The sequence below is a fragment of the Bombina bombina genome, chromosome 7, assembly GCF_027579735.1.
Source record: "Bombina bombina isolate aBomBom1 chromosome 7, aBomBom1.pri, whole genome shotgun sequence".
NCBI lineage: Eukaryota > Metazoa > Chordata > Amphibia > Anura > Bombinatoridae > Bombina > Bombina bombina.
Window position 1 is genome coordinate 566,149,961 of NC_069505.1, and position 72,089 is coordinate 566,222,049.

The 72,089-nt window shown below is 37.9% G+C and overlaps 1 protein-coding gene across 1 annotated transcript; it reads left to right on the forward strand.

Annotated features, from left to right (window-relative positions):
* The first annotated feature begins 8,398 nt into the window (after positions 1 to 8,398).
* On the forward strand, positions 8,399 to 26,506 carry LOC128636574 (uncharacterized). Its single transcript, XM_053689569.1, is given in 2 exon segments — positions 8,399 to 10,440; positions 25,827 to 26,506. Coding segments are annotated over 2 exon segments (2,517 nt in total). The 5' UTR covers positions 8,399 to 8,603.
* The last annotated feature ends 45,583 nt before the right edge of the window (positions 26,507 to 72,089 follow it).

Sequence of the window (72,089 nt, forward strand, 5' to 3'; positions counted from 1 at the left end):
AAATAACAAAGCCCCCCAAAATAAAAAAAATGCCCTACCCTATTCTAAATTTAAAAAGTTCAAAGCTCTTTTACCTTACCAGCCCTGAACAGGGCCCTTTGCGGGGCATGCCCCAAAGAATTCAGCTCTTTTGCCTGTAAAAAAAACACATACAATACCCCCCCCAACATTACAACCCACCACCCACATACCCCTAATCTAACCCAAACCCCCCTTAAATAAACCTAACACTAAGCCCCTGAAGATCTCCCTACCTTGTCTTCACCTCACCGGGTCCCGATCTGTCCAGAAGAGGGTCCGAAGTCTTGATCCAAGCCCAAGCGGGGGGCTGAAGAGTGACGTCCATCCTCGGGCTGAAGTCTGGATCCAAGCGGCGGCTGAAGAAATCCATCATCGGGCTGAAGTCGGAAGTCCATAATCGGGATGAAGTCTTCTATCAAGCAGCATCTTCAATCTTCTTTCTTCCGGAGCGGAGCGGAGCCATCTTCTTCCCAGCCGACGCGGATCCATCCTCTTCTAACGACGCCTACTAGCCGAATGATGGTTCCTTTAAATGACGAATGAAGGCTCCTTTAAGGGACGTCATCCAAGATGGCGTCCCTTCAATTCCGATTGGCTGATAGGATTCTATCAGCCAATCGGAATTAAGGTAGGAAAATTCTGATTGGCTGATGGAATCAGCCAATCAGATTGAGCTCGCATTCTATTGGCTGATTGGAACAGCTAATAGAATGCAAGCTCAATCTGATTGGCTGATCGGATCAGCCAATCGGATTGAACTTGAATCTGATTGGCTGATTACATCAGCCAGTCAGAATTTTCCTACCTTAATTCCGATTGGCTGATAGAATCCTATCAGCCAATCGGAATTCAACGGACGCCATCTTGGATGACGTCATTTAAAGGAACCATCATTCGGCTAGTAGGCGTCGTTAGAAGAGGATGGATCCGCGTCGGCTGGGAAGAAGATGGCTCCGCTCCGGAAGAAAGAAGATTGAAGATGCTGCTTGATAGAAGACTTCATCTCGATGATGGACTTCCGACTTCAGCCCGATGATGGATTTTTTCAGCCGCCGCTTGGATCCAGACTTCAGCCCGAGGATGGACGTCACTCTTCAGCCGCCCGCTTGGGCTTGGATCAAGACTTCGGACCCTCTTCTGGACCGATCGTTGAACCCGGTGAGGTGAAGACAAGGTAGGGAGATCTTCAGGGGCTTAGTGTTAGGTTTATTCAAGGGGGGTTTGGGTTAGATTAGGGGTATGTGGGTGGTGGGTTGTAATGTTGGGGGGGGTATTGTATGTGTTTTTTTTACAGGCAAAAGAGCTGAATTCTTTGGGGCATGCCCCGCAATGGGCCCTGTTCAGGGCTGGTAAGGTAAAAGAGCTTTGAACTTTTTTAATTTAGAATAGGGTAGGGCATTTTTTTATTTTGGGGGGCTTTGTTATTTTATTAGGGGGCTTAGAGCAGGTGTAATTAGTTTAAAATTGTTGTAATATTTTTCTAATGTATGTAAATATTTTTTTATTTTTTGTAACTTAGTTCTTTTTTATTTTTTGTACTTTAGTTAGTTTATTTCATTGTATTTATTTGTAGGTATTTTATTTAATTAATTTATTGATAGTGTAGTGTCAGGTTTAATTGTAGATAATTGTAGGTAGTTTATTTAATTTATTTATTTATAGTGTAGTGTTAGGTTTAATTGTAACTTAGGTTAGAATTTATTTTACAGGTAATTTTGTAATTATTTTAACTAGGTAACTATTAAATAGTTCTTAACTATTTAATAGCTATTGTACCTGGTTAAAATAAATAAAAAGTTGCCTGTAAAATAAATATTAATCCTAAAATAGCTACAATAAAATTATAATTTATATTGTAGCTATATTAGGGTTTATTTTACAGGTAAGTATTTAGATTTAAATAGGAATAATTTATTTAATAAGAGTTAATTTATTTCGTTAGATTTAAATTATATTTAATTTAGGGGGGTGTTAGGGTTAGGATTAGAATTAGCTTAAGTGGTTAAAAAATTTATTAGAGTAGCGGTGAGCTCCGATCGGCAGATTAGGGGTTAATACTTGAAGTTAGGTGTCGGCGATGTTAGGGAGGGCAGATTAGGGGTTAATACTATTTATTAGAGGGTTATTGAGGCGGGAGTGAGGCGGATTAGGGGATAATAACTTTATTATAATAGCGGCGTGGTCCGGTCGGCAGATTAGGGGTTAATAAGTGTAGGTAGGTAGCGGCGACGTTGGGGGCGGCATATTAGGGGTTAATAAATATAATATAGGGGTCGGCGGTGTTAGGGGCAGCAGATTAGGGGTACATAGGTATAATGTAGCTGGCGGCGGTGTACGGAGCGGCAGATTAGGGGTTAAAAAATTTAATAGAGTGGCGGCGATGTGGGGGGACCTCGGTTTAGGGGTACATAGGTAGTTTATGGGTGTTAGTGTACTTTAGAGCACAGTAGTTAAGAGCTTTATAAACCGGCGTTAGCCCAGAAAGCTCTTAACTACTGACTTTTTTTTGCGGCTGGAGTTTTGTCGTTAGATTTCTAACGCTCATTTCAGCCACGACTCTAAATACCGGCGTTAGAAAGATCCCATTGAAAAGATAGGATACGCAATTGATGTAAGGGGATCTGCGGTATGGAAAAGTCGCGGCTGGAAAGTGAGCGTTAGACCCTTTCCTGACTGACTCCAAATACCAGAGGGCGGTAAAAACCAGCGTTAGGAGCCTCTAACGCTGGTTTTGACGGTTACCGCCCAACTCTAAATCTAGCCGATTGTGTCTTAATACCCTTAATATCAATATTGTGGCGTATTCTGGAAGCTAACACCTTCATAGCTAAAACAAATAATAATGGAGATAGGGGGCAGCCCTGTCTAGTTCCATTTCCAATAGAGATAGGGTGTGATAAGAAATCATTTAGTTTAACCCTAGCTGAGGGGCACTTGTATAGTGCAAAGATCTTGTCCATTATTTGAGGACCAAATCCAAATTTAGAGAGGATTTGATGCAAGAAAGAGCAGTTAAGCCTATCAAAGGCCTTTTCCTGTACTCGATTGTGCAAAAAGAAGCCATGGCATATGGGGTCTTTCATGCTGTCGTGCCTGTTGAGGGTCGGGGACCCTCGTATAAAAAGGCTGAAGGAGAACGACCTGTACTCGGTGTCCAAGCATCTTTTTCCATCTCCCGGTTCCTAAAAATTATCTCCGGGTTCCTAAAATCGATGCCATACCTGTACTCGATTGTGCAAAAGGAAGCCATGGCATATGGCATCTTTCATGCTGTCGTGCCTGTTGAGGGTCGGGGACCCTTGTATAAAAAGGCTGAAGGAGAACGACCTGTACTGGGTGTCCAAGCATCTTTTTCCATCTCCCGGTTCCTAAAACCCATGCCATATACACGTCCCCTGATAGGGGACACCGCAGTGGAAGGTACCCGGCCACAGTTTCTTTGCACAAAAGGCAATCCCCAACCTGTACTCGATTGTGCAAAAGGAAGTAACCTTACCATGGGTCCCAGTATGCACGTCTTGTAATTCTCTGTCTGGTAAATTATATATCTATCAAATCTATCTATTTATCTATCAAATCTATCTATCAATCGTATCTATCAAATGTATATTGCATCTATTGATCTATGTAATTCGTATCTATCAAATGTATATTGCATCTATTGATCTGTGTAATTTGTATCTATCAAATGTATATTGCATCTATTGAACTATGTAATTCGTATCTATCAAATGTATATTGCATCTATTGATCTATGTAATTTGTATCTACCAAATGTATATTGGATCTATTGATCTATGTAATTCGTATCTATCAAATGTATATTGCATCTATTGATCAATGTAATTCGTATCTATCAAATATATATTGCATCTATGGATCTTAATCTATGTAATTCGTATCTATCAAATGTATATCGCATTTATTGATCTATGTAATTCGTATCTATCAAATGTATATTGCATCTATTGATCTATGTAATTCGTATCTATCAAATGTATATTGCATCTATTGATCTATGTAATTCGTATCTATCAAATGTATATTGCATCTATTGATCTATGTAATTAGTATCTATCAAATGTATATTGCATCTATTGATCTATGTAATTCGTATCTATCATATGTATATTGCATCTATTGATCTATGTAATTCGTATCTATCAAATATATATTGCATCTATTGATCTTAATCTATTTAATTCGTATCTATCAAATGTATATTGCATCTATTGATCTATGTAATTCGTATCTATCAAATGTATATTGCATCTATTGATCTATGTAATCCGTATCTATCAAATGTATATTGCATCTATTGATCTATGTAATTCGTATCTATCAAATGTATATTGCATCTATTGATCTATGTAATTTGTATCTATCAAATGTATATTGCATCTATTGATCTATGTAATTTATATCTATCAAATGTATATTGCATCTATTGATCTATGTAATTCGTATCTATCAAATGTATATTGCATCTATTGATCTATGTAATTTGTATCTATTAAATGTATATTGCATCTATTGATCTATGTAATTCGTATCTATGTATATTGTATCTATTGATCTATGTAATTCATATCTATCAAATGTATATTGCATCTATTGATCTATGTAATTTGTATCTATCAAATTTATATTACATCTATTGATCTATGTAATCTATGTATCTATCTATCTATCAAATCTATCTATCTCGTGGCCGGACTGTTTTGTGACAGCCACTTGTTTTTAGGCCAAATTTGAAGTAGGAGGACCGACAAAGCATCTTTTTCCATCTCCCGGTTCCTAAAATCCATGCCATATACACCTCCCCCGATAGGGGGAGTAACAGGTATTAAACTGCTAAGAATAGTACTACTTAACACACCACTCATATCTGGTGGCACAATAGATTGCACGGGCAGTGCCCCAAATTTGAAGCAGGAGGACCGAACGAGCACCTTTTCCATCTCCCGGTTCCGAAAATCCATGCCATATACACATCCCCTGGTGCCTCAACTGCCTCTGGGAACCTTACCATGGGTCCCAGACCGCACGTCTTGTAATTCTCTGTCTGGGAAATTATATATCTATCAAATCTATCTCTTTATCTATCAAATCTATCTAACTATCATTCGTATCTATCAAATGTATATTGCATCTATTGATCTATGTAATTCGTATCTATCAAATGTATATTGCATCTATTGATCTATGTAATTCGTATCTATCAAATGTATATTGCATCTATTAATCTATGTAATTCGTATCTATCAAATGTATATTGCATCTATTGATCTATGTAATTCGTATCTATCAAATGTATATTGCATCTATTGATCTATGTAATTAGTATCTATCAAATGTATATTGCATCTATTGATCTATGTAATTCATATCTATCATATGTATTTTGCATCTATTGATCTATGTAATTCGTATCTATCAAATGTATATTGCATCTATTGATCTATGTAATTTGTATCTATCCAATGAATATTGCATCTATTGATCTATGTAAACTATGTATCTATCTATCAAATCTATCTATCTCATGGCTGGACTGTTTTGTGACAGCCACTTGTGTTTCGGCCAAATTTGAAGTTAGAAGACCGACCGAGCATCTTTTTCCATCTCCCGGTTCCGAAAATCCATGCCATATACACGTCGCCTGGCGCCGCAACTGCCTCTAGTAACCTTACCATGGGTCACAGACTGCACGTTTTGTAATTCTCTGTCTGGGAAATTAAATATCTATAAAATCTATCTCTTTATCTATAGAATCTATCTAACTATCATTCGTATCTATCAAATGTATATTGCATCTATTGATTTATGTAATTCGTATCTATCAAATGTATATTGAATCTATTGATCTATGTAATTCTTATCTATCAAATGTATATTGCATCTATTGATCTATGTAATTCGTATCTATCAAATGTATATTGCATCTATTGATCTATGTAATTTGTATCTATCAAATGTATATTGCATCTATTGATCTATGTAATTTATATCTATCAAATGTATATTGCATCTATTGATCTATGTAATTCGTATCTATCAAATGTATATTGCATCTATTGATCTATGTAATTTGTATCTATCAAATGTATATTGCATCTATTGATCTATGTAATTCGTATCTATGTATATTGTATCTATTGATCTATGTAATTCGTATCTATCAAATGTATATTGCATCTATTGATCTATGTAATTTGTATCTATCAAATGTATATTACATCTATTGATCTATGTAATCTATGTATCTATCTATCAAATCTATCTATCTCGTGGCCGGACTGTTTTGTGACAGCCACTTGTGTTTCGGCCAAATTTAAAGTAGGAGGACCGACCAAGCATCTTTTTCCATCTCCCGGTTCCTAAAATCCATGCCATATGCACCTCCCCCGATAGGGGGAGTAACAGGTATTAAACTGCTAAGAATAGTACTGCTTTTAAACGCCCCTTTAAACTGTGCTAGACTCCTCTGGTATGTCTTCCTGCTTCTGCCTAACTGACTGCTTTTAAACGCCCCTTTAAACTGTGCTAGACTCCTCTGGTATGTCTTCCTGCTTCTGCCTAACTGACTGCTTTTAAACGCCCCTTTAAACTGTGCTAGACTCCTCTGGTATGTCTTCCTGCTTCTGCCTAACTGACTGCTTTTAAACGCCCCTTTAAACTGTGCTAGACTCCTCTGGTATGTCTTCCTGCTTCTGCCTAACTGACTGCTTTTAAACGCCCCTTTAAACTGTGCTAGACTCCTCTGGTATGTCTTCCTGCTTCTGCCTAACTGACTGCTTTTAAACGCCCCTTTAAACTGTGCTAGACTCCTCTGGTATGTCTTCCTGCTTCTGCCTAACTGACTGCTTTTAAACGCCCCTTTAAACTGTGCTAGACTCCTCTGGTAACCATTTTCTCTGTCTCCATTTTGTCTACCTGTAATCATTTTATCTTATATTATCTAAACTTATTCAGCCTTTAACCCCACCCCCTCTCTAATTTGCAAGTGTGTAATTCCTGCTAGCTAAAACTGCCTGTAACAGCTGCCTAGAATCATTTCATCACTTCTCATTCCTACATATGGAGAAGGCTTAAGGCTCATTTTGGGCCGATGGCTCTCTGTTCTAAGTAGCTCTATGTTACAAGTAGCAAGAGTTAGCACACTGGAGTTAGAAACTGGAGGTTTAAACTGCAGACCAACTAACAGGTAAACCTAATATCTATACTTCTACACAATGCTTTCTATGCCTTTTCTGCTCTCTCTGTCTTCCCTTCTCCTAAAAATCACTGCATGTCCCTATAACAACAATCCCCACACTATCCATATCTCCCCCTCCCTTCTCTCATCCCCTATGCTGTCCTCTCATGAACTACTTTGTTTCCTTAGAAACTCTTCCCCCGCTAACTCTCCTGTGTCTAACCATTCCCGCTCCTACAAATCTCACTCTCACCTTCTGTCTCTCTCACTGCTACTACTGCTTGCTGCTGGTGATGTCTCTCCTAACCCTGGCCCTGCAACAATCGCCACACTTTTACACTCTCGCTCCATCTCCCACTGCAAAAATCCTAGGTCACGCAATACCAACAATCTCATCTCAATTAACACACAGCGCCTAACCCCCCCCTTTTCTTGTGCCCTCTGGAATGCTCGCTCCGTCTGTAACAAGCTTACAACTGTTCACGACCTGTTTGTTTCCAACGCTTTCAACCTCTTAGCTATTACTGAAACCTGGCAATCTTCCTCTGACACTGCTTCCATTGCTGCTCTCACACATGGTGGTCTTCACTTTAGCCACACACCTAGGCCAGGTGAGAGACACGGTGGCGGTGTTGGCATCTTACTCTCCCCCTCCTGCTCCTATCAGTACCTATCCCCATTTCCATCTCTCTCCTTTTCTTCCTTTGAAGTGCACTGCATTCGCCTGTTCTCCCCTCTCTCTCTCAGAGTGGCAGTTATCTATCGCCCCCCTGGACCAACTTCCCAATTCCTTGACAACTTTGCTGCCTGGCTTCCTTCCTTTCTCTCCACAAATACACCTGCTCTAATTCTAGGGGACTTCAACATCCCCATTGACAACCCATCTGCCCCTGCTGCCTCTAAACTTCTCTCACTCACTAACTCCTTCAGCCTGTCACAATCCACCCTATTCCCTACCCACCGCGAAGGACACTCAATTGATCTGGTATTCTCCTATCTCTGCTCTCTCTCTAATGTTGCATGTCGCCCATTTCCCATCTCAGACCACCATCTGCTCACCTTTAATCCTAATATAGATACTAAACCTACTTCCCCCTCTCGCCCCCGCACCAGCAGAAATCTGCACACTGTGGATGCTCCCCAACTCTCCAATATTATTCAACTACGCCTCCCCCACACTTCCACGATATCCTGCCCTGACCTTGCTATAACCCACTATAACAATACTCTCTCTGCTGCACTTGACACTCTCGCTCCACCCCAACCTCGCAAAGCCCCACGTCGTCAGCTCCAACCCTGGCACTCCCAACAAACGCGTCACCTACAAAAATGCTCCCGCACTGCTGAGCGTGCCTGGAGGAAATCCCGCTCTGAACATGATTTCATGCACTATAAGTTCATTCTCTACTCTTACACCTCTGCCCTTCGCTTAGCTAAGCAAACCTACTTCTCCTCTCTTATATCCACTCACTCCTCAAACCCTAAAAGACTCTTCTCTATTTTCAACTCTCTCCTCTACCAACCTGCACCACCCCCCTCATCTGCATTCAGTGCTCAAGACCTAGCTGACTATTTTCTCAATAAAACACTTGCAATCCGAGGAAACATCCCAACACAAACCTGCAATCTCCCAACTCCGCTCCCAGTCACCCCCTCTGCCACTCTCTGCACCCTCCTCCCAACCACTGAGAGTGAAGTGGCTTCCCTTTTGTCTTCCTCACACCTCACTACCTGCCCACTTGACCCTATTCCCTCACATCTAATTCCTCCTCTGTCTACCACCCTCACTCCGGCTCTTACTCACATATTTAACCTATCCCTTTCTACCGGCTCATTCCCTGCCTCCTTCAAACATGCGAAGGTCACCCCCATCCTCAAAAAACCCTCCCTCGACCCTAACTCCCCTGCAAACTACCGCCCCATATCACTGCTCCCACTAGCTTCAAAACTCCTCGAAAAACTAGTTTTCAATCGCCTAACCCACTTCCTGTTGTCCAACTCATTGCTTGACCCCCTGCAATCTGGCTTCCGTCCCCAACACTCAACTGAAACTGCTCTCACCAAGGTTACTAACGATCTCCTTTCTGCTAAAAACAAAGGCTACTACTCTATACTCATCTTACTTGACCTATCTGCTGCCTTTGACACTGTTGACCATCCCCTTCTCCTACAGTCTCTCAGTTCTCTTGGTCTCTGTGACACTGCCCTCTCCTGGATTCACTCTTATCTCTCTAACAGATCCTTCTCAGTCTCTTTTGCTGGTGACTCCTCCTCTCTATTGCCCCTGTCTGTTGGAGTACCTCAAGGCTCTGTCCTGGGTCCTCTACTCTTCTCTATTTACACTTCTTCACTGGGTAAACTTGTCAACAGCTATGGCTTCAGCTATCACCTCTATGCTGATGATACCCAGATCTACCTTTCCACCCCTGCACTCTCTCCTTCTGTCAACTCTCACATCAGCGACTGCTTATCTGGCATTTCTTCCTGGATGGCCTCTCACCACCTAAAAATAAATATGTCCAAGACCGAACTACTTCTAATTCCCCCCTCTAGCTCCACTCCCGTCTCTAATTTCTCTATCACTGTTGGCGGCACCACTATCTCCCCATCACCCCAAGTCTGCTGCCTCTGAGTCACGCTTGACTCAAATCTGTCCTTCATTCCCCACATCCAACTGCTCTCTTCATCCTGCCGCAACCACCTACGCAATATCTCCAAAATTCGCCCGTTTCTGAGTGCTGAAACTACCAAACAGCTCATCCACTCCCTGGTAATTTCCCGACTTGACTACTGTAACAACTTACTAACTGGCCTCCCTCTCTCCCGCCTCTCTCCCCTCCAATCCGTCCTAAATGCATCCGCCAGACTAATCCACCTCTCTCGACGCTCTGTTTCTGCTGCGCCTCTCTGTGAGTCCCTTCACTGGCTCCCCATTCACAACAGAGTTAAATTCAAAATTCTCACCCTGACCTACAAAGCCCTCACCAATGCTGCCCCACCCTACCTGTCCTCACTCATCAACAAATATACTCCTGCCCGTCCCCTAAGATCCAACAACGACCTGCTTCTTGCATCCTCTACCATCACCTCCTCTCATTCTAGACTACAGGACTTCTCTCGTGCGGCACCAACCCTCTGGAACGCACTTCCTCGAGATGTCAGACTTGCCCCTAACCTCTCCTCCTTTAAACGTTCCCTAAAGACCTTTCTGTTCAGGGAAGCTTATCACTCGACTTATTAACAAACTAACCAACTAACTAACAGTTGCCCTCTATCTCCTCACTAATATCATTCTCACCTCTGCAGTCCCCACCTCCTGTTTCCAATCCTCCTACCCATCTAGATTGTAAGTTCCCACGGGAACAGGGCCCTCAACTCCCCCTGTATTTGTCTGTAAAATTTTGTGTCTTATCGTATTGTTTCTCCACTGTACTGTTATCCTTGTACCCATGGGCAGCGCTGCGGAATCTGTTGGCGCTTTATAAATAAAGAATAATAATAATAATAATAATACTACTTAACACACCACTGATATCTGGTGGCACAATAGATTGCACGGGCAGTGCCCCAAATTTGAAGCAGGAGGACCGACCGAGCACCTTTTCCATCTCCCGGTTCCGAAAATCCATGCCATATACACGTCCCCTGGCGCCTCAACTGCCTCTGGGAACCTTACCATGGGTCCCAAACCGCACGTCTTGTAATTCTCTGTCTGGGAAATTATATATCTATCAAATCTATCTCTTTATCTATCAAATCTATCTAACTATCATTCGTATCCTAAAATCCATGCCATATGCACCTCCCCCGATAGGGGGAGTAACAGGTATTAAACTGCTAAGAATAGTACTACTTAACACACCACTGATATCTGGTGGCACAATAGATTGCACGGGCAGTGCCCCAAATTTGAAGCAGGAGGACCGACCGAGCACCTTTTCCATCTCCCTGTTCCGAAAATCCAGCCACTTGTGTTTCGGCCAAATTTAAAGTAGGAGGACCGACCAAGCATCTTTTTCCATCTCCCGGTTCCTAAAATCCATGCCATATGCACCTCCCCCGATAGGGGGAGTAACAGGTATTAAACTGCTAAGAATAGTACTACTTAACACACCACTGATATCTGGTGGCACAATAGATTGCACGGGCAGTGCCCCAAATTTGAAGCAGGAGGACCGACCGAGCACCTTTTCCATCTCCCGGTTCCGAAAATCCATGCCATATACACGTCCCCTGGCGCCTCAACTGCCTCTGGGAACCTTACCATGGGTCCCAGACCGCACGTCTTGTAATTCTCTGTCTGGGAAATTATATATCTATCAAATCTATCTCTTTATCTATCAAATCTATCTAACTATCATTCGTATCTATCAAATGTATATTGCATCTATTGATCTATGTAATTCATATCTATCAAATGTATATTGCATCTATTGATCTATGTAATTCATATCTATCAAATGTATATTGCATCTATTGATCTATGTAATTCGTATCTATGTATATTGCATCTATTGATCTATGTAATTTGTATCTATAAAATTTATATTGCATCTATTGATCTATGTAATTTGTATCTATCAAATGTATATTGCATCTGTTGATCTATGTAATTCGTATCTATGTATATTGCATCTATTGATCTATGTAATTCGTATCTATCAAATGTATATTGCATCTATTGATCTATGTAATTTGTATCTATCAAATGTATATTGCATCTATTGATTTATGTAATCTATGTATCTATCTATCTATCTATCTATCTATCTATCAAATCTATCTATCTAGTGGCCAGACTGTTTTGTGACAGCCACTTGTGTTTCGGCCAAATTTGAAGTAGGAGAACCGACCAAGCATCTTTTTCCATCTCCCGGTTCCTAAAATCCATGCCATATACACCTCCCCTGATAGGGGGAGTAACAGGTATTAAACTGCTAAGAATAGTACAACTTAACACACCACTCATATCTGGTGGCACAATAGATTGCACGCGCAGTGCCCCAAATTTGAAGCAGGAGGACCGACCGAGCATCTTTTTTCATCTCCGGGTTCCGAAAATCCATGCCATATACACGTCGCCTGGTGCCGCAACTGCCTCTGGGAACCTTACCATGGGTCCCAGACCACACGTCTTGTAATTCTCTGTCTGGGAAATTAAATATCTATCAAATCTATCTCTTTATCTATCAAATCTATCTAACTATCATTCGTATCTATCAAATGTATATTGCATCTATTGATCTATGTAATTCGTATCTATCAAATGTATATTGCATCCATTGATCTATGTAATTTGTATCTATCAAATGTATATTGCATCTATTGATCTATGTAATTTGTATCTATCAAATGTATATTGCATCTATTGATCTATGTAATTTGTATCTATCAAATGTATATTGCATCTATTGATCTATGTAATTCGTATCTATGTATATTGCATCTATTGATCCATGTAATTCGTATCTATCAAATGTATATTGCATCTATTGATCTATGTAATTTGTATCTATCAAATGTATATTGCATCTATTGATCTATGTAATCTATGTATCTATCTATCAAATCTATCTATCTCGTGGCCGGACTGTTTTGTGACAGCCACTTGTGTTTCGGCCAAATTTGAAGTAGGAGGACCGACCAAGCATCTTTTTCCATCTCCCGGTTCCTAAAATCCATGCCATATACACCTCCCCCGATAGGGGGAGTAACAGGTATTAAACTGCTAAGAATAGTACTACTTTACACACCACTCATATCTGGTGGCATAATAGATTGCACGGGCAGTGCCCCAAATTTGAAGCAGGAGGACCGACCGAGCATCTTTTTCCATCTCCCGGTTCCAAAAATCCATGCCATATACACGTCCCCTGGCGCCGCAACTGCCACTGGGAACCTTACCATGGGTCCCAGACCGCACGTCTTGTAATTCTCTGTCTGGGAAATTATATATCTATCAAATCTATCTCTTTATCTATCAAATCTATCTAACTATCATTCGTATCTATCAAATGTATATTGCATCTATTGATCTATGTAATTCATATCTATCAAATGTATATTGCATCTATTGATCTATGTAATTCGTATCTATCAAATGTATATTGCATCTATTGATCTATGTAATTTGTATCTATCAAATGTATATTGCATCTATTGATCTATGTAATTTATATCTATCAAATGTATATTGCATCTATTGATCTATGTAATTCGTATCTATCAAATGTATATTGCATCTATTGATCTATGTAATTTGTATCTATCAAATGTATATTACATCTATTGATCTATGTAATCTATGTATCTATCTATCAAATCTATCTATCTCGTGGCCAGACTGTTTTGTGACAGCCACTTGTGTTTCGGCCAAATTTGAAGTAGGAGGAACGACCAAGCATCTTTTTCCATCTCCCGGTTCCTAAAATCCATGCCATATACACCTCCCCCGATAGGGGGAGTAACAGATATTAAACTGCTAAGAATAGTACTACTTTACACACCACTCATATCTGGTGGCACAATAGATTGCACGGGCAGTGCCCCAAATTTGAAGCAGGAGGACTGACCGAGCATCTTTTTCCATCTCCCGGTTCCAAAAATCCATGCCATATACACGTCCCCTGGCGCCGCAACTGCCACTGGGAACCTTACCATGGGTCCCAGACCGCACGTCTTGTAATTCTCTGTCTGGGAAATAATATATCTATCAAATCTATCTCTTTATCTATCAAATCTATCTAACTATCATTCAAATCTATCAAACGTATATTGCATCTATTGATCTATGTAATTCATATCTATCAAATGTATATTGTATCTATTGATCTATGTAATTCGTATCTATCAAATGTATATTGCATCTATTGATCTATGTAATTTGTATCTATCAAATGTATATTGCATCTATTGATCTATGTAATTCGTATCTATCAAATGAATATTGCATCTATTGATCTATGTAATTTGTATCTATCAAATGTATATTGCATCTATTGATCTATGTAATTCGTATCTATGTATATTTCATCTATTGATATATGTAATTCGTATCTATCAAATGTATATTGCATCTATTGAGCTATGTAATTTGTATCTATCAAATGTATTTTGCATCTATTGATCTATGTAAGCTATGTATCTATCTATCAAATCTATCCATCTCGTGGCCGGACTGTTTTGTGACAGCCACTTGTGTTTCGGCCAAATTTGAAGTAGGAGGACCGACCAAGCATCTTTTTCCATCTCCCAGTTCTAAAATCCATGCCATATACACCTCCCCCGATAGGGGGAGTAACAGGTATTAAACTGCTAAGAATAGTACTACTTAACACACCACTCATATCTGGTGGCACAATAGATTGCACGCGCAGTGCCCCAAATTTGAAGCAGGAAGACCAACCAAGCATCTTTTTCCATCTCCCGGTTCCAAAAATCCATGCCATATACACGTCCCCTGGCGCCGCAACTGCCTCTGGGAACCTTACCATGGGTCCCAGACCGCACGTCTTGTAATTCTCTGTCTGGGAAATTATATATCTATCAAATCTATCCATTTATCTATCAAATCTATCTATCAATCGTATCTATCAAATATATATTGCATCTATTGATCTATGTAATTCGTATCTATCAAATGTATATTGCATCTATTGATCTATGTAAATCGTATCTATCAAATGTATATTGCATCTATTGATCTATGTAATTCGTATCTATCAAATGTATATTGCATCTATTGATCTATGTAATTCGTATCTATCAAATGTATATTGCATCTGTTGATCTATGTAATTCGTATCTATCAAATGTATATTGCATCTATTGATCTATGTAATTCGTATCTATCAAATGTATATTGCATCTATTGATCTATTTAATTCGTATCTATCAAATGTATATTGCATCTGTTGATCTATGTAATTCGTATCTATCAAATGTATATTTCATCTATTGATCTATGTAATTCGTATCTATCAAATGTATATTGCATCTATTGATCTATGTAATTCGTATCTATCAAAGGTATATTGCATCTATTGATCTATGTAATTCGTATCTATCAAATGTATATTGCATCTATTGATCTATGTAATTCGTATCTATCAAATGTATATTGAATCTATTGATCTAAGTAATTCGTATCTATCAAATGTATATTGCATCTATTGATCTATGTAATTCGTATCTATCAAATGTATATTGCATCTATTGATCTATGTAATTTGTATCTATCATATGTATATTGCATCTATTGATCTATGTAATCTATGTATCTATTTATCAAATCTATCTATCTTGTGGTTGTGCCAATGGACTGTTTGCGGTTGTTTGCGGTGCATTACACGGGGAGTTTGGTCTGTCACTGTGAAGCGGGCGTAACCCTTACACTACCTGATCGATACAACATCATACCTGATGTTTTAAAGCACGTTATTCCAAACAATTAAGGAATGTTAGGTGATTTATGCCCTTTATGAATTAAAACCAGACTCTGCATCAACTATGTAATTTTCCGTGGGAGTTTTGCCATGGATCCCCCTCCGGCATGCCACAGTCCAGGTGTTAGTCCCCTTGAAACAACTTTTCCATCACTATTTTGGCCAAAAAGAGTCCCTGTTGGTTTTAAAATTCACCTGCCTATTGAAGTCAATGGCGGTTCGCCCGGTTCGCCGGTTCGCGAACAGTCTCGGAAGTTCAAGTCCGCCGTTCGCGAACCGAAATTTTTAGGTTTGCGACATCACTACTTGCAATATAATATGTCAAATTTGTAAAAATGTTTTACCTAATACAAGTATTTAAGTTACTAATTATTATAAAATCTTCCCTTTCAGGGTTTTAATGGAACTTTCAAGTTTTCCTGGGCAGTCTCGGAAAGTTCAGCAACAAACAGCTACTTGAACAGTTGCATTCCCTGTTTCCAATGCCAGAGTACGCGGTGGGTTCTAAGATCCTTTTGGAGGATCACAGCAATTCGTGTGTGGAGCGGTAAATAGAAGCAAAAGCTATATTGAGGCTAAATACGCTCTACTTATTTATAAAAAAAGCTGTCAAAAAGCCGCTCACCAAGTACGGGACGATGAGCTGCGGACTGTTGTTAACTAGCAGTCATCGATCTCGTTGCTATTCAGCTTTTTCCCAACATTTTTTTATACCCTGTCGCTAAACACCCCCACTATACTAAAATGTTTATCCTGTATCCCGCCGCAACTAAATAAAGTCATTAACCCCCATCCCACTGCTCCTGGAGCCCACCACAACTCTAATAAAGTTATTAACCCCTATCCCCCCCGCTCCCAGATCCCTCCGCAACTAAGTAAATGTATTAACCCCTAAACCCCTGGCCTCCCACATCACTACCACTTACAAACTTATTAACCCCTAAACCACCAGCCCCCCACGCCACCATTAACTAAATTAAGCTATTAACCCTTAAACCTAACAACCCGCTAACTTTACATTAAATATTAACTCATCCCTATCTTATAATAAATTTAAACTTACCTTTAGAATTAAAATAAACTATATTAAACTACTAATTAACCTACCCTAACTATTATCCTACAATTACTTTAAACTATATTAAACTATTAATTAACCTACCCTAATTATTATACTAAAATTACATTAAACTAACAATTAAATTAACTATATTACATATTTAAAAACCTAACCTTACTCAAGTTATTTAAATCTACTATTAAATTACTAAGACCTAGATTTGGAGTTTGGCGTTAGCCGTGAAAACCAGCGTTAGAGGCTCCTAACGCTGGTTTTAGGCTACCGCCGGTATTTAGAGTCGTGTAGGTAAGGGTCTAACGCTCACTTTTCAGCCGCGACTTTTCCATACCGCAGATCCCCCTACGCCATTTGCGTATCCTATCTTTTCAATGGGATCTTCCTAACTCCGGTATTTAGAGTCGTTTCTGCAGTGAGCGTTAGAACTCTAACGACAAGATTCCAGCCGCAGAAAAATAGCAGGAGTTAAGAGCTTTCTGGCTAACGCCGGTTTATAAAGCTCTTAACTACTGTACCCTAAAGTACACTAACACCCATAAACTACCTATGTACCCCTAAACCGAGCTCCCCCCACATCGCCGCCACTCGATTAAAATTTTTAACCCCTAATCTGCCGACCGCCACCTACGTTATACTTATGTACCCCTAATCTGCTGCCCCTAACACCGCCGACCCCTATATTATATTTCTTAACCCCTAACTTGCCCCCCACAACGTCGCCGCAAGCTACTTAAAATAATTAACCCCTAATCTTCCGACCGCAAATCGCCGCCACCTACGTTATCCCTATGTACCCCTAATCTGCTGCCCCTAACCCCCGCCGACCCCTATATTACATTTATTAACCCCTAATCTGCCCCCCTCAACGTCGCCGACACCTGCCTACACTTATTAACCCCTAATCTGCCGAGCGGACCTGAGCGCTACTATAATAAAGTTATTAAGCCCTAATCCGCCTCACTAACCCTATAATAAATAGTATTAACCCCTAATCTGCCCTCCCTAACATCGCCGACACTTAACTTCAATTATTAACCCCTAATCTTCCGATCGGAGCTCACCGCTATTCTAATAAATGTATTAACCCCTAAAGCTAAGTCTAACCCTAACACTAACACCCCCCTAACTTAAATATAATTTTAATCTAACGAAATAAATTAACTCTTATTAAATAAATTATTCCTATTTAAAGCTAAATACTTACCTGTAAAATAAACCCTAATATAGCTACAATATAAATTATAATTATATTATAGCTATTTTAGGATTAATATTTATTTTACAGGCAACTTGGTATTTATTTTAACTAGGTACAATAGCTATTAAATAGTTAAGAACTATTTAATAGTTACCTAGTTAAAATATTTCCAAAATTACCTGTAAAATAAATCCTAACCTAAGATATAATTAAACCTAACACTACCCTATCAATAAAATAATTAAATAAACTACCTACAATTACCTACAATTAACCTAACACTACACTATCAATAAATTAAATAAACACAATTGCTACAAATAAATACAATTAAATAAACTAGCTAAAGTACAAAAAATAAAAAAGAACTAAGTTACAGAAAATAAAAAAATATTTACAAACATAAGAAAAATATTACAACAATTTTAAACTAATTACACCTACTCTAAGCCCCCTAATAAAATAACAAAGCCCCCCAAAATAAAAAATTCCCTACCCTATTCTAAATTAAAAAAGTTACAAGCTCTTTTACCTTACCAGCCCTGAACAGGGCCCTTTGCGGGGCATGCCCCAAGAAGTTCAGCTCTTTTGCCTGTAAAAAAAAACATACAATACCCCCCCCCCCAACATTACAACCCACCACCCACATACCCCTAATCTAACCCAAACCCCCCTTAAATAAACCTAACACTAATCCCCTGAAGATCTTCCTACCTTGTCTTCACCATCCAGGTATCACCGATCGGTCCTGGCTCCGATATCTTCATCCAACCCAAGCGGGGGCTAGACATCCACTGAAGAAGTCCAGAAGAGGGTCCAAAGTCTTCCTCCTATCCGGCAAGAAGAGGACATCCGGACCGGCAAACATCTTCTCCAAGCGGCATCTTCTATCTTCTTCCATCCGGAGCGAAGCGGCTGATCTTGAAGACCTCCGGCGCGGATCCATCCTCTTCTTTCGACGTCCAACTGAAGAATGAAGGTTCCTTTAAGGGACGTCATCCAAGATGGCGTCCCTCGAATTCCGATTGGCTGATAGGATTCTATTAGCCAATCGGAATTAAGGTATGAATTTTCTGATTGGCTGATGGAATCAGCCAATCAGAATCTAGTTCAATCCGATTGGCTGATCCAATCAGCCAATCAGATTGAGCTCGCATTCTATTGGCTGTTCCGATCAGCCAATAGAATGCGAGCTCAATCTGATTGGCTGATTGGATCGGCCAATCGGATTGAACTAGATTCTGATTGGCTGATTCCATCAGCCAATCAGAAAATTCCTACCTTAATTCCGATTGGCTAATAGAATCCTATCAGCCAATCGGAATTCGAGGGACGCCATCTTGGATGACGTCCCTTAAAGGAACCTTCATTCTTCAGTTGGACGTCGAAAGAAGAGGATGGATCCGCGCCGGAGGTCTTCAAGATCAGCCGCTTCGCTCCGGATGGAAGAAGATAGAAGATGCCGCTTGGAGAAGATGTTTGCCGGTCCGGATGTCCTCTTCTTGCCGGATAGGAGGAAGACTTTGGACCCTCTTCTGGACTTCTTCAGTGGATGTCTAGCCCCCGCTTGGGTTGGATGAAGATATCGGAGCCAGGACCGATCGGTGATACCTGGATGGTGAAGACAAGGTAGGAAGATCTTCAGGGGATTAGTGTTAGGTTTATTTAAGGGGGGTTTGGGTTAGATTAGGGGTATGTGGGTGGTGGGTTGTAATGTTGGGGGGGGGGGTATTGTATGTTTTTTTTTACAGGCAAAAGAGCTGAACTTCTTGGGGCATGCCCCGCAAAGGGCCCTGTTCAGGGCTGGTAAGGTAAAAGAGCTTGTAACTTTTTTAATTTAGAATAGGGTAGGGAATTTTTTATTTTGGGGGGCTTTGTTATTTTATTAGGGGGCTTAGAGTAGGTGTAATTAGTTTAAAATTGTTGTAATATTTTTCTTATGTTTGTAAATATTTTTTTATTTTCTGTAACTTAGTTCTTTTTTATTTTTTGTACTTTAGCTAGTTTATTTAATTGTATTTATTTGTAGCAATTGTGTTTATTTAATTTATTGATAGTGTAGTGTTAGGTTAATTGTAGGTAATTGTAGGTAGTTTATTTAATTATTTTATTGATAGGGTAGTGTTAGGTTTAATTATATCTTAGGTTAGGATTTATTTTACAGGTAATTTTGTAAATATTTTAACTAGGTAACTATTAAATAGTTCTTAACTATTTAATAGCTATTGTACCTGGTTAAAATAATTACAAAGTTGCCTGTAAAATAAATATTAATCCTAAAATAGCTATAATATAATTATAATTTATATTGTAGCTATATTAGGGTTTATTTTACAGGTAAGTATTTAGCTTTAAATAGGAATAATTTATTTAATAAGAGTTAATTTATTTCGTTAGATAAAAATTATATTTAAGTTAGGGGGGTGTTAGTGTTAGGGTTAGACTTAGCTTTAGGGGTTAATCCATTTATTAGAATAGCGGTGAGCTCCGGTCGGCAGATTAGGGGTTAATAATTGAAGTTAGGTGTCGGCGATGTTAGGGAGGGCAGATTAGGGGTTAATACTATTTATGATAGGGTTAGTGAGGCGGATTAGGGGTTAATAACTTTATTATAGTAGCGCTCAGGTCCGCTCGGCAGATTAGGGGTTAATAAGTGTAGGTAGGTGGAGGCGACGTTGTGGGGGGCAGATTAGGGGTTAATAAATATAACATAGGGGTCGGCGATGTTAGGGCAGCAGATTAGGGGTACATAGGGATAACGTAGGTGGCGGCGTTTTACGGAGCGCCAGATTAGGGGTTAAAAGTGTAATGCAGGGGTCAGCGATAGCGGGGGCGGCAGATTAGGGGTTAATAAGTGTAAGGTTAGGGGTGTTTAGACTCGGGGTACATGTTAGAGTGTTAGGTGCAGACGTAGGAAGTGTTTCCCCATAGGAAACAATGGGGCTGCGTTAGGAGCTGAACGCGGCTTTTTTTCAGGTGTTAGGTTTTTTTTCAGCTCAAACAGCCCCATTGTTTCCTATGGGAGAATCGTGCACGAGCACGTTTTTGAGGCTGGCTGCGTCCGTAAGCAACTCTGGTATCGAGAGTTGCTTTTGCGGTAAAAATGCTCTACGCTCCTTTTTTGGAGCCTAACGCAGCATTTTTTTGAACTCTCGATACCAGAGTTAAATTTATGGTGCGGCCAGAAAAAAACCCGCGGAGCGTTAACAGCCCTTTTACCGCCAAACTCCAAATCTAGGCCTAAGTTACAAAAAAATAACAAGTAAGTTGAACAAAATAAAAAATAAATTATCAAATATTTAAACTAATTACACCTAATCTAATAGCCCTCTCAAAATAAAAAAGCCCCCCAAAATAAAATAAAAAAACCCCTAGCCTACACTAAACTACCAATGGCCCTTAAAAGGGCCTTTTGCGCGGCATTGCCCCAAAGAAATCAGATCTTTTACCTGTTAAAAAAATACAAATACCCCCCAACAGTAAAACCCACCACCCACACAACCAACACCCCCAAATACAAACCTATCTAAAAAACCTAAGCTCCCTATTGCCCTGAAAAGGGCATTTGTATGGGCATTGCCCTTAAAAGGTCATTCAGCTCTTTTACTGCCCAAAGTCCCTAACCTAAAATTAAAACCCACCCAATAAACCCTTAAAAATCCTAACACTAACCCCCGAAGATCCACATACAGTTTTCGAAGACATCCATCCTCATCCAAGTGGCAGAAGTCCTCAGCGAAGCCGGCAGAAGTCTTTATCCATGCGGGCCAAAGTCTTCATCCAAGCGGCATCTTCTATCCAAGCGGCATCTTCTATCTTCATCCATCCAAGCGGAGCGGCTCCATCTTCAAGACATCCGGCGCGGAGCATCCTCTTCTTACGACATCTCTTGAAGAATGAAGTTTCCTTTAAATGACGTCATCCAAGATGGCGTCTCTTACATTCCGATTGGCTGATAGAATTCTATCACCCAATCGGAATTAAAGGGGAAAAAATCCTATTGGCTGTTAGAATCAGCCAATAGGATTGAGCTTTCATCCTATTGGCTGATCCAATCAGCCAATAGAATGCAAGCTCAATCCTATTGGCTGATTTAAAAAGAGTTAACAGACATGGCAGGCTAAGGAGATGCAAGAAGTCTGAGATACAGTACATCAGAAATGCGACCAAAAGTGTGATAAAAAAAACTGTAACATTTAAGTTACAGTTTATGTAACAAATATCTCCAGGTGAAAAAAAAAATCACATAAAGTTACATAAAGGGGTTAAAAAGATGCAATCAAGGATACTATTACAAATCAGTACAATTGAGGACATTGCATTAGGAAATAGGAATAATAACTAGGTTGTATAAAGTGCTTAAAGTGTGTGGAAAGTGGTTTCACATAGGTGTTGAAGTGTAACTTTAAATCATATCTAGTACCGGATAAACATGGTATATCTGTCACAGGTGATATTCAATAAGTTCAGGTAGCAAGGCTTACTGTTAAGTATTACCTGGTAATACTTTTTTAATTTACAAATACAGAACAACAAAAATTTACAAATATAAAAATAAGTATATGTATCTCATAAATACATATTAAAACATATGGAAACACAGTGTGCATATGTTAGAGCTGGTAATTGCTGCAGCAATAGGAACATATTAACAGCTCAAAAGAAATATAAAAAATATATAAAATACATATGATATTTTAAAAAATAGCCCAAATACAAAAAAATGAAAAAAATGAAAAAGAAAAAAAAGATAGTCCAAGATGTATGAATCCGACTGAAGTGGTTAACAGTTTAATCTGTAATGTGAGGTCAGAGACTGCAGAGTCCGGATGCCTAAAGGAAAAAGAAAAAAATACAGGTGCACCAAAAAACTGCTGCTAAAACAGGGCACATATAGGAAGTGTGCTCACCGTGTATCTCAGGCTGGTATGTCAAATGGGGGTCTGTCAACGCGTTTCGGCCTGGGGAGGCATTTATCAAGACTATACCAGCACTCAGAATGATTAAAATATTTAAAGGCTAGTTCATCCTATCAGGGAAGAGGGGGTGTGGCAAATTTTGGCACCAATTTAGGAACATTTATGACATCTGTCACGCTCGGCCTCTGGGAAGCTCTGGCGGTCCTCTCTGTGTGCTTGATTGGCAGGTAGTCTGAGCCGCCCCTTCATGATGATGTCACTACCAGGCTTTTTATTCCGGGCTTCCTGTTTCTTCAGTGCCCGTTTTTTTGTTACCCTTTGGGGTTCCTGTGAGGACTTCGCTGTGGAAACTCTCTAACTGCTGATTTTCTGTTGCCAAACTCTGCAAAGACTGACTATGCTGGGTTAACCCACAAACTTCCTGATAACCTGTTCCAAACACTGCAAGTACTGTTTATTCTGTGAATCTCTCAAACTGCATGTTAACCTGTTGCCAAACTCTGCAAGTACTGTTTATTCAGTGTAACCTTCAAACTGCTTGATTTCCTGTTGCCAAACACTGCAAGTACTGGTTTATTCTGTGAAACTCTCAAACTGCATGTTTACCTGTTGCCAACCTCTGCAAGTACTGATCATTCAGTGTAAACCTTCAAACTGCTTGATATCCCTTTGCCAAACACTGTACTGTTTATTCTGTGAAACTCTCAAACTGCATGTTAACCTATTGCCAAACTCTGCAAGTACTGTTCATTCAGTGTAAACGCTCAAACTGCATGTTAACCTGTTGCCAATCTCTGCAAGTACTGATTAATCTGTGTTAACCTCTACCTGATATCCTGTTGTCTAACTCTGCAAGTACTGACTATTCAGTATTAACCCTCAAACTACCTGATATCCTGTTGTCTAACTCTGCAAGTACTGACTATTCAGTATTAACCTTCAAACTGCCTGATTACCTGTTGCCAAACTCTGCAAGGACTGACTACATAGTGTTAACCCTCAAACTGCCTGATAACAAGTTACCTATTCCTGCATTATTAACTGTTTCTTGTTTTACCCTTCCTCTGTTTGAGTATAAGGGGACTATCCCTGCTCTCCTGATTCTGTGGAAGACATTTCCTGAAACCAGTTCCTTACTCAGAAGTCTATTTGGCTGATATTTTGAATTACTTTGGACTCAGGCTAACTCTGCTCCATATCGTGAGTGCATTGTTTTTTAGAGGTTGTCGTGGGGTCACGTCCTGGATTAAACTCAGATTGCAAGGGTGTTGTTTAAGTTCGCCCTAGCATTTGGGTCTTCTTCTGGACATTTCCTAACCTGACAACATCCAAGTTGGTAGCGGCCATCTTTAAAATGGGCAAACAGGTAAAATTATGGGCGATTCGAAATCAGTGTTCCAAATGTTTGGCAACCATCTTTAAAGTGGGCAAATAGATATTATTATGGGCAGTAGCATTTTAGAATAACTGTGTGTCGTATCTTTATGTAAATCAGGAAGACCACAAACAATACTTACTAGGGTTATGAAATATGTATATCAACATATGTCTGCACATTATGGATCATTCTATAGTAAAACCGCTTTCATATAAGCAAAAAATGAATGTTAAGTCTGTGCCTATTGCAGTTATATTAGCAAAAGGGTACCAGAGGATACATATGAAGCAGCATGTTCAAAAAGTTTTTAACCCTGGCGTAATGCATATTGCCAAACTCATAGCTTCAATTAGACTAGATATGGTCCATATATTATGGTCACATGTTGGAACCAGCCTGGGGGGTGAAGCAAACTTTTACATATTGGATATGGCCAATGGTTATAATGTGGCCATGGCTATACATAAAAAATACACATATGGACTGGGAATAAAGTTGAATATATTAAACACTTTTGTGAATAATAATATCTACAGAAACAACCTACACCAAAGGAAGGAACAGTCTAAGACTAAGAGAACTTGGGCAAAAAAAATTTATTTTGAAACCTGTAAGTTTATCTTTTTGCAGGGCTGTGATTTTATTTATTTTTTTCTTTTACCTTCAAGCGGAAGCGTTATTTTACACATTCTTAATCTGGCCCGAAAATGTTATTATTATGATTCAGACCATGGAATTTTAAGTAACTTTCCAATTTAGTTAGGTTTAGAAGCTGCTGATTGGTGGCTGCACATATTTACTGCTTCTCATTGGCTTTCAGCCAGCTCCCCATAGTGCATTACTGCTCCTTCTACAAAAGGATACCAAAAGAATGAAGCAATTTAGATAGTATGGGGCCAATTTATGAAAGTGCGAACGGACATGATCCGCTGTAGTGATCATGTCCGCTGCACAACGATAAATGCAGACAGTGTATGCTGTCGGCATTTATCATTGCACAATCAGGTCTGGGGAACTGCTTGTGCAATGCCGCCCCCTGGAGATTTGCGGCCGCTAGCAGGGGATGTCAATCAACCCAATCATATGTTATTGGGCAGATTATGTCTGCCTCTTAAGATTGCTGCTTATTAACTCCTGTTTCCGGCTAGCCTGAAGGTTCATATGGAAATAGCTGGATCAAGCTCCGGGAGCTTGATGAATCGGCATTAAAATGGGATTTTTTTTCACCAGGTTTTTATGTCTTGACTTTAATAAATGAGTTAATTTATAGGAAAAAATATAGAAAAATAAAGTTTAACTAAGATTTTCTTTATTTTAGCATCTCAATCATGGAACAGATAAATTTCACTGAAGTAACTTATTTCATTATTAAGGGTATTTCTGAAAAGCCCGAGCTGCAGGCGCCAATCTTCTTTCTAATTCTTCTTATTTATCTCATTTGTCTTGGTGGTAACATAATGATTATTCTGCTTGTCTCTCTGGATCCTCAACTCCGCACCCCCATGTATTTCTTCTTGAGTAACTTGTCCCTCATTGACATTTTCTCAACCACCGTCACTCTACATAAGATTTTGTTTATCTTCATTTCAGGAGACAATACGACGTCTTTTATTTCCTGCATGACTCATATGTATATATTTACATCATTGCAAACTGATGTGCTTTTAATACTAGCGGTCATGGGCTACGACCGTTATGCAGCTATCTGTAACCCCTTGCATTATCGTATGAAGATGAACCAAAATATTTGTGTTATATTGACCACTGTCTCTTGGGTAATGGGTTTTATGGAAGCCACACCTATACTAGTAGCAATATTAAGCTTCACATGTTATAAATCCAACATAATAAATCATTTTTTCTGTGATTATATGCCATTGATGAAACTCATTTGCAGTGATACTACGTTTTTTGACCTTTATAAACTTATTGTTGGAAGTTTGATCGGATGTTTCACTCCATTTAGTATCACTTTCATCTCTTATATCTTTATTATTAATACCATCATGAGAATTAATTCCAGCACTGGAAGACGTAAAGCCTTCTACACGTGCTCTTCACACCTCATCGTTGTTATCCTTCTTTATACAACGATCTTCTGCCAATATCTGACACCAGAATCAATGGGTAACTTAGAAAGCAAAAAACTTTTTTCTCTCTTTAATACAGCAGTAGTTCCCATACTGAATCCAATGATTTACAGCCTGAAAAATAAAGAAGTGAAATCATCATTTAGACGATTTTTAAAAGCATTTAAGGTTTCTTTTTAAAAAGATATTGAAAACCAAAATTCCCAATTGCACACCAAAACTCAAGCAAATGAACATTATGAAAGCAAATTTGCATGGAATAAAAAATATGTATAAGTTGCTTACATCTAGAATTCATTTATTATGTTAAATTGTATATGTATCAACATCTTTCATGGAGGCAGTAGAATATTTCCAGGTATTGAAGTATACTCTTTCTGTTCAAGAATAACTCACTTTGGGCCAGATAACACTGGAGCACTATCTTTGCACTCTAGTGATTTCAGTAAATTGTGCTCATTTTGCAAGTTGAAAGTCAATGTGAATGTGTGAGCGCAACCACAATTTATGCTAGAATAAGTACCGCTACCTCAGAGCTCTGGTTAACTGTTTTGAAAAACTAAAAAGTGTCGCAAAACACATCGAAAATACATTACAAAGTACAGTTACAATCATATTAACACCATCTAATAAGAATTAGAACAAAAATATTGCACAATATATAAACTATTGCAAAAAAGGGCTTTAACATTGAGATAGACACATATACAGGGAGTGCAGAATTATTAGGCAAGTTGTATTTTTGAGGATTAATTTTATTATTGAACAACAACCATGTTCTCAATGAACCCAAAAAACGCATTAATATCAAAGCTGAATAGTTTTGGAAGTAGTTTTTAGTTTGTTTTTAGTTATAGCTATTTTAGGGGGATATCTGTGTGTGCAGGTGACTATTACTGTGAATAATTATTAGGCAACTTAACAAAAAACAAATATATACCCATTTCAATTATTTATTTTTACCAGTGAAACCAATATAACATCTCAACATTCACAAATATACATTTCTGACATTCAAAAACAAAACAAAAACAAATCAGTGACCAATATAGCCACCTTTCTTTGCAAGGACACTCAAAAGCCTGCCATCCATGGATTCTGTCAGTGTTTTGATCTGTTCACCATCAACATTGCGTGCAGCAGCAACCACAGCCTCCCAGACACTGTTCAGAGAGGTGTACTGTTTTCCCTCCTTGTAAATCTCACATTTGATGATGGACCACAGGTTCTCAATGGGGTTCAGATCAGGTGAACAAGGAGGCCATGTCATTAGATTTTCTTCTTTTATACCCTTTCTTGCCAGCCACGCTGTGGAGTACTTGGACGCGTGTGATGGAGCATTGTCCTGCATGAAAATCATGTTTTTCTTGAAGGATGCAGACTTCTTCCTGTACCACTGCTTGAAGAAGGTGTCTTCCAGAAACTGGCAGTAGGACTGGGAGTTGAGCTTGACTCCATCCTCAACCCGAAAAGGCCCCACAAGCTCATCTTTGATGATACCAGCCCAAACCAGTACTCCACCTCCACCTTGCTGGTGTCTGAGTCGGACTGGAGCTCTCTGCCCTTTACCAATCCAGCCACGGGCCCATCCATCTGGCCCATCAAGACTCACTCTCATTTCATCAGTCCATAAAACCTTAGAAAAATCAGTCTTGAGATATTTCTTGGCCCAGTCTTGACATTTCAGCTTGTGTGTCTTGTTCAGTGGTGGTCGTCTTTCAGCCTTTCTTACCTTGGCCATGTCTCTGAGTATTGCACACCTTGTGCTTTTGGGCACTCCAGTGATATTGCAGCTCTGAAATATGGCCAAACTGGTGGCAAGTGGCATCTTGGCAGCTGCACGCTTGACTTTTCTCAGTTCATGGGCAGTTACTTTGCGCCTTGGTTTTTCCACACGCTTCTTGCGACCCTGTTGACTATTTTGAATGAAACGCTTGATTGTTCGATGATCACGCTTCAGAAAGTTTGCAATTTTAAGAGTGCTGCATCCCTCTGCAAGATATCTCACTATTTTTGACTTTTCTGAGCCTGTCAAGTCCTTCTTTTGACCCATTTTGCCAAAGGAAAGGAAGTTGCCTAATAATTATGCACACCTGATATAGGGTGTTGATGTCATTAGACCACACCCCTTCTCATTACAGAGATGCACATCACCTAATATGCTTAATTGGTAGTAGGCTTTCGAGCCTATACAGCTTGGAGTAAGACAACATGCATAAAGAGGATGATGTGGTCAAAATACTCATTTGCCTAATAATTCTACACTCCCTGTATATATATATATATATATATATATATATATATATATATATATATATACATGTCTAAAGATGGATATGAATATATAAATATATATATATATATATATATATATATATATATATATATATATATATATATAAAACAAATTAGATAGAGAGAGCTCAACCAAATCTAGAGAGCTAAAGCGGATGTCAGGCCACACCATATACCACCCACACAATATAAATAGAAACGATATCCTAAACAGGTATGCTAGACATATATATATATTTATTAAAAACACAGCCATAAACAATTGCTGAAAAGGTAGCAAATAACAGAATACAAGTGTAGTGCACTACTGGAATGTGATTCTTGCTACACTCAAGTGCCCGGTAGCAGAGATGAACTTTCTCATGAGCCGGCTCTAATCTTTAATATGCTAGCAAGAATAACATTCCAGTAGTGCACTACACTTGTATTCTGTTATTTGCTACCTTTTCAGCAATTGTTTATGGCTGTGTTTTTAATAAATATGTATATGTCCAGCATACCTGTTTAGGATATCGTTTCTATTTATATTGTGTGGGTGGTATATGGTGCGGCCTGACATCCGCTTTAGCTCTCTAGATTTGGTTGAGCTCACTCTATCTAATTTGTTATATATTAATGTTTGGATTGCCAGCACATAACTTAATACCCATATATAATCTGAGTGCCCCTAGCCCTAGTAACAAAATATATATATACTTCTTCCGGCCAAATCCGGGAGGCAGGTGTTCTCCCTAACAATTTCAGTGACCACTGCTTAGCGTACTGCGTGCGCAAAATAAAGGCAACTACATTTTCTTCCCAAGGTTAAAATCACCAGGTCCTTCAAAAAATGTAATCTTCAATCATTTCTAAATGACATCAAGAACATCCCCTGCACAGATTATACCTAATCCTAGATCTAGACTCTGCAGTTGAATTCTTTAAGTCTTAAAGGGACACTAAACCCAATTTTTTCTTTCATGATTCAGATAGAGCATGATATTTTCAGCAACTTTCTCATTTACTCCTATTATCAATTTTTCTTTGTTCTCATGCTATCTTGATTTGAAAAGCAGTACTGTAAGCTTTAGAGCCAGCCCATTTTTTGTTCAGCACCTAGGTAGAACTTGCTGATTTGTGGCTAAATGCAGCAAACCAATTAGCAAGCGCTACCCAGGTGCTGAACTAAAAATTGGCCGGCTCCTAACCTTTCATTACTGCTTTTTCAAATCAAGATAACATGAGAACAAAGAAAAATTGATAATATGAGAAATTTAGAAAGTTGCTTAAAATTGCATGCTTTATCCGAATCAAGAAAGAAAAAATTTGGGGTTAGTATCCCTTTAACTCCTGCAAGTTTGGAATTGACATGCCCCGCTGCGTAAGGTGAGAGTAAAAGGAGCACACTTGAATTGGATCACAGCTGACCTCATTCAAATGTACCAGTTTCAGGATTCATTGTGGTCAAAATTCAAGCATACAGGCTCTATGAACGATCACTGTGTATATAGAAAATTACGAAATATATGCACTAAACAAACAAAATTGGCCGAGGCCCAACATTTCTATGAAAATCTGAACAATAACATATCAAATCTTAGAAAGTTTTGGAAACTCATAAATAACTTACAAAATCCACCAATCCACTCCCAACCCTCCACTGTCAATATGAACAACCAAACCCTGCAACTCCCCTTAGAAGTAGCAAATGTCTTTAATAGTTATTTTGTCGGATGCTCCACCACCCTGATTGACAAACTAATAAATGACACGCATCCTGAAACTACAAATGTGGATCAGGCCCCACTAAATCAGCAAAGACCAAATATAGAGAAGTTCAATTTTAGACCTGTACCCATCAATGTCATTAAGAAACACCTTAATAATCTAAAAATGAAAAACCAGCCTGGACCTGATCAAATCCCAGCAATGCTGTTGAAGCTCAGTGCGCCGGCATTTGCTAAACCTGTCAAAACCCTAATTAATGAATCCTTGGTGTCAGGATACATACCCAAACTTCGGAAAACTGCAAGAGTAGTGCCTATCCATAAAAGTGGGGAGTTAACCTTGGTTTCTAACTATCGCCCTATATCATTGCTCCTAGTATTGTCAAAAATCTTAGAAAATGTGTCCATATGCAACTATGTGAGTATTACCAACAATCTAACTATCTGACCACTTATCAATCAGGTTTTCACCCAAAACACTCCACTACAACTGCCCTCCTAAAAGTTTGCAATGACATCCAAACTGGCATGGAACAAGGAGACCTAACTGGAGCTATTTTCCTTGATTTTGCAAAGGCCTTTGACATAGTAGACCACAACATACTACTGCTCAAAGTAAAAACTCTGGTATTGCTGATCGTCGGTTGACCTGGTTTCGACCATATGTATCAGATCGATCACAATATGTCTCCATTTCTGACAGCGACCCTCTCCCAGTCATGTGTGGTTTTCCCCAAGGTTCCATTCTCGGCCCCCTACTATTCATGTTATTTATAAATGATTTCCTAATGTCTGCAAATCCTCAACTGTACACATGTAAAAAGATTACACGGTAATTTATGCAAACAATTCCAATCTGCCGCAGCTTGAAGCAGTGCTCCAAGACAAGTTCACAGAGGTAGAAAAGTGGATCTCAAAAAACAAACTCTTCCTAAACATTGACAAAACTGTCACAATGATCTTTGGAACGGGACCTAAATTACACAAATTACAAAATTCCCATCTACACATCAAAACAAAATTCAATTGCACACTGACCGCAGTCCACTCTTTCAAATACTTGGGTATGTTGTTAGACCCCAATCTATCTTTTGGCCTCCACATAGAAAAACTTGCATCTAAACCTTATCCAAAACTAGGTGCCCTGTAGAGAAACAAATCCTGCCTCAGCGCTACAGTAAAAGAAAAAATGGTACAGCAAATGCTGATGCCTATCATGGATTACGGGAACATAGTATATGCACCTGCACTGCAAACTCACCTTAATAAACTTAATACATTGTATAACTCATTCTGCTGCTTTGTGCTACAATGTAACTACAGGACCCACCATTGTGACATGCTAAAAGAACTAAACTGGCTGTCGCTGGAATCATCTTTCCTGCCTTGTGTTTAAGAGCCTTTTTGGGAAGCTCCCACCCTACCTGAGCAGAATGCTCTCCCCGGCTATTCCCACCTCCTATAACCTCCGATCCAATACCAGCACATTATTTAGCTTGCCTCAATACAAAAAGAAAACAGCTCAATCCTCCTTTTCCTACAGAGCGCCAGAATTATGGAATGACCTCCCACTCACTTTCAAACCTTCCCCAAGTCTAATATCCTTTAAGAGATCCCTCTCTACATATCTCAAAATAGAATGCACCTGCCATGGTTGATTATATATTCTCTACCTGTTCTATGCTAAATTTTTGCATATATTGTGTATTATTATTGTTTTTGTATTTTATTGTACCCTATTTATCAATGCAATGTTTTGTGGACCCAGGGCATACTTGAAAACGAGAGAAATCTCAATGTATCCTTCCTGGTAAAATATTTTATAAATAAATAAATATATGAGTAGAAAGAAGTATGTGAATTGGCGCAAATGGAAAATATATATACAAATCACTATATACAGTATATCTGCTAAAATCAAATATGCATCAAGTGTATAAAGAAAATCTACAATGAGAACATATAATAAAAACATAATCCACAATCAACTCTAAAAGGTCCTGACTATAATCTGGAGCATATCTTCCTGTCGTGATCTTCATTTTTCAATGGCACATGAGTTATTCTAAAGCACTAAGTAAATTATTCACAGTTGTCTCTGGGGGTCCCATCCTGGATTATATTCAGTGTGCTAGAGTGCATCATTAACTCATTCTAGCCATGAAGGCCTATTTAACAAAGGTCTTGCAGACCTGATCCGACAGTGCGGATCAGTTCCGCAAGACCTCGCTGAATGCGGAGAGCAATATGCACTCCATATTCAGCATTGCACCAGCAGCTCACAAGAGCTGCTGGTGCAACGCCACCCCCTGCAGACCCACGGCCAATCATCCGCCAGCAGTGGGGTGTCAATCAACCTGATCGTTCTTGATCAGGTTGAATTGTGGCGATTTCTGTGCACCTGCTCAGACTTTAGACCGCTGCTTCATAACTGCTGTTTCTGGTGAGTCTGAAGACTCGCCAGAAACACATGCCCACAAGCTCCATACGGGTCTCTTTGTGTCTTCTTCAGGACAGTTTCTAAACCCTGACAAATTCCATACAACTAATGAAACATGTTGGGAAAATCAAAAGTCTTGTATCTTACAAAGTCATTTTAATGAACTAACGGCTAGATTTAGAGTTTGGCGTTAGCCGTCAAAACCAGTGTTAGAGGCTCCTAACGCTGGTTTTAGGCTACCGCTGGTATTTAGAGTCAGTCAGGAAAGGGTCTAACGCTCACTTTGCAGCCGCCACTTTTCCATACCGCAGATCCCCCTATGCCATTTGCGTATCCTATCTTTTCAATGGGATCTTGCTAACTCCGGTATTTAGAGTCGTGGCTGAAGTGAGCGTTAGAAATCTAACGACAAAACTCCAGCTGCAGAAAAAAAACAGGAGTTAAGAGCTTTCTTGGCTAACGCCGGTTCATAAAGCTCTTAACTACTGTGCTCTAAAGTACACTAACACCCATAAACTACCTATGTACCCCTAAACCGAGGCCCCCCCACATCGCCGCCACTCTATTAAAATTTTTTAACCCCTAATCTGCCGACCGCACACCGCCGCCACCTACATTATCCCTATGTACCCCTAATCTGCTGCCCCTAATACCGCCGATACCTACATAATATTTATTAACCCCTAATCTGCCGCCCCCGCTATCGCTGACACCTGCATATTTTTTTTAAACCCTAATCTGCCGCTCCGTACACCGCCGCAACCTACATTATACCTATGTACCCCTAATCTGCTGCCCCTAACACCGCCGACCCCTATATTATATTTATTAACCCCTAATCTGCCGCCCCCAACGTTGCCTCCACCTACCTACAATTATTAACCCCTAATCTGCCGACCGGACCACACCGCTACTATAATAAATGTATTAACCCCTAAAGCTAAGTCTAACCCTAACACTAACACCCCCCTAACTTAAATATAATTTAAATCTAACAAAATAAATTAACTCTTATTAAATAAATTATTCCTATTTAAAGCTAAATACTTACCTGTAAAATAAACCCTAATATAGCTACTATATAAATTATAATTATATTGTAGCTATTTTAGGATTAATGTTTATTTTACAGGCATCTTTGTAATTATTTTAACCAGGTGCAATAACTATTAAATAGTTAATAACTATTTAATAGTTACCTAGTTAAAATAATTACAAAATTACCTGTAAAATAAATCCTAACCTAAGTTACAATTAAACCTAACACTACACTATCAATAAATTAATTAAATAAAATACCTACAATTACCTACAATTAAACCTAACACTACACTATCAATAAATTAATTAAATACAATACCTACAAATAAATACAATGAAATAAACTAACTAAAGTACAAAAAATAAAAAAGAACTAAGTTACAAAAAATAAAAAAATATTTACAAACATTAGAAAAATATTACAACAATTTTAAACTAATTACACCTACTCTAAGCCCCCTAATAAAATAACAAAGCCCCCAAAATAAAAAAATGCCCTACCCTATTCTAAAATTAAAATAGAAAAGCTCTTTTACCTTACCAGCCCTTAAAAGGGCCATTTGCGGGGCATGCCCCAAAGAATTCAGCTCTTTTGCCTGTAAAAAAAAAGCATACAATACCCCCCCCAACATTACAACCCACCACCCACATACCCCTAATCTAACCCACAACCCCCTTAAATAAACCTAACTCTAAGCCCCTGAAGATCTTCCTACATTATCTTCACCACACCGGGTATCACACCGATCCGTCCTGGCTCTGATGTCTTGATCCAAGCCAAAGCGGGGGGCTGAAGACATCCATCCTCCGGCTGAAGTCTTGATCCAAGCAGGCAGAAGAGGACATCCGGACCAGCAAACATCTTCATCCAAGCCGCATCTTCTATGTTCTTCCATCCAATGACGATCGGCTCCATCTTGAAGACCTCCAGCGTGGATCCATCCTCTTCTAACGACGTCCTAACAGCGAATGAAGGTTCCTTTAAGGGACGTCATCCAAGATGGCGTCCCTCGAATTCCGATTGGCTGATGGGATTCTATCAGCCAATCGGAATTAAGGTAGGAAAATTCTGATTGGCTGATGGAATCAGCCAATCAGAATCAAGTTCAATCCGATTGGCTGATCCGATCAGCCAATCAGATTGAGCTCGCATTCTATTGGCTGTTCCGATCAGCTTCAAGATGGAGCCGGTCGTCATCGGATGGAAGAACATAGAAGATGCGGCTTGGATGAAGATGTTTGCCGGTCCGGATGTCCTCTTCTGCCCGCTTGGATCAAGACTTCAGCCGGAGGATGGATGTCTTCAGCCCCCAGCTTGGGCTTGGATCAAGACATCGGACCCAGGACGGATCGGTGTGATACCCGGTGTGGTGAAGATAAGGTAGGAAGATCTTCAGGGGCTTAGTGTTAGGTTTATTTAAGGGGGGTTTGGGTTAGATTAGGGGTATGTGGGTGGTGGGTTGTAATGTTGGGGGGGTATTGTATGCTTTTTTTTTACAGGCAAAAGAGCTTAATTCTTTGGGGCATGCCCCACAAATGGCCCTTTTAAGGGCTGGTAAGGTAAAAGAGCTTTTCTATTTTAATTTTAGAATAGGGTAGGGCATTTTTTTATTTTGGGGGTCTTTGTTATTTTATTAGGGGGCTTAGAGTAGGTGTAATTAGTTTAAAATTGTTGTAATATTTTTCTAATGTTTGTAAATATTTTTTTTTTTTTTTGTAACTTAGTTCTTTTTTATTTTTTGTACTTTAGTTAGTTTATTTCATTGTATTTATTTGTAGGTATTGTATTTAATTAATTTATTGATAGTGTAGTGTTAGGTTTAATTGTAGGTAATTGTAGGTATTTTATTTAATTAATTTATTGATAGTGTAGTGTTAGGTTTAATTGTAACTTAGGTTAGTATTTATTTTACAGGTAATTTTGTAATTATTTGAAATAGGGAGCTATTAAATAGTTATTAACTATTTAATAACTATTGTACCTGGTTAAAATAATTACAAAGTTGCCTGTAAAATAAATATTAATCCTAAAATAGCTACAATATAATTATAATTTATATTGTAGCTATATTAGGGTTTATTTTACAGGTAAGTATTTAGCTTTAAATAGGAATAATTTATTTAATAAGAGGTAAATTATTTCGTTAGATTTAAATTATATTTAATTTAGGGGGGTCTTAGGGTTAGGGTTAGACTTAGCTTTAGGGGTTAAAAAATTTATTAGAGTAGCGGTGTGGTCCGGTCGGCAGATTAGGGGTTAATACTTGAAGTTAGGTGTCGGCGATGTTAGGGAGGGCAGATTAGGGGTTAATACTATTTATTATAGGGTTAGTGAGGCGGATTAGGGGTTAATACATTTATTATAGTAGTGGTGAAGTCCGGTCGGCAGATTAGGGGTTAATAATTGTAGGTAGGTGGAGGCGACGTTGTGGGGGGCAGATTAGGGGTTAATAAATATAATATAGGGGTCGGCGGTGTTATGGGCAGCCGATTAGGGGTAAATAGGGATAACGTAGGTTCTGGCGGTGTACGGATCGGCAGATTAGGGGTTAATAATAATATGCAGGGGTCAGCGATAGCGGGGGCGGCAGATTAGGTGTTAATAAGTGTAAGGTTAGGGGTGTTTAAATTGGGGTACATGTTAGGGTGTAAGGTGCAGACTTAGGAAGTGTTTCCCCATAGAAAACAATGGGGCTGCGTTAGGAGCTGAACGCTGCTTTTTTGCTGGTGTTAGTTTTTTTTCCAGCTAAAACTGCCCCATTGTTTCCTATGGGGGAATCGTGCACGAGCACGTTTTTGAAGCTGGCCGCGTCCGTAAGCAACGCTGGTATCGAGAGTTGCAGTGGCGTTAATTATGCTCTACGCTCCCTTTTTGGATCCTAACGCACTTAAAACGCAGCCATTCTGTGAATTCTAAATACCAGCGGTATTTAAAAGGTGCGGGGGGAAAAAGCATGCGTTAGCTAAGCGGGTCGTTACCGACAAAACTCTAAATCTAGCCATTAGACTGGTATTTTATTTGGTATCTGAAAGAGTTTGTTTTCATTTATTTAATTTTCATACTATTATATTCCTTACACAGTATAATTTATTGCTAGTTCCCACTTATTACCTGGTACATGTTGTAATATTATTCCACTTATTTATACTGCATCTTCTACTTGGAATTGTACTATTCCCCATACTCTTAATTTTACTTTTAATTTAACATGGGACCATGTTATGAATTTTTCTCTTTATGATTTACCTTTGGGTATGGGATCACAAATTAAGAAATGGCTAAATGCTTCTACTATAATTACTTCCCTGTTACAAAATCTAAAACAGGTTTCTGTAGAAACTAAAATTAAAGTAGAACATAAAAAAGGAACTTTAAAATAAGCTACTTCTAGTGTTTTACAGGATGCAAATATATCTTGGTGGAAATCTGTATTTGGATATATTAGTACAGCTAATCAATTTTTAATGTTATGTTACACTCTGTTATTGTTTTAACTATTGTTCAAATTTCTGTGTTCATTTATATGTGTGGTTGTGTTTGTTATCAAAAGCATTTAAGCAAAAAATAGACAAATTATATCTCTGGAACATCTTAATTCACAACAGAAATGTTATGAACCTTTATATTCTGCTTATTCAGTTTCACTTGACTCGACCCAAATTGTGTCTTTCGTGATTCAGATACAGCATGAAATTTTAAGCAACTTTCTAATTTTACTCTTATTTTCAAATTTTCTTCATTCTCTTGGTATCTTTATTTGAAATGCAAGAATGTAAGTTTAGATGCCGGCCCATTCTGGGTGAACAACCTGGGTTGTTCTTGTTGATTGGTGGATGAAGTGATGTCCAGAGTCTGAACAAAAAACTTAGATACATTATTTTTCAAATAAAGATAGCAAGAGAACAAAGAAAAATTGATAATATGAGTAAATTAGAAAGTTGCTTAAAATGTTATGCTCTATCTGAATCACACAAAAAAAAATGTGGGTTCAGTGTCCCTTTAATGTTGTTATCTGGTACCTCTAGATCTCAAGGTATGTATTACTCTTCAATTGTTGTGATAGTTAATAAATATATTTGTGTCAACTAATTTTATATTAATCTGTTAGATAACTCAGATTGATTTTTTGTCTATAATTAAGGTTAATCTAATTAAGTCAAATATACTTTTAATTTTAAAATAAACTTACTGCATCTCTCTCTCTCTTGCTTCCTTTCACCTAGATTTAGAGTTTTGTCGGTAAAAACCTGCGGCTCTAACGCTCCTTTTTTTTCCAATGCACCCTTAAGCCAACACTGGTGGCTCTGAAAAGTGAGCGTTGAGCCAAATTTAGCGCCACTTCAACCCTCAATACCAGCGTTGCTTACGGTAGCGGTAAAACGTGCTTGTGCACGATATCCCCACAGGAAACAATGGGGCTGAGCTGGCTGAAAAAAAACCTAACACCTGCAAAAAAAGCAGTGTTCAGCTCCTAACGCAGCCCCATTGTTTCCTACGGGGAAACACTTTCTAAGTCTACACCTAACACCCTAACATGAACCCCAAGTCTAAACACCCCTAACCTATAGCTGACACCTACATTATATTATTAACCCCTAATCTGCTGCTCCGGACACCGCCGCAACCTACATTATCAGTATGAACCCCTAATCTGCTGTCCCTAACATCGCCGACACCTACATTATATTTTTAACCCCTAATCTGTTCCCCCCCACCGTCGCTGCCACCTACCTACACTTATTAACCCCTAATCTGCTGACTGGACATCGCTGCCGCTATAATAAATGTATTAACCCCTAACCCGCCACACTCCCGCCTCGCAAACACTATAATAAAAGTTATTAACCCCTAATCGGCCCTCCCTAACATCGCCGCCACCTACCTACAATTATTAACCCCTAATCTGCCGTCCCCAATGTTGCCGCTACTATAATAAAGTTATTAACCCCTAAACCTAAGTCTAACCCTAACACTAACATCCCCCTAAGTTAAATATAATTTAAATAAAACGAACTAAATTTACTATCATTAAATAAATTAATCCTATTTAAAACTAAATACTTACTTATAAAATAAACCCTAATATAGCTACAATATAACTAATAGTTACATTGTATCTATTTTAGGATTTATATTTATTTTACAGGCAACTTTGTATTTATTTTAACTAGGTACAATAGCTATTAAATAGTTAATAACTATTTAATAGCTACCTAGTTAAAATAATTACAAAATTACCTGTAAAATAAATCCTAACCTAAGTTACAAATACACCCAACACTACACTATCAATAAATTAATTAAATAAATTACCTACAATTAGCTAAAATTAAATACAATTAAATAAACTAAACTATAGTACAAAAAAACAAAACACTAAATTACAGAAAATAAAAAAATGACAAGAAGTTTAAACTAATTACACCTAATCTAAGTCCCCTAATAAAATAAAAAGGCTTTTTGTGGGGCATTGCCCCAAAGTAATCAGCTCTTTTACCTGTAAATAAAAATACAATACCCCCCCCAACATTACAACCCACCACCCACATACCCCTACTCTAAAACCCACCCAAACCCCCCTTAAAAAAACACTAACACTAACACCCTGAAGATCTCCCTACCTTGAGTCGTCTTCACCCAGCTGAGCCGAATTCTTCATCCAAGCGGGGCAGAAGAGGTCCTCCATCCGGATGAAGTCTTCATCCAAGCGGGGCAAGAAGAGGTCTTCCATCCAATTGAAGTCTTCATCCAAGCGACATCTTCTATCTTCATCCATCCGGAGCGGAGCGGCAGCATCCTGAAGACCTCCGACGCGGAACATCCATCCTGGCCGATGACTTCCCGACGAATGACGGTTCCTTTAAAGGACGTCATCCAAGATGGCGTCCCTCGAATTCCGATTGGCTGATAGGATTCTATCAGCCAATCGGAATTAAGGTAGAAAAATCTAATTGGCTGATTCAATAAGCCAATCAGATTGAAGTTCAATCTGATTGGCTGATCCAATCAGCCATTTGGATTGACCTTGCATTCTATTGGCTGTTCCGATCAGCCCCAGAGGCCTGAATGTACAGATGGGATGGCAATGCTTTTTATAACTCATGATATAGAGAGTATACACAATTTCATCTCTTTTACAGCTAGGATAGAGTCCAGGGGGGGCGGCCCTCCGGATCTATCTAGGAGCCACCATTTGAATATATGACCCATTTGAGAGTCCACAATCTGGAGCAATATAAGTTAGGACCTTAGATAATAGAATTGTGACCTGAATGGTAATGCTAACATAAAGTTAATATATTGTGAATACTGAGTACATATCTCTAATCTTTTTCACTGTCTTGACACATTGCTTTTCAATATTGTTATTAATTTGTATTTGTATTGTTGATATTTTATGTAGTTTTTTAGTGTACATATTAACCTTGATGGTCCTCTCTCCTAGGGTGTAGTATCATTCTGGTATAGCACTGTGGTGATTGATATTTGTCACTATCTCGGTGACTTTGGTCATTGTGAGGATTTACTCTCTCCTCTGAATGGTGGATAATTATGCCTAATAGATACTGTGATGTAAATAATTTGGACAAATGGTGTATATTTATAGATAGCGTGTAATAGCTCTCGGGATAATAGTGCAGTGAATGATATTTGTCACTATTTCTGTTACATTGGTTATTGTGAGGATTCATAATCTCCTCTAAATTGTGGGCATTTTATGACCGATAGTTACCTTGATGTAGAGGATTTGTAGAAGTGGTGCTTATTAATAGAGTGCAGTGGGACTGTAGTCAAAGACAGATATGGTTCCCATATATGAGTGACATAGGGTTTTGGAAGATGGTGTATAATGTTAATGACACAACTGACATCTGGTGGCTTAGGATGAGTGAGGTTCTTAATTGTGATGTAGGATAGAGGTGGAATACGGTGTTGTGAGGAAGAGCATAACATAATATATACTGTCATGGACTTTTGATAGGCACATACTGCTAGGTTAGATACCACGGTGGGATGGGGAAATGTTATTGACTAGGATCAACTGACGTATGAGGGGGTGTGTTCCTCTCTAGTATTATGTACGCTCGGTTCAGGCACATACTGTTAAATGAGAGATCACAATATTATTGTTGTTTATTAGAACAATATGACAAATGAGGGATGTGTTTCTTTCTATGTACGTGATGGGTTACGGTCTGGTTGATGCGCCGCATTAGCCTCTAGTTCTGTTTACATCGTTGACAGGAGGGGATGTGTCTATTAGGATGGATGCCTCTGATTGGCCCAATGGGCATCTCGCCGAGATGACCAGCGATTACTTTGACAGCCGTTCACTGCTTCAGATGTATCTGTTAATCTGGGCATCCGTGCACATCGGCACCAATCTGGCACATGTCTAGCTGATTTACAGGGGAATAAGATAGTTATTCTCATTTTTGATTGTCATGGCTCGATCTACATCTACTCAGATTTGTTCGGCAAGTAGACAGAGAGGGTGTTGTGTGTCGATGGGTGGCTATTATGTGACGATCAGTGATTGGTGGATTATGATCTTACTCATGATAGGGTGCTTTGTTGCCTGATTTTTGTGCCGTTATGTGTTGTTAGGAATGATTATTATAGCCCCTTTGGGGTAGAGGACCTTAAAGGCCATTATTAACGATAAAATATAAGTTTTGTAAATAAGTTTTGTAACTAAGCTTTGTAACTAAGTAGGATAGTTGGTGAGCACATTTCCAATTATTGTATACAGTATCTAGACGATATTGCACTATTGTTTTTTATTTACCCACAGGTTCAGAAGATAATTTTGGACCATTTTTCCACATTGCTTTTATAACCTTTTATTTTTTCATTGCTTCACATTTGATCACCTTTAAACCACGGTTATTGGAGTTTTTTGGAGCATTTTTAGCATTTTGATTTTGGATCAGATGGATATTATTTTCTAGGAACTGCTACACCTATTGACTTTGTTCTTTAAACCACTGTGAATTTACAAGAGACATTTATTTACATTTATTTATATTCTCCTCAAAGTCACACCAGACACATCTTTTCCTCATATTTTTTTTCCACATTCACTTTTTGATCACATTTTTTGATCACACCCGCATTGGATTGTTTACCTTGGACACTGCACCTAAGACTTTTTGTTTTAAGAACTGTTTTTATTTGTGCTTTTTTGCTATTTCCAACGTATATTCCGGTTATACAATATATAACGTACAAAATTATATCCTTGTTAACTATCCTTGTTTACTACTCTGATCTCGAATTGTTGTTGCAGTTAACAATTATTAATATTTTTCACCACAGTATAGGACGAAATTCTTGTTACATATTGTATCTTTATCAACATTTTTTTATCTCATGGATCCATGGAGATTTTAGGAAAGTTTTAATCATATTTTTACTGTTAATAAATATGTACCATTTTTACTGTTAATAAATATGTACCATTTTTAAACCACCTGTACTCTACCTATGCCTTTTTAGCTTCTAGCGCTCACTCTCTCACATACTTATAGCTATTTCCCAAGTCCACTAGGGGACTATTGCCAGTGAGCTTAAGGCCTTATAGTACTAGCGCTCGGTCTACTAAAAACAAAATTCTATGTGAAGAACATTGAAATGTGAAACATTAATATTTTCATGATGGGTAAGTTCACTTGAGAATATGTGATTGGGTTTGCAAGCGAGTACGGGGTTTTTTTTTCATTTTTTTTTGCTCCATTGAATTCTATAGGGAATAGGTTAACGCAATTGCGATATTCGATGTTCGGTTTTTTGCATGCATCGGATTAGAGAGCAAACTTTTACTTTCAACTTGTAATGCGAGCGCTAGCCGATGCTTACTTCTAGCAGAGTTAGCGTGTGAGAGTTAAATACAACTCCTCTTGTAAACTGGCCATTATTGTTTACTCTGCCAGACATGATTCTGCCCCCCTTTTGTTTCCTATTATTTTTCAAACCCAAAGGTAATGAATGTAAAAAATAAATAAATCATTTGGATGTGGTTTCTATCAGAAACGAAAGCATGGAAGAAAATATACGCTTTTGACCTATACATACTTATGGGTGCCCAGGGCCATAGTTGCATAAAGACCTGATTCCATTGATAACTCATGGATATTGCTTGGGGGTTGATGTGGGGTTGCAAATCTATGTTAATTTTGTGTACATTTATTTTGTTATTAATTCCACTATGATGCAAATGTATTCCCAAATAGATGGCTGGAAACCTTATAAAGGTTGTCATATAAGTACTATGTTTGTGCCAAAAACCTAACACCTAAAAAACATGTAATGAGCATTAAAAGCACAAGGTGCTGAAATACACTAGAATGTTACCAAAATATACTTTAACTATATCACATAAAACATAGTTGATAGAAACTTGATAGACAGTTCATTGCAGAGCCTTAATGACATAACACAATACCATCAATTTCAGTTATTAAAATCTGTTTTGCATTTGTCTCCCTACTTGATTCTAGTGACATTGTAGATGGAGTAAAGAATGAGTTTGGTGAACCAATCCCCCCTAGTAGCTGGTAATATTAATGGATAAGTAAAAATGGTATTTACTTTTTTTCTCATTGTATTGCCTATAGTTGATATAGGGTCTGAGAGAGCCTTAATTATTCTTAACAAAATAAAATGCCTCCAGGAGATGAGGTTAGTTAATTTAATCCTTTAGCTATGTTCTATGTATATAATGCTCTATGGCTAAAGGGGCAGGTAAATAAACCAAGTATTTACATCCTTTAGGAGAAGATATGCCTGGCAGCAATTCAATACTGCAGTTGTATTCACAAGCAAGAAGTGATTTTGTTAGACATTTGGAAAACACTTCCATCAGATCACAGTAAATTTCAGGCTCCACACTTTTTATATAATCAGTACAAGTTCTACTACAGCTACCAGTAATTTTGTCTGAAGACAATGTCTATGGCATCACTGGCTTTATATTAACTGATGAAAGGAATAGAGAGGTTCATTCACTGCTTTTTAAGCCTTGGACTTCCCCTCTTGCTTGAGACAAGTCTAATTAAGACTAGTTAAAAGTTGATGTCCAAACATATAGAACACCATCATTGAGTCTATGGGGCATATTAAACAAGGGCCAAATGGCCCCTGATGCCCCTGTTTCCACGCAAGCCATCAGGCTCGTTGGAAACAGCAGTTAAGAAGCAGTGGTCTTAAAACCGCTGCCCCTTAACTAGTCCGCCACCTCTGAGGCTGCGGACATCAATCAATCCTATCGGATACAATAAGGTTGATTGACACCCCCTGCTAGTGTCTGATTGGCCGCAAATCTGCAGGGGTTGCATTGCACAAGCAGTTCACCAGAATAGAATCATGTCCGCCCGCCATTTGATAATTCGGCCCATATGACTTTATTATGTGGCTGACAAACAGGTAAGATTTAACACCAAGGTTTGATTTTGTTTAGTCTTCTTATAGATGGGGGTGGTAGATGGGGCAGGGTAGGTGGTTGTCGTTTGAATGTCCTCATACTCTGAGATTCTCTTTCTGAGAAACAAGTTTCATTGTGAATAGTCATGGAGATGAAACTAGCTAAGGTGATGTCTTATATTTTACTCATTTAGATAAACCAATGTGTGCAGAATTTATTGGGGAATCATGTGGAGGGGTTGTTTTGAGAAATAAATGCTTTGTCTACAGTCTAAGGGGGTCTCTTGGCTATTATCAAGACATTGTGTTGGGGATAATACGGTAGGGATGAATTTTGGTTAGGACAGTAGTGTAAGGATGTAGCTCAGCCATTAGATTAATTATTCTTTGGGGAAGGTCATATAAAGGGTTAGATCTAGTAGGGACCTGGTCATGCTTAAATCAGGTTGGTTGTGCTTAGGGTACATTGATCTAAGTCTAGGTTATCCGTAGGATTAATTGTGGTGGGGAAGAGTATGCTTAAAGGGAAATGAAAGCCAAAATTAAAGGGACAGTATACTATAACATTGTTGTTCCCTTAATGTGTTTCCAATTACTTTTTTTAGCATCTGTAGAGTATAAAATATATGAGATTTGCTTTTTAAGGTTTATTTGTGTATATTAATTAACTGATTTAGTGCTTTTAAGCCACAACCTAATAAAATGGGTTGAGCTTGTAGACATAATCAGATCTCATTATTTTATCACATTGTGTACATATACTTGCTTATATCTCTCCATAAACCATTCACCAATACTTGGAGAGAACAATGGAAAATTAACATTTTATTACCTTATCTCTTCTATACCCCGCTGTGAGTGTAATTTCTTCGACTGGCGGTATTAACACAGCTTGGTCTTAAGGCCAAAACTTTCAGAATAGGTGGGGATACCACAGGTTAAATCAACTATTTCAAATGCCAATATCAGGGTAAAGTAAAAACCTGTAAACAATTTAATAGACTCCAGCAGGTAAAGTGGATCATTGGAAACAAACTAGAAGGAATAAAATGTTTGAGTAAACTGACCCTTTAATATTTCATGATTCAGATAGAGCATGTGTTTTTTAAGAATTGTAAAACTAAAAGACTGCGGCTCCAATTTGCAGGAACATCTGTAATTAATATCTAAGCTGGGAATCAGAGGAAAATGAATCAAATCAAACCAAACCAGCCCCTTATAGATACTTAATCATAGATAAAAATGTAATACATAACCAATACATTTAAAGTGACATCAACCGATCAGGGTGAGTGGTGTCTTACGTTGTCCTTGCACTACAGAGCTCTACCCTGTATAGGTAAAATATATTAACAATTTAAATACCAAAACAGTGAGCATACTGACATTAAAACACAGTCCAAGTGGTACAGCACTTAGATAACAAGGTGGTGCAAGCTGTAAGTGTACCACACAAAAACCCTTAAAGTAGTAACACAGTCCAAAGAATACAGCAGCACTCACCACTATGCAAAAAATTCCATCTTTTATTGGGATATTCAAAGCAGAAAAGACAACGTTTCGGACCTCTAGTCCTTAGTCATGTCAGTACATAAATGCAGGTAACACACCTTAATATAGGGATGGGGGTTAAAAAACCACACCTACTCAATACTGACATTAAACACATATAATAATGTCCCTTTAACATAAATAAATTCGCCTAGATTACGAGTTTTGTGGTAACAGGGGTGCGGTGCTAACTTGCACGTTATTCTCACCGCTCACTTACATACAACGATGGTATTACGAGTTTTCAGAAACCCGGCATTAAAAGTCAAAAAGTGAGCGTAGAGCAAAATTTTGCTCCAAATCTCACTTCAATAACAGTGCTGCTTAAGTCAGCGGTGAGCTGATGTAATATGCTTGTGCACGATTTCCCCATAGGAATCAACGAGGAGAGCCGGCTGAAAAAAAGCAGTGTAAAACTGAGTAACGCAGCCCAATGATTTCTATGGGGAAATAAGATTTATGTTTACACCTAACACCCTAACATGAACCCCGAGTCTAAACACCCCTAATCTTACACTTATTAACCCCTAATCTGCCGCCCCCGACATCGCCAACACCTACATTATACTTATTAACCCCTAATCTGCCGCTCCGGACACAGCCGCGACCTACCTTATACTTATTAACCCGTAATCTGATGCCCCCAACATCGCCGCCACCTACATTATATTCATTAACCCCTAATCTGCCGCCCCCTATGTCGCCGCAACTTACCTACATTTATTAACCCCTAATCTGCCGCCCCAACGTCGCCGCCACTATAATAAATATAATAACCCCTAAACCTCCGCAATCCCACCTCGCAAACATTAGTTAAATATTATTAACCCCTAATCTGCCGTCCCTAACATCGCCACCACCTACCTATATTTATTAACCCCTAATCTGCCGCCCCCAACGTCGCCGCCACTATATTAAATGTATTGTTATGGTATAACCCTTTTATCGAGGGTTAATACCAGATGAATGATGCTCTGAATACGGGATCAGCAACACACAAATCCAGTTAATTTCCCCACAAACACGAGACCAAGCTCCGTCTTGAGGGTAAAACAGAATCTACTTTATTGAGGGCTATATGTCCGGTATTTATGCAGGTCTCCCACCTGGTTGATACTCTCCTTCAACTCTCAGAGCTCTGTGCTTTCTTTAAAATCAGGTCCTTTTGCTTAGATACTTGATTATAGTCCTTCTCCTGCTTACTTCTGGTTTTAAAAACAACTCCAACTGTCTTAGACAAAACAGTTACTCAAAACTGAAGTTAAACCCTCCAACAACAGTTACTCAAAACTAAAGTTAACCCCTCCAGTACTGTTGGATTTGCACCCTGTACCTATAATGGGCACAGGGTGACTTAACATAATGCCTGAATCCATAATCCGTAGGGAGGTTGACAGAGGGGTCTGTCACATGTATTAACCCCTAAACCTAAGTCTAACCCTAACCCTAACACCCCTTAACTTAAATATAATTTAAATAAATCTAAATAAATATTCCTATCATTAACTAAATTATTCCTATTTAAAACTAAATACCTGTAAAATAAACCCTTAGCTGGCTACAATATAACTAATAGTTACATTGTATCTAGCTTAGGTTTTATTTTTATTTTACAGGCAAGTTTGTATTTATTTTAATTAGGTAGAATAGTTACTAAATAGTTATTAACTATTTACTAACTACCTAGCTAAAATAAATACAAAAGTACCTGTAAAATAAGACCTAACTTAAGTTACTCTAACACCTAACACTACACTATAATTAAATAAATGAACTAAATTAAATACTATTAAATAAATTAAATTAAACTAGCTAAAGTACAAAAACAAACAAACACTAAATTACAGAAAATAATAAACAAATTATAGATATTTAAACTAACTACACCTAATCTAATAGCCCTATTAAAATAAAAAAGCCCCCCCCCCCAAAATAAAAAAAAAACCCTAGCCTAAACTACCAATAGCCTTTAAAAGGGCCTTTTTGTGGGGCATTGCCCCAAAGTAATCAGCTCTTTTAACTGTAAAAGAAAATACAAACAATCCCCCAACAGTAAAACCCACCACCCACACAACCAATCCCCCAAATAAAATACTAACTAAAAAAACTATGCTCCCCATTGCCCTGAAAAGGGCGTTTGGATGGGCATTGCCCTTAAAAGGGCAGTTAGCTCTTTTGCAGCCCAAACCCTAACCTAAAAAAAACCCCCACCCAATACACCCTTAAAAAAACCTAACACTAACCCCCTGAAGATCGACTTACCGGGAGACGTCTTCATCCAAGCTGGGAGAAGTGGTCCTCAAGACAGGCAGAAGTCTTCATCCAAGCCGGGCAGAAGTGTTCCTCCAGACAGGCAGAAGTCTTCATCCAGACGGCATCTTCTATCTTCATCCATCCGGCGCAGAGCAGCTCCATCTTCAAGACATCCGACGTGGATCATCCTCTTCTTCCGCGGACTAACGACGAATGAAGGTACCTTTAAGTGACGTCATCCAAGATGGCTTCCCTTAGATTCCTATTGGCTGATAGAATTCTATCGGCCAATCGGAATTAAGGTAGAAAAAATCCTATTGGCTGATGCCATCAGCCAATAGGATTGAAGTGCAATCCTATTGGCTGATCCAATCAGCCAATAGGATTTAGCTCGCATTCTATTGGCTGATTGGAACAGCCAATAGAATGCAAGCTCAATCCTATTGGCTGATTGTGCAGTGACCCTAAACGTGCAAGACTCGTAATACCAGCGGTAGTAAGAAAGCAGTGTTAGCACCTGTTAACGCTGCTTTTTCAGCTACCGCAAAACTCATAATCTAGGCCATAGTTATTACAAATCACCATATTTTTGTTCAACAAAATAGCTAATATCCCACTCTTGGTTTAAACCATTGGGGACCTTTATTCTTCATTTATAACTCCATAATAACTATTTTTTTCACTCAAGATTTTGAATTTATCACTGCCCCTAAGAAGCTAAGGGGCTGAATTATCAAGCTCTGAAGGGAGCTTGATGCCTGTGTTTCCGCGTGAGCCTTCAGGCTGCTCCATAACTTGGACCGCTGCTCCATAACTTGTTCGCTGCCTCTGAGGCTGCAGTCTTTAACCCACCCAATCCTATGCGATCGGGCTGATTGACACCCCCTGCTAGCATATCTGCAGGGGGCGGCATTGCACAAGCAGTTCACCAGAACTGCTTGTGCAATGATAAATGTTATCGATGTGCGGCGGACATGATACGCTACATTGTATCATGTCCGTCAGCACTTTAGTAAATCGGCCCCAAAGTCACCACTTATATTACCTTGACAAATTATTTTTAGAATTTTCAATAAATATCCCAAAGTAAAATGTCTTGCTATAGCAGAATCTTTATTACAGTTTTTAACATCACAAAGATGCTCCCTAACTCTAGACCTAAGCTCCAACATATTGCATAGATCATAATTTACATTCTAAAATATAAATAAAAAATTCAGTCATATATATTGCATAACATTCAACATGGTAACACCGTAGTTTTGCTCTAAAAGGTGTAAGATATCACTGTGCAAGTTAAGCAGTTATATGGATGTAGTCTGAAAACAAGTGTTTTTTAGAGAATAGAATGGCATTTTATATGTGTGAAGATTATATGAAACGCTTATTTCTTTTACAGCCTTTTGGTCAAAGTTAAAAGTCACAGGAGGATGTCATACTTTCAAAGATTGTTGCAGATGTTCTTGTTATAGCCCTCAATAACAAAACTATTATTGAAAGTTTATTGCAATTTCATGGTATTTCCTACTATAGATTGAAAGTCAAACAATCATCCTCAGCGCTAGCATACTCCTCTGACATGTAATGTTTGCAGATGTTCCCACAATGCTGAGTGACACTAGAGAAAATTGTGGTGTTCAGCTGATTTTCTTCACTAGAAGTTCTTTTTGAACTCCTATTATTCAGACCTTAACCTCTCTAAGCAGGATTACTTATCTGCTCTCATCGCTACTCTTCTATTACAACTTCTCTCTCAGCTCAAGATTTTGCCAGCAACCTTAACAAAATGGATTCCTTTAGAAACAAAATCATCTCTAAACAGTCTTCAGCCCTGTCAAAAGCTCACAATCATCAAAAACCCACAAAACCATAAATTCAGCTCTTTCACCAATGTTACTGAGGAAGAAGTTTCTGCCCTTATACTGTCCTCTCACTACCTATCCAATCTATCCCATCCTAACACAGCTGCTCCCCTCCATCTCTTCTACCCATACCCCTATACTCACAAACATTTTCAACCTCTCTTTCAGCACTAGTATATTTCCCTCATCTCTAAAAGATGCACTGGTCACACCTATCTTTAAAAAAACTTCTCTCGATCCAACCTCCTCATCCAACTTCAGTCCTATTTCCATACCCCCTTTGATTCAAAACTTCTAGAAAAGCTAGTATATACATGTCTATCAAATTTCATTACATTAAACTCCCTCCTTTACACACTGCAATCTTGATTTTGCTCCCAACACTTCACAGAGACAGCAATAGTTAAAGTTACCATCTACCTACTTAGCAAAATGGAAAGGCAACTGCTCTCTGCTAATCCTCCTTGATCTGTCTGCAGTTTTTGATACTGTTGACCACACTTTTTTTATCTAAATCTTCCAATCCTTCAGGATTTATGACACAGCACTCTTGTGGTTCTCCTACTACCTGTCTAACTGTACCTTTAGTGTAGCTTTCACTAGTGCATCCTCTGTCCCTTTACCACTTTCTGTTGGGTACCACAAGACTCTGTCCTTTCTCGTCTTTATCTATACATCATCATTAGGTTCCTTAGTAAATTTCCACGGATTTCAAAATCATTTGTATGCTGATGACCCCCAAATCTATCTCTCTCCAACAGACATATCCCTATCTTTGCTATCTTGTGCTTCTAACTATCTCTCTCATATCTCATCTTGGATCTCCTCTCACTATCTTAAGCTAAAAGTGCACTGAACACCTTTTTTTCCCACCTTCTTCCCAAATCTCCACTCCCCAGTTTTTGTTGATAATTCTATTATTACCCAACCCCACATGCCCGATGTCTTGGCATCACAGTTCACTCTGATATTTATTTCACTTCTTACAAAAACATCTCCAAAATTTTAATTAAATCTCTCATTCTTTCCTGCCTTGACTACTGCAATTCCATCCTCTCTCATCTTCCTAGCTGCCGTCTTGCAGTTTAAAATACATAATGAATGCCTCTGCCAGGCTCATCTTCCTTACATGTTGCTCTTCATCTGCTGCATCTATCTGCCAATCCTTTCACTGGCTCCCTCTAGCCTCCAGAGTTAAACGCAAAATTCTGACTCTGACATATAAGGCTTTCAATAGCACTGCTCCTCCTATATCTGAGACCTTGTCTCCAGATAATCTTCCTCCCATCCCCTTCGCTCTGATCATGACCTCCATCTCTACTCCTCTCTTGTTACCTTCTCACATTCCCATCTATAGGACTTTTCTAGACAATTTTGTGGAAATCACTGCACAAAACTCTCCACTAGTTTTTAAAGTTTCAAGTACCTCCTAATAACTCTACTGTTCAAGGATGCATACAACATATGCTAACCCTTTCTAACCTCAGTTCCTCTTCTCGTTTCTTATCCCCTTAAATCCCCTTAGCATGTAAGCCTACATGCCCAGATGTTTGTAGATCACTTTCATGGAGAGCTGACTACAGTAATGCAACTCTTGGAAGTGACCTCTACCCACGTGTTCCCTATAAATATTACCTAACAAATCATGCCTATGTTTATAGTGCTTACTGAATCTGTTGGTGTGGTGGTATTTAAGTAACTGTTAATAATAATACAACCCCAATTCCTAAAAAGTGGTGACAGAATGGAATTTGCAAAAAAACATACAAAAAGAGTAATTTGAAAATTCAATTCACCCTGTACTATATTGAAAACACATTATTACCACTTATTTGATGTTTTACTTTGTGAATTTAATGTATTTTTTTTTTTTAAATATACACTCATTTTAAACCTTTTGACTGCAACACGGTCCAAAATAGTTGGGAGAGGGGCCATTTAGGACTAATAGTGACAAGTTGAAATAAGAAGATGGTATGAAACAGGTGAGGCAATCGTGTAATCATAGTATATAAGGAGACTCTGAAAAAGTCCTAGTCCTTCAAGAGCAAGGATGGGTGGAGGCTCACCAATCTGCCAATAGATGCATCAATAAATAATCCAACACTTCGTGAACAACGTAACCCAAAGATAAATCGGTAGTATTTTGAGCATTTTCACTTCTACAGTGCACAATGTAATTAAAAAAATAAAAGAAATCTAGTTTAATCTTGGTGCGTAAAGGGCAAGGTCGAAACCCACTTCTGAATGCACGTGATCTGCGATCCCTCAGACGTTACTATCTCAGAAACTGTAATGGATATCCTGACATGGGCTTGGAAATACTTTGGTAAACCTTAGTCAGTCAAAACCATTTGCTACAGCATCCACAGTTGCAAGTTAAAGCTTTACTATGCAAAACAGAAACCATACATCAACAATGTCTTGAAGCGCTGCTGACTTCTCTGGGCTCGGTCTCATTTAAGATGGACAGTAGCACCAAAGTGGAATTGTGTTTTATGTTCCGAGGTTTAAACATTTCAAATAGTTTTTGAAAAAAACAGCCACCGTGAATTTTAAGCCAAAAAGGAAAAAGGACCATCTAAGCTTTTATCAGTGTCAGGTCCAAAAGACAGCGTCTGTCATGGTATGGGGGTGTGTCAGTGCCCATGGCATGGGTAACTTGCACATCTGTGATGGCACCCTTAATGCAGAAAGATATTTATACATTTTTGAGCAACATATGCTCCCATCCAGACATTATCATTTCCAGGGACGTCCCTGCATTTTCTAGCAGGGCAACGCCAAACCACATTCTGCCCTGATGGTTGCGTAAGCAAAGAGTGTGGGTGCTAGCATGGCCTGCCTGCAGTCCTGACCTGTCTCCGATTGAGAATGTGTGGTGCATTATGAAGCATAAAATAACGCAACAAAGGCACCATACAGTTGTGAGGCAGAAGAAATGCGTAATGGATGAATGAGAAAAAATATTCTTGATAAGCTTAACCAACTAGTGCACAAATGCTTAATAAGTGTTATTAAAAGAAAAGGTGATGTTGCACAGTGGTAAACAGTTGACTGTTCCAACTTTTTTGGAGTGTGTTGCAGTCACCAGCTTTGAAATCAGTGTGTATTTTAAAATTCACAAAGTAAAACATCACAAAATGTGTTAATAATGTGTTTTAAATACAGTACAAGGTGAAATGATTTTTCAAATTAATCTTTTTGTTATTTTAATTCAATGCAATATAATGTTCATTGCTAATTAGATGTTTATAAATAGTATTAATAGTTGGCTATTAAATTGATCCTATGGGTTTTCAGTTCACTGTTGGGACATAGATCCAGACACACAGAACAGTATTAAAATGTCATCTTCAAAACATAACTAATCAGCACAGGACTAACTTTAATGGTGAGTGTGGAACATTGTATGTTATCATTATTTATTTCTTACAGATATACTAAATTATAGGAAAATGCCAAACATGAAGTATCCAAAACAGAGATTACCCTTAAAATAATTGGCAGATGCATTTTGTAATTGACATTAGTTCTTGAAATATTGAAGAAATAAGTGTACAGTTGTATTTTCTATAAAGTAATGGCCACCACCAATCTCCCCTGCTAAGGTCTATTAGGGATGGGCATAAATCAGCTGTGTCTCTTGAATGTTAGATTTACTTTTTTCGTGAAATTTTAAAATCCTATATATTTTTTATAAAGTGATATAATATTTTTTTCTCATTTGCCTCCATGTTCTTCTAATTTAGTATACATGGATTAATATTATTTTTTTAATTTGGGCACAGATACCTATATCATTTTTAACTTTTTAAATATTTTTTAATTTCATTATTTACCTCTTTTTACCTTTAGGATAGATAGATAGATAGATAGATAGATAGATAGATAGATAGATAGATGATAGATAGATAGAAAGATAGAGGGATGGACAGACAGACAGACAGACAGATAGATAGATAGATAGATAGATAGATAGATAGATGATAGATAGATAGATAGATAGATAGATAGATAAACCCTTCTTATAAATATCTATTCATGTTTAGGGAAATGTTTCATCCCCTTTATCATAAGGGGATAGATGCTATGTGATATTCATCAGTACCCGAATGGTCTCCCTGTTATCAGCCTTCTTTTGTTTTATTATATTTTTTTAGTCGTATGGTATGTGATATTCTGTAACTGAAAAAATTACCCTAATCTTTTTGTGTAGGTGATATTCTGCAGCTCATAACTTTTTTTCACCCTAACCTCTCAGTTTTAAATATGATTTAAAGAAAATGATATATAATAATCTGTTTAAAAATAAATCATATGATAGATGAAGTGAAAAAATGTGACTTAATCTCCTTGTTTAAAGCTTGCTCTATAAAAATAAAAAGGTATATGGTGCATGGTATTATGCAACTCAAATAAATAAATAACCTAACCTATCTGTTTGAAATCCTTTAAAAAATAATAATAATATGGTATGTGATATTTCTCAGTTAAAAAGTAAATGTGCACTTACCTAACTGATTGCCTTTTATAAAATATTTACTCTAAGGTACGTGATATGCTACAGCTGAAAAAATATGTACACTATTCTCCATGTTATAATTAAAACTAAAAAAAAATCAGTCTTAAAGGGACATTAAACACTTTGAGATGGTAATATAAAATGATAAATTGTATATAATAAAACAACTCTGCAATATACTTTTATTATTTATTTTGTCCTCTTTGTCTGTTATTCCATTCTGAAATTGTGAGCTTTTCAGTTCCTGTTAGAAATGGAAGTGCAGAACACTGTTATATTCCACACAGCCATTGGCTGCACACTCTAGTGACCTATTTATAACTGACCCTAATTGGCCACAGCAGAGAAGGTAACACAAGTTACAACATGGCAGCTCCCAGTGTTTTATAGACACTAAAACGTTACACTTATTTTGTCACTTTTTAAACAACTAATGAAACTTTAAAAAATACATCTACATGTTAGTCATGGACTAATCTTTTCTTTGAATGCATCATTCTATCTAGCATGTGTTTAGTGTTTAATGTCCCTTTAAGGTATTTGATATTCTGCAGCTCAAAAAAGTATGTTAATCTGTCTGAATCATGCATTTTTAAAAATGAGTCTTATGTATCTGATATTCTTCATATCAAAAATGTACCCTAATTGCCCTGTTTGAATCATATATTTTATTTAGTGATTTGTCATAGGGCCTATTGAAGACTCTATTCAAGTTTTGTCCTTTCTAGCTTTAATTATTTACGCCGTGCTGTAACTTCTCTCAATGCATTTTATTGCTTTGTGTTTATGTCTAGGATATTAACCCCTAATCTGCTCTAAATCTCACTTTCTTCATTTGACCATTGCTTATCTATAATCCAGCAATCGACCAATTCCTGAATACAAGTGATGCACTAACTGACGGAAATAGCGTGTGTATTAAAAGTAAATGTGTTCGATTGAGTACAATCTAATTTAAAGTGTGTCTCGTTAGCACAACTTCAGAGCTCTGGTTAACTGTTTTGAAAGACTAAAAAGTTGCACAAAACACATCAAAAATAAATTTATCAGTACAGTTACACTCATAATTACACTGTCTGATAAGAAATGTATTGTAAAAAAAAATTGCATTAAAAAGTTATCAGATTTAAGGTCTGAGACATGCAAACAGCTTCAACATATAAATATACTAGCTGTTGCCCGCGGCTTTGCTAAAAATGCAACCGCTCGCAATGACATGTGCCCTTACGTGTGTGCTCGTTCAGGTTGTACACTCTGACAGGAACTTCATGAGTTTTCATTATTTCTCTGTGTTACTCGTACATGGGCAACAATTAGCTAAGTTTTGGGTGGGGTGTCCGTCTGGCACATCAAAAATATGTTATTATTATTCTGTTTACATTTACTTTAATATTAAATTATAATTAATTATTATGACTTAACTGTCAGATGTCAAAAAAGACTTATCATTTTTTTAGTGATCTCCATATCTTGAGAACTACTGACGTTAGGAGAAAGACATTTGGCATGTAAAGTTACTTTATAATGCCAATTTTAAATAATAATTTTTACTTTTCTAACATCTTCAGTTTTTGAGATATAGGTATCCTCATAAAGAACCCCTCCCCTTTTCATCCCTTAAGTGGATTTTCAGGAAACGGTAAAACACTTGTTTATTTTTAAAAGAGAATCTAAATACCAATTTTGATGTCTGTAATATCTTTGTTGTTTGAGATATAGGCATCCCCATAAATAACCCCTCCCCTTTTCATCCCCTTACGTGGATTATCAGGAAATGTTAAAACACTTGTTTCTTTATTTTTAAAGGAGAATCTAAATACTCATTTTCATGTCTGTAATATCTTTGTTGATTGATCTAAATACTCATTTTCACATGTTTAACATCTTCGGTTTTTGAGATATAGGTATCCTCATAAGAAACCCCTCCCCTTTTCAACACCCTTAAGTAGATTTTCGGAAAATGGTAAAACACGTGTTTCTTTATTCTTAAAGGAGACTCTAAATACCAATTTTAAAGTCAGTAACACACTCGGTTTTTGAGATATAGGTATCCTCATAAAGACATTGACCCCCTTAGGGACATAATTTCCAAAAATACTTCCTTTATGGGTGCCAACATCATAGAAACAACATTCCTTCTAAATTTCACATTCATAAATTAAGCGGTTTGAGTAAGGCGCTGATAAGTCAGTCAGTACTTCTTCAAATATATATATACATATATATATATATATATATATGCTTAAGAACACATGTCAAAAGATGTATATGTACCTATATATATATATATATATATATATATATATATATATATATATATATATATATATATATGTATATACCTATACCTGTATATCTATTTCTATTTATGTATTTATATATATATATATATAAATATATATATAATAGTTTACATATATATATATATATATATATATATATATATTTATATATATACAATAGTCCATATATATAAATATATATTTTACAAGAACATTATCATATATATATATATATATATATATAAATATATATATATATATATATATATATATATATATATATATATATACAGTATATATAAATATATTTTTAATAATAAAAAGTATTTTTTTTTTCTATGTAAAGAATATAGGAATGTAAAATATGTGTTTTGAGCATTGGGTTTCATGATTTAACGAGGTCAGGTTAGCGCATATGATAACACAGTAATCTAAAGGCACATTATTTAAATATTAAATATAAAATATTAAATTATTAATAGAATTATTAAAAATGATAAAACATACTGTAAAAAAATATATAGTTTTATATATGGTTAAGTTTATTGTATGTTTAATAATATTTAATAATGTTTATGTATATTTTTTGTTTTATATTTAATATTTTAAAAACGCACCTTAATATTTCTACATTTTCATGTGTGCTAACCCGACCATGTTAAATCTAAATCGTGAAACCCGTTGTGTAAAATGCATATTTTACATTCCTTTGTTCTTCACAAAGAAAAATAAAATATATACTTTTTCTTTTTAAAATATATATATATGTGTGTGTGTGTAACAACAAGTAGAATGTAATAAGAGCAGACCATTGAGTGAACTAACTCTTGAAACAAGCAACACTGCACAAAATGCGCTAATCAGTGAAAGAGAAGTGGCAGCTGTTAAATACACTACAAATAAAAAGGAGGTAAAATACTGCAGTAAAAATTATTAACCAAGGAGAAAACAGCACTATCAATCTTATACTAAATGCAAAGAATATATAGTCCACAGCAAAATTAGATAAATGTATACATCCGTTGTATATCCCAAAAGGTATAAACACGTGTAAGCACTAGCAGGTATTGCCCTTACCAGAAATTACCTCAATCTAATGAGGTAAGTTGCCGCATCTGTGGGGGGAGAGAAACCTCCAACGTGCAATTCCTTCCGTATGGACTTGTTGCAATATTATGCATCCACCTCCTGGAGTCTGTAGAAACTTCTAATATACGTGTCCACCTCCTGGAGTCTATAGAAACTTCTGATATCCACTTCTTGTGAGCAAGGAATGCTCAAGTATGTGTAAATAGAGAAAGGAGAAAAAGACAGATAGTGTAATACTGATATTTTAATGGATAAGACAAAAAACAGAAAGCATATAGTGCGCTACCACCCAATTCAAACTGTAAATTCAGAGCCGACAAAATGTAATAACATATATATCTAATAATGCTATTTCCCTAAAAATACTTCTCCACTTTGCACTTTGTAAATGTTCATAAGTGTTCAATAGTATGTCCCTTTTATATAAGGTGTAGTGTTGAAAAAAAGGTAATCGTGAAGGTCCTCTGTATCCCTTCTATTCAGCGTGTCTTATATTGCAGCTTCTCAGCACAGTCCCATCAAAGACTTGTTTACCAAATAGCTGAAAAATATGAAGATAGAGAAGCGCAGCACGCTCTAAGTGTAATCCGTTTGATAGTTATCTTTTACAGAACCCCCTTCCCTGCGTATTACTCACAATATCGTTTTGTGTGATATGCGCATCGGTTGTACACAACCATGAAGTTTGTTCCTCAGATCCCCTCCTTCTGTGACGTCTGGAGAGGCTGTCCAACCGGAGAGATTGTTTCTCTTTCCCACGGCAATCCACAAACCAACATATATGAATGGGATACCACTCCAGTGTTTAAGTATAACATGTTTATTGTAAATAAAAAATAAATAAACTTGCAGATCTATGTCTCTCAGCTCACCATGTAGGTGCCCACAACATATGAGCCCTGGTAGCCTCCCTTAGACAAAACTTTTAAAATAGAACTTCTCTACGTACGTTTCGTTTCTGTTCCAGAAACTTTTTCAAGAGTGTGTTCATTAACCAGTCATGCTCCTTATATATCCCCTTACTTACACAGGTGTTGTGATTTACATTGATTCAGTTAGCCCTGTATATAATTAACATTGTTGTATATTTGTATTATTCAAATATATTGTTATCCTAAAATACCTATAGTTATCCTTATACATTACTAGGGTACCACTTGTTGTGATAAATTAATTAAAACACTAATAAAATCTGTATACACTTATATAAATACAAAATCGTAAAACATGAACTTTAAGTTAAAATAATTAAAATATTGTACTGCAGTCAGATTCGAACTCACTTCTATTCTGTTATGAGTCTGTTATCTTAACCATTGGACTGCAGCCACCCCTGCAAGTTATTGGTAAATATTTGCAGTGATAAATGTTCTAAAAAACTTATTACAAACTAAAAACACAAATATTATATATGTAGAACAATGAAAGATATAATTACAAAATTGATAGCTGAGGTTGGTTTCGATCTCGCATCCTTTAGATTATGAGGCAGTCAACCTCACAATAGACCACAGCACTCTCACCCTACATTCAATGTTATCGAGTATATATATTATTAAAAACATACAAAAATACCAAAATATTTCTTAAAAGGCTATAAAAACTTTTCATGAGAATATTTATGAGAATATTTAAAGACCTATTTGTCACAGCTTTATGTATCACGAAAAATTACACTTCCCTCATGTATATTTGAATAATCCAATTCTATTGATATCAGGGGATTCCTCCCTTATAGATAATTCACTTGACTATATTATATTAAAAATGCTTGTATGTCCAAGTCCACATTTAGTCCTTTTGGTTGAAGACAGTCTAACTTTTTTATCCAATATGTTTCTCTCTGTCTAAGTTTAAGTAATCTGTTGGTATCCCAAATATTGGGTGGTACCCATTCTATTATTTTAATTTCTAGATCACTTATGTCATTATGATGGGCCATTTTAAAGTGTATAGGTACACTATCGGTATCTAGATTTTTCCCATATTTGTTAAATGTTCTTTGAACCTATATTTTATTTTTATTTTTGTTCTCCCTATGTAGAACAGATTACACTTGCACTTTAACATGTATACGACGTGTGTGGTCATACATGTGCACCTACTTGTAATCTTGTACTCTTTTCGACCATCAGAGTTCGTGAACACATTATTTCCTTTTCTCAGGTGGGGACACATGACACAATCCTTTGCTCTACATTTGAACGTGCCACTATTATCTTCCCTCCTTTCTGCAGTACAATATTTTGTACTGCAGTACAATATTTTAATTATTTTAACTTAAAGTTCATGTTTTACGATTTTGTATTTATATAAGTGTATACAGATTTTATTAGTGTTTTAATTAATTTATCACAACAAGTGGTACACTAGTAATGTATAAGGATAACTATAGGTATTTTAGGATAACAATATATTTGAATAATACAAATATACAACAATGTTAATTATATACAGGGCTAACTGAATCAATGTAAATCATGACACCCATCACTCTACAGAGACAGCAATTGTCAAAGTTACCAATGACCTACTTACAGCAAAATCCAAAGGCCACTTCTCTCTGCTTATCCTCCTTAACCTGTCTGCAGCCTTTGACACTGTTGACCACCCTCTTCTGCTCCAAACCCTCCAATCTTTCGGCATCTGTGACACAGCTCTCTCGTGGTTCTCTTCCTACCTGACTAAACGTACATTTAGTGTAGCCTTCTCCGGAGCATCCTCTTCCCCCGTTACCACTTTCTGTTGGGGTACCTCAAGGCTCTGTCCTTGGTCCCCTTCTCTTTTCAATCTACACATCATCACTAGGTTCCTTAATAAAGTCCCATGGGTTTCAATACCATTTGTATGCCGATGACACCCAAATCTACCTCTCTGCACCAGACCTACCTCCTTCCTTACTAACCCGTGTCACTAACTGTCTTTCTCACATCTCATCTTGGATGTCCTCTCACTACCTTAAGCTAAATCTCTCCAAAACTGAACTCCTTATTTTTCCCCCTTCTTCCAATGTCTCCACCCCCAAAATTTATATAACTGTTGATAATTCCATCATTACCCCTACCACGCACGCCCCGATGTCTTGGGGTCACACTTGACTCAGATCTTTCCTTCACTCCTCACATTCAGTCCTTGGCTAAGGCCTGCCACTTCCACCTTAAAAACATTGCTAACATTAGACATTTCCTTAAACAAGATACAACCAAGATTTTAATCCACTCTCTCATCCTTTCCGCCTCGACTACTGCAACTCCGTCCTCTCTGGTCTACCTAGCTGCCGCATAGCTCCTTTACATTCCATTATGAATGCCTCTGCCAGGCTCATCTTCCTTACTCGTCGCTCTTCATCTGCTGCACCTCTCTGCCAATCCCTTCACTGGCTTCCTCTTGCCTCTAGGATTAAACATAAAATCCTCACCCTGACATATAAAGCTCTGAACTGCACTGCTCCCCCCTACATCTCAGAACTTGTCTCCAGATACTCTCCCTCCCGTCCCCTTCGATCAGCTCAGGATCTCCTCCTCTCCTCCTCTCTTGTTACTTCCTCACATTCCTGTTTACAGGACTTTTCCAGACTGGCCCCCATCTTGTGGAATTCCCTGCCTCGCTCCATAAGACTCTCCCCTAGTTTTAACAGCTTCAAGCACTCCCTAAAAACTCTACTATTCAGGGATGCATACAACCAACACTAACCTTTCCTAACTCCATTGCTTTCCCCTTGAACCCCTTAGAATGTAAGCCTATGGGCCCAGCTGTTTATAGATCGCTTGATAAGAGCCGACTACAACAGTGAAACTCTCGGCAGGGCCCTCTACCCACCTGACCCCTACAAAAGCTATCCTGTACACCGACTATGTTTACAGCACTGCGGAATCTGTTGGCTATTGTTGTTAGTAGTAAATACAATATGATATAGGTGCTTTGCGTACCTGCATTAGTGTGTTAAACTAGACCTCTTATATAATGGATCACATATTAAAACACCTTTTAAGTCAGAATGTTTCTGTGAATTCTCAAAGGACACATTGTATCAGAACAGTAGATTACTACGTCACTGATCTAAGGGCGCTTTGCTCTCAGTTGGACCGCTAGTGTGAATAATGCTGCCAATCCCCATGGGAGCTCAAGACACCAACCTCCTATGTCACCCGTTCATGTCAAATGACTGGTGGGTTCCAGGGAACACTATATTCTAATTATAAGGTAGCGCTGGAAAAAAACTCATGACGTGTAAGCTGGATTTACCAATCCACAGTAGAAACAGGGATAACTCCCATAGATATCGCCAAGCATGTTAGGTAAAATAAATTGCTAATGTGAACGCTACGGTGTAACCATGGTAATAGCTTAGCCAAAAATGGCTAAATGTGATAAAGTCAAACCAGTAAATAAAGTTAATACCTACATAAGGGAGTATACTAATACCTACATCTGTGTGTAATAAAACATAAATAAATATAAGTATAATAAATATAAGCTGTTTTTAACTTTGGTTTTATATTGTTTTATTAAACAAATTTGAACTGTTTTATACAATAGCTCTTATTGCTGTGTGTATATTCTACAACGCTACTTTGGGAGGTTTTTTTGGTATAGCCTCCCCTGTGCTTCTCTGGTTGCTATCCGTGGGAGCGACGTATCACCTGAGCCCAGCCATCCATCTGGGGATAATCGCACCGGTGTATCCAGTATATTGCCCTGGTTCAGCTAGCTGGTCTGCTGCTAAAAACCAGCCTGCCCCTATTGGCACAAGTGGGTGCCTCTACACCATGTGAGTACCCTGTGTCTTCTATGTTCTTATACCCATTTGGTTATTGATTCACATATACGGCGCCTTTTTTCCTGTTCTTTGACAACAGAATTTATGCTTACCTGATAAATTACTTTCTCCAACGGTGTGTCCAGTCCACGGCGTCATCCTTACTTGTGGGAATATCTCTTCCCCAACAGGAAATGGCAAAGAGTCCCAGCAAAGCTGGCCATATAGTCCCTCCTAGGCTCCGCCCACCCCAGTCATTCGACCGACGGACAGGAGGAAAAAATAAGAGAAACCACATGGTACCGTGGTGACTGTAGTTAGAGAAAATAATTAATCAGACCTGATTAAAAAACCAGGGCGGGCCGTGGACCAGACACACCGTTGGAGAAAGTAATTTATCAGGTAAGCATAAATTCTGTTTTCTCCAACATTGGTGTGTCCGGTCCACGGCGTCATCCTTACTTGTGGGAACCAATACCAAAGCTTTAGGACACGGATGAAGGGAGGGAGCAAATCAGGTTACCTAAACGGAAAGGCACCACGGCTTGCAAAACCTTTCTCCCAAAAATAGCCTCCGAAGAAGCAAAAGTATCAAATTTGTAAAATTTGGCAAAAGTGTGCAGTGAAGACCAAGTCGCTGCCTTACATATCTGATCAACAGAAGCCTCGTTCTTGAAGGCCCATGTGGAAGCTACAGCCCTAGTGGAGTGAGCTGTGATTCTTTCAGGAGGCTGCCGTCCGGCAGTCTCATAAGCCAATCGGATGATGCTTTTAAGCCAAAAGGAAAGAGAGGTAGAAGTTGCTTTTTGACCTCTCCTTTTACCAGAATAGACGACAAACAGAGAAGATGTTTGTCTGAACTCTTTTGTAGCTTCTAAGTAGAATTTTAGAGCACGGACTACATCTAAATTGTGTAGCAAACGTTCCTTCTTTGAAACTGGATTCGGACACAAAGAAGGTACAACTATCTCCTGGTTAATATTTTTGTTGGAAACAACCTTTGGAAGAAAACCAGGCTTAGTACGCAAAACAACCTTATCTGAATGGAACACCAGATAGGGCGGAGTACACTGCAGAGCAGATAACTCAGAAACTCTTCTAGCAGAAGAAATAGCAACCAAAAACAAAACTTTCCAAGATAACAACTTAATATCTATGGAATGTAAAGGTTCAAATGGAACCCCTTGAAGAACTGAAAGAACTAGATTTAAGCTCCAGGGAGGAGTCAAAGGTCTGTAAACAGGCTTGATCCTAACCAGAGCCTGAACAAATGCTTGAACATCTGGCACAGCTGCCAGTCGTTTGTGTAGTAAGACAGATAAAGCAGAAATCTGTCCCTTTAGAGAACTCGCAGATAATCCTTTATCCAAACCTTCCTGTAGAAAGGAAAGGATCTTAGGAATTTTTATCTTATCCCATGGGAATCCCTTGGATTCACACCAGCAGATATATCTTTTCCATATTTTATGGTAAATTTTTCTAGTTACCGGTTTTCTGGCTTGAACCAGAGTATCTATCACAGAATCTGAAAACCCACGCTTTGATAGAATCAAGCGTTCAATCTCCAAGCCGTCAGCTGGAGGGAGACCAGATTTGGATGTTCGAATGGACCCTGTACAAGAAGGTCCTGTCTCAAAGGTAGCTTCCATGGTGGAGCCGATGACATATTCACCAGATCTGCATACCAAGTCCTGCGTGGCCACGCAGGAGCTATCAAGATCACCGAGGCCCTCTCCTGCTTGATCCTGGCTACCAGCCTGGGAATGAGAGGAAACGGTGGAAACACATAAGCTAGGTTGAAGGTCCAAGGCGCTACTAGTGCATCCACTAGAGTCGCCTTGGGATCCCTGGATCTGGACCCGTAGCAAGGAACCTTTAAGTTCTGACGAGACGCCATCAGATCCATGTATGGAATGCTCCATAATTGAGTCAACTGGGCAAATATCTCCAGGTGGAGTTCCCACTCCCCCGGATGGAATGTCTGACGACTCAGATAATCCGCCTCCCAGTTTTCCACTCCTGGGATGTGGATCGCAGATAGGTGGCAGGAGTGATCCTCCGCCCATTTTATGATTTTGGTCACTTCTCTCATCGCCAGGGAACTCCTTGTTCCCCCCTGATGGTTGATGTAAGCAACAGTCGTCATGTTGTCTGATTGGAATCTTATGAATCTGGCCTTTGCTAGCTGAGGCCAAGCCCTGAGAGCATTGAATATCGCTCTTAGTTCCAGAATGTTTATCGGGAGAAGAGACTCTTCCCGAGACCATAGTCCCTGAGCTTTCAGGGATTCCCAGACCGCACCCCAGCCCACTAGACTGGCGTCGGTCGTGACGATGACCCATTCTGGTCTGCGGAAGCTCATTCCCTGGGATAGGTGGTCCAGGGTTAGCCACCAACGGAGTGAATCTCTGGTCTTCTGATCTACTTGAATCACTGGAGACAAGTCTGTATAGTCCCCATTCCACTGTTTCAGCATGCACAGTTGTAATGGTCTTAGATGAATTTGCGCAAAAGGAACTATGTCCATTGCTGCAACCATCAACCCTACTACTTCCATGCACTGAGCTATGGAAGGACGTGGAACTGAATGAAGAACTTGACAAGCGCTTAGAAGTTTTGACTTTCTGACATCTGTCAGAAAAATCCTCATTTCTAAAGAATCTATTATTGTTCCCAAGAAGGGAACTCTTGTCGACGGAGACAGAGAACTTCTTTCTATGTTCACCTTCCATCCGTGAGATCTGAGAAAGGCCAGAACGATGTCTGTATGAGCCTTTGCCTTTGAAAGGGACGACGCCTGTATTAGAATGTCGTCCAAGTATGGTACTACTGCAATGCCCCTCGGTCTTAGAACCGCTAGAAGGGACCCGAGTACCTTTGTGAAAATCCTTGGAGCAGTGGCTAACCCGAATGGGAGGGCCACAAACTGGTAATGTTTGTCCAGAAAGGCGAACCTTAGGAACTGATGATGTTCTTTGTGGATAGGAATATGTAGGTACGCATCCTTTAGATCCACGGTAGTCATAAATTGACCTTCCTGGATTGTAGGTAGAATCGTTCGAATGGTTTCCATTTTGAACGATGGTACTCTGAGAAATTTGTTTAGGATCTTTAAATCCAGAATTGGTCTGAAGGTTCCCTCTTTTTTGGGAACTACGAACAGATTTGAGTAAAATCCCATTCCTTGTTCCGCCATTGGAACTGGGTGTATCACTCCCATCTTTATCAGGTCTTCTACACAATGTAAGAATGCCTGTCTCTTTATTTGGTTTGAGGATAAGTGAGGACATGTGAAACCTTACCCTTGGGGGTAGTTCCTTGAATTCCAGAAGATAACCCTGAGAAACTATTTCTAGCGTCCAGGGATCCTGAACATCTCTTGCCCAAGCCTGAGCAAAGAGAGAGAGTATGCCCCCCACTAGCACACTTTATTACTGCATATGTGAAAAAATATGAAGGAATTGTTCAAAATTTACCAAAATTTCACCACAGTGTCTTAAAGCATTAAAAGTATTGCACGTCAATTTTTAGAGCTTTAACCCTTAAAATAACAAAACCGGAGCTGGTTACAGTTTAAACCCCTCTACAGTCCCAGCAACAGCCTTTGCTGCGACTCTAAAAAAAAAAATCATCTTCCTCTCACAAACAGAATTCTTCATCTTTTTCTGTTTCAGAGTAAATAGTACATACCAGCACTATTTTAAAATAACAAACTCTTGATAGTAGAATAAAACACCACATACTCTTAACCATCTCCGTGGAGATGTTGCCTGTGCAACGGCAAAGAGAATGACTGGGGTGGGCGGAGCCTAGGAGGGACTATATGGCCAGCTTTGCTGGGACTCTTTGCCATTTCCTGTTGGGGAAGAGATATTCCCACAAGTAAGGATGACGCCGTGGACCGGACACACCAATGTTGGAGAAATATATATATTCAAATTTTGGAAATCTAAAGTTGCATAATTCGAATATTACACTTAAAGAAAGCATTGGAAATACTATTACAAATATTTTAATTCGCAATTGAATATTGCATAATTTGAATTGAATTGTTAGGAGAATTTGAATAGGATATTACATTTAAAGAAAGCATTAGAAATACTATTACTTTAAACAAATTTTAGAATGTTGTACAAACATTCAAAATTCGAAACGAACAAACGAATGTGTTAAAATAAGTTTCATTTTTCAAATGTTGCAAAACATTTGCCCATCACTACTCCATTGTTAAACATTTTCTGACTTTGTATTCATTACATTGTTCTTATTTCTGTTTAGGAAGCTAAATCACTTTCTCCTCACCTCTATCAACCTGCAAATTACTTGAGTTCCTCTCTCATGTCTTCACCTCAGATAAGTTCTTATGAACTAAACAATGTACTAAAGTCACTTTCCCCACCCTATAACAATGACTTTATTAATACTTCCTGTATGCGTTATTAATCACTTCAGAATAAGAACACAGACAACCAAATATCTATTTATTGTAAATACAAAGCCACTTTCACTTGGGCACTCAGGAATCCTTGTTCTGCCTACACTAAGCTCACTTCTATAAAGGCCTTTTTAATTTCCCATTCTCTTGACCTCCTGGATCTCGCTGAAACCTGTCTTTCTCCCTCAGACTCTGCTTCTACTGCTGCTAAAAACATTTTGGTGACCTTTAATTCCTAATTACTAGGCCTGATAACAGGTAAGGAGGTGGAGTTGGTATTCACCTCTCTCCGTATTGTTCCTTTAAATGCATCAAAACATAAATATATAAAGCATAAAGACAAGCGCTTTATTGGAAATTAACATCTCAGTAGCTTGTTCTATGGTGAGTTACCACCTAGGAGCAGCCTCGTTTATCCCAAGTGTGCTTTTCACAGAGAAAACTTTCCTGAAGTACATCAGTCTGATCCCCCAAGTAAGGTCAGTCAAACCTGAAATGCTAGGCAATTCTCCCCTAAACAAGGGAAATAGCAACCCCAGACGATTGTTTTTTCTTTCTTTGGACCTAGTCATTGAAGTGCAGCCATATCCTCCTAAGAACATTGGGCAAGAAGTCCACGTCTGGGTTTCCACCATCACCATTAGAGAGACTTCCCCAGGTTCATAATACAAATGCATACAGAAAGAGAATTGATCTATCAGGAACAAACAAATGTATGCATTTGAATATATATATAATATTGTAACTGCTACCTGGCTTGTATCAGTGGCACATGCTACTAATTTAACTTTATTTAAAATGCAAGCTGTTGTCCAGTGCCCTAAAAACATTTCCCATAGGAAATAAAGTTATAATAAATTTCCATTAAGAATAAACCCATGAACAAATATCTCAGATGAAAATAAATAATTGATTTTATAACTGGTTTTGTCCAAAACATTTTTTTGTCTGTGCACCAGTCTATAAACTTGTTTCCATCCTATTTATCAGTTTGTAACTAGAATATTTTATAGTTATCTAAATATATTTTTATATTATATAATTATATTTTTAAATCAACTTTATTTAAATGTTTTTTTAAGATAACAAATACCAATAAATAATTAAAAACATAACATAAATCTAATTTCAGACTGGAAGATAAGTATTTACAATTTCTAATATACCTAAACGGGAACATTTTTACAATGAAATCTTACTGAATTTAAAATGTTTATTCTTATTATTTAGCCCTGTGCTTATTACAAAACAAAACAAAATTACATAACAGTATTTACATTAAAATTTTAAACTAAATGTTAGGAACCAAAAATATTTGCTATACTTGCATTTTTTTTTTAAATGGTTTTATGAGTAGACCCTTTATCCCACAGCATATTGCAAATTAAAGGGCAGACAAGTCTAGCTTTAACACTTACGCTCCCGTGCTGACTCCACAGAAGTAAGCTTTTTGTGTGTGTTGGATAGCGCTGAAAGTTAAAGTTTTTGCACGCACCCTAACTTGATGCAGGAAAAAAAATGAAGTTCACGATCATGTTAACATTTTTCCCCCATAGATGTCAATGGAGCAAAAATAAGTGGAAAAAAACCCTACTCACTCGCAAACCTGATCGTATATTCTCAAGTGCACTAATCCAACATGAAAATATGAATATTTGACATTCCAATGTTCTTCACGAAGCAGAATATTTTCTTTTTTATTCAATAAATATACATTTCCACATATCATCTTATGGTATTTTGGTACAATATATATCTATATTTAGATGATTGTATATTGGTATATACTATAGGTTCTGAATTCCAGTGAGTGTGGCCCATTTTTTTATGGTTTATTTATAGGTATAGATATATACAGATATAAATAGAAATATTTATTTACAAGTAAATAGAACATATTCTGCTATGAGCAGAACATTGGAATGTTATTTATGTTACAGTAAATACACAACATAAGACTTTATTAAAAATGAATATTGCATAAATATGCTTTTTCATGTTTTCATCTACTTGACCTACAAAGAGCTCCAATGCAGTTATATACATGTCTTTATGTGTGTACATATGTAGGTAAGTCTTTATTTATATATTTTTTTTTGTTTATTAAATTTTTATTAAATTTTCATCATACAAAGCGATAAAATGAACATAAAATAAATCAAAAAACATAGCAAAAATACAACAAATGCTAACAATAATATTGCTTCCTGACTTCGGTTTAGATGATCATATTATAAGACAGTCACAGCATAACTGTTTCATATCTTACTAAAAGCTTGACTTACAATAAAGTACCACTCTCTGGTCTTGTCACATGGGATCTGTCTATCAATATCAAATTCTAATACATCATATCATTCTTACTACCTATCAAGGTTCCAATATATACTTATACTTGTTCGAGTTATACCAGTACTGTCTCTGTATATTCTTCCCACAGAAATCTAATAGAATAATATTCTTCAAGACGGTTGGTTTGCTGGTAATGATATTTTTCCTTGGAATTAATTGTTTAGCACTACTTAACATAATATATAGCAGTGTTGCTCTCAATTTACACTTTAACTTGGGAGTTTTATTAAATAAAAATACACATGGGTTGTGTTCTAAATGAGTTGCTAACAACCTATCTATTTCTGTCTGTATGTCATTCCAGTATTGTTCTATTAAACGGCACTTCTACTATATATGTGAAAGCGTTCCTTCCTGCTCGCACCCCGTCCAGCAGAACTTACTGGTGTTTGGGAAAATATTAGATAATCTTTTGGGGGTCAAAATACCATCTGGTGAGTAGCTTCATATTGGTCTTTGTATATTCATGGAAGATGGGGCTTTCCCCATCTGGGGAAAATATTGACTGCCAGTCTTTTGGTGTCAAAGTCATCTGCAAACTCATCCTCCCATATCTTGGTATAGGATGGTAGTTGTTTTGAATGCATTGCTAATATTAACTTATAGGACTGTGATAACCCCTTTTTTCGAAATATCTGTAGAATAGCACATGGATTCAAAGGGGGTAAGTGACCTGGTTGTATCTGATTTATTCCTATTGTGATTTATATAGTGTGTAAGCTGAAGGTATTTATACCAGTTCTGACAATTATATATATGCTTATCTGTTAATTCAGTTTTTGTCAATAGTTTACCATTTTCTAGGACTGAGAATATGGGTACCCCACAGGAAATGTCCATGCCCTCCACTTTGATCAGGTTATGTCCTATTGGAGAGTCATTATTTGCTATTAAAGGGGTTAAAGGAGAAGGAATAGAAGAGATGTCTTTTTTGTTTTTTAAGATGAGATCCCATACTTCTAGCGTCCCTGATGCTAAACTTGGGAGTGATTTGTTGACTGTCCTCTGCTTTCTATTTAACCAACGCTGACTTCCCAAACTTTTTGAATCTGCCAACTCGTGTTCCAATTTTAACCATTCTTTATCCCTGACATGCCTACACCAGTCTATAATTCTATTTAATAGAGATGCTTGTTTATAATATAACACATTAGGTACACTCAAACCACCATTATATCTATCTCTGTATATAATCTTCTTTGAGACCCTTGGCATTTTGTCTTGCCATACAAAAGAATTTATAGTATCCTGAAGTTTATTTAAATAGGCTCTTGTAAGTGAGATGGGTACTGTCTGAAATATATAAAGTATACGTGGTAACAACAACATTTTATAGGCATGTACGTGGCCCAGCCATGAGAGATATTTATGTCTCCACCCGTTTATTTCTGCTTGTAGCTCTTTCAGCAGTTTCATATAATTTAGTGTAAAAAGTTTGTCTTGTGTCTTTGCTATCTGTATCCCTACATATGTTAAAGAGTTTTTTTGTATGGAAAATTTATATTGATTGCTAATTTGTTGTAATTGTTCTTCAGGCACCGCAATTCCCATAATTTTCTGATTTGGTTGTGTTAATCTTAAAGTAGGAGTGTAAGCTATATAGATCCAGTTCATCTGTAATGCCTTTAGAGATGAAAGGGGCTGTGTCAGAGTCATTAGGATATCATCTGCATAAAGCAATAATTTATATTGTGTATCCTGAGTCTTAATACCCTTAATATCAATATTGTGGCGTATTCTGGAAGCTAACACCTTCATAGCTAAAACAAATAATAACGGAGATAGGGGGCAGCCCTGTCTAGTTCCATTTCCAATAGAGATAGGGTGTGATAAGGAATCATTTAGTTTAACCCTAGCTGAGGGGCACTTGTATAGTGCAAAGATCTTGTCCATCATTTGAGGACCAAATCCGAATTTAGAGAGGGTTTGACGCAAGAAAGACAAGTTAAGCCTATCAAAGGACTTTTCAGCATCAATTCCCAAGAATATCGTGGGAATTTTGATGTGACTGGGCATATTCCATAAGGTCTAAGGCCTTTACTGTGTTAGCTCATGCTTCCCTGTGTGGCACATAACCAGCTTGGTTAAGGTGTATCAGGTCAGGTAAATATTTGTTAATTCTATATGCTAAAATTTTCGCATAAATCTTCACATCTACATTCAGTAACGATATAGGCCTAAAATTGGAGGGTGAATCTGTGGGTTTCCCTGGTTTTGGAAGCACTGATTATATGTGCCTCTAACATACTAGATTGGAATGTAGTTTCATTCGTTATTCTGTTAAAAATCAAACAATAGATGTGGTGTAAGAATGGAAGAATATTTTTTTATAGTATTGTACCGAGTAACCATCTGGGCCAGGACACTTTCCCGAGTTTAAATTATTGATGGCAGCAGTTATTTCCCAAGGTGTTATTGGCTTTTCTAATTCTTTGGCTTGATCTGCAGATAACTGGGGCAATTGACACTCCGTGAAATATGATGTTATATCTGTCATTGTAGCTGTACTGATGTCTGTGTTCTCTATATTACGGTATATAGCTTTGAGTAATATTCTTCAAATTGGGATAGAATATCTGGGGTTGTCTTTACTTTATTTTTAGTTGGCGTGGTGAGCTCATGTATGTATATTTTAAACTTTTTAAGTTTTAGCGCTCTTGCCAATAATTTCCCGCTCCTTGTGCTTTCAAAATAAAAGCGTTGTTTGAGTTTCATCGCCATTAGATTATATTCTTTAGTTAGGAGGTATC